The following is a 72,089-nucleotide window of genomic DNA, read 5'->3' on the forward strand; positions in this document are numbered from 1 at the left end:
GACCTACGGGTCTGTATTTAGTAGCTAGATGGCTTCCTCTCTCTCTCTCTCTCCCCCCCTCTCTCTCTCTCTCTATCTCTCTTGATTATCAATACATTGGTCTCTTGGAGATCCATATGATGTAAACCTTTTTGCGGTGTGTTTGTTGGGATCTGATGAACTTTGAGTTTATGATCAGATCTATGTTTTTTTATCCATGAAAGTTATTTGAGTCTTCTTTGATCTCTTATATGCATGATTGCTTATAGCCTCGTATTTGTTCTCCGATATTTGGGTTTTGTTTGGCCAACTTGATCTATTTATCTTGTAATGGGAAGAGGTGCTTTGTGGTGGGTTCGATCTTACGGTCCTTGATCCCAGTGAGGGAAGGGGAACCGACACATATGTATTGTTGCTACTAAGGATAAAACGATGGGGTCTATCTCTACATAGATATATCTTGTCTACATCACGTGATTGTTGTTATTGCATTACTCCGTTTCTCCATGAACTTAATACACTAGATGCATGCTGGATAGCGGTCGATGTGTGGAGTAATAGTAGTAGATGCAGGCAAGAGTCGTTCTACTAATCTTGGACGTGATGCCTATATAATGATCATTGTCTAGATATCGTCATGATTATTTGAAGTTCTATCAATCGCCCTACAGTAATTCTTTTCCCACCGTTTGCTATTTTTCTTGAGAGAAGCCACTAGTGAAACCTACGGCCTTGGGTCTCTTTTCATCAAATTTACCTTTGCGATCTATTTTCCTTTGCATTTATTTTCAGTCTATTAAACCAAAAATACCTTGCTGCAATTTATTAGTTCTGTGATCTATTTATCGTATCTACCACTTCTACCTCATGTTATTTGCCTATCTTGAGGCGTCGTACCCGAAAGGGATTGACAACCCCTTTAACACGTCGGGTTGCGAGTATTGGTTATTTGTGTGTAGGCATTGTTTAGGTGGTGTGAGGAGGTTCTCCTACTGGTTCAATAATAACCTTGGTCTCATCACTGAGAGAAATACCTACCATCACTATACTGCATCATCCCTTCCTCTTTGGGGAAATACCGACGTAGTTCTAGCAGACATCAAAAGGAATTTCGGGCGCCATTGCCGGGGAGGATCTTCAACATCAACCAGGTTCCTAATCACAAATCTCATATCCTCGAAATTTACATTATTTCCCATTTGCCTCTCGTTTTCCTCTCCCCCACTTCACAAAAATTTTCCGTTTTATTCGCCCTCTTTTTTGTTCGTTGTTTTCTTGTCAGATCTCTTATTTGCTTGAACTTATCATCATATAATAGAGGCAAAGGTGTCCCGTGTTTCGATGAGATGGTGATTATCATTTTGGAGGAGTAGACTTTGACGATCTGACTACGTATGTGCGAGGACATCGCGCCTTAGCAATCGCTAAATCAACTCTGAGAGGTTATTGACCATGCCGGAGCATCATCAACCTGACCACGAGGGTCTATTTCCTGCGAGAAAATGAAGAACAACCAAGAAACTGAGATTGCAATCTGGATATTGCGAATATAAGATGAAAGATTTATTGATCAAGATGGAGTTCTGTGACGTCTTGGTCTGGTCGTTGAACACAAACAAAGTACACAAAGTTGTAGCTATGGCGAACTTTTAATCTAAACAAAACCCAAAGTCCAAACGATGCCCTAAGGGATGTATATATGGAGGAAGAGGGGGGGGGGGATTTCGTGGCCCTTGGTGGAGGGGTCCGAAACCAACCATATCTCTTGTTTACCCACACATACGGACTCTAAAAATAGCCCATACTTATGTATTTAGAAATTACATGGGCGTGGCCCAATAAATAAGTGACGCAACACCTAGAATAGCCTCTAGACGAATTTTATGAAGTGGCATCTTGTATATTTCGTCCAAGGCTTCATGCACTCATTATGGTGGCTTGAAAGTCCTGAAATCATCACTTGTAACTCCGTTCTTGTTACCCTTGCACATGCCATCATCTCCATGCGTGGTCTTGCTCCAGTGTTCATCCCTCTTATCCATGCCAGGCCCTTCATTTGTAAGCAAAACAAATGTATCCAATTTAGGCAGCATCATATTCTCATGAACATTATAATCATTACCAAGAAACGAAAGTACCTAATAATTTAATTAGTGGGCGCGAGCTCTAGTAATTGGTCTAGTATATGTAGCAGTAGGGGCTGTGGGTGTAACAATGGTATTGATGTCCTCATCATCCTCCCCTTCTTGAAATGAAGTCGTCCTCGACAGAAGCTCATCTACCTCACCCAAATAACGCTTCAAATCTACAATGTTCAAAGTGGGACTAACCCCAAAATCTGCAGGCAGCTCAAGTTTATATGCATTATCATTTATTTTCTCTAACACCTTAAAAGGACCGTCAGGACGTGGCATTAGCCTTGATTTGCGCAAATTAGGAAACCTATCCTTACGCAAATGTAACCAAACAAGATCTCCAGGTGCAAAGACAACATGTTTTCTACCCTTATCTCAAACAAGTTTATATTTAGCATTCATACACTCTATGCTTTCCTTAGTTAACTCATGCATTTTTAAGATCAATTCAACACACTGTTTAGCATCAAAATTAACCATCTCAGGCAACAAATCAATAGGTGCACGCGGTAGAGAACCATACACAATTTCAAAAGGGAACATCTTAGTAGTAGAATGCAATGAACGATTATAAGCAAATTCAATATGAGGCAAGCATTCTTCCCACATTTTCTTATTATTCTTAAAAACAGCCCTAAGCATAGTAGATAATGTTCTATTGACTACTTTGGTTTGTCCATCAGTTTGGGGGTGACAAGTAGTACTAAAAAGCAGTTTAGTCCCCAACTTAGCCCATAAACATCTCCAAAAGTGGCTAAGAAATTTAGTATCACGATTTGAAACATTAGTATTTGGCACACCATGCAAGCGAATAATTTCACGAAAGAACAAAGCAGCAACATTAACAGCATCATCGCTTTTATGACATGGTATAAAGTGTGCCATTTTTGAGAATCTATCCACGACAACAAATATGCTATCCCTCCCCTTCTTTGTTCGAGGTAAACCTAAAACAAAGTCCATAGATATATCCTCCCAAGGAACACTAGGTACAGGCAAAGGCATATATAAACTATGAGGATTGAGTAATAACTTAGCTTTTTGACATGTAGTGCAGCGAGCAACAAAACGCTCAACATCACATCTCATCTTTGGCCAAAGAAATGTGTAGCAAGTATATTCTCCGTCTTCTTCATGCCAAAGTGTCCCATTAATCCTCCTCCATGCGCCTCCTGCAACAACAAAAGATGAATAGAGCTAGCTAGAATGCATAGCTTGTTAGCACAAAACACAAATACATCATTAACGACGAACTTGTTCCATGTTCTCCCTTCTTTACAATTCTGCAATACATCTTTAAAATCAGCATCATGCACATATTGATCTTTGATGGTCTCCAAACCAAATATCTTGAAGTCAAGTTGTGAAAGCATAGTATGGCGACGAGACAAAGCATCGGCAATAACATTTTCTTTACCCTTCTTGTGTTAATGACATAAGGGAAAGTCTCAATGAATTCAACCCATTTAGCATGTCCGCGATTCAGTTTGGCTTGACTTTTAGTATGTTTCAAAGATTCATGATCAGAATGTATAACAAATTCTTTGGGCCATAAATAATGTTGTCATGTTTCTAAAGTCAGAAGAAGATCATATAATTCTTTATCATAAGTAGAATAATTCAGACTAGGCCCACTCAATTTTTTAGAAAAGTATGCAACAGGTTTGCCATCTTGTAAGAACACACCTCCTAATACAATTCCACTAGCATCATATTCAAGCTCAAAAATCTTATTAAAATCAGGAAGTCGGAGTAAAGGAGCATGTGTCAACTTATATTTCAATACCGTGAAGGCTTCTTCCTGTGCGGTACCCCAAACAAAAGGCACATCTTTCTTTGTAAGCTCATTGAGAGGTGCAGCAATTGTGCTAAAAATCTCTCACAAAACACATATAGAATCCAGCGAGGCCAAGAAAACTCCTCAATTGTGTGACTGCTTTGGGATGCGGCCAACTCTCAATAGCTTCAATCTTGCCTTTATCAACTTCAATTCCCTGTGGAGTAACAACATAACCAAGAAAAGATACTCCGTCGGTGCAAAAGGTGCACTTCCCAAGGTTACCAAACAAACATGCATCACGTAGAGCAATAACAACAACACGTAAATGTTCCAAATGTTCCTCCAAAGATTTGCTATAAATCAGCATATCATCAAAATAGACTACCACAAATCGTCCAATGAAAGCACGTAAAACTTCGTTCATTAATCTCATGAATGTACTAGGTGCATTAGTTAACCCAAACGGCATGACTAACCACTCATATAATCCAAACTTAGTTTTAAATGTTGTTTTCCATTCATCCCCCAATTTCATACGAATTTGATGGTATCCACTACACAAATCAACTTTGGAGAATATTGTAGAGCCACTCAATTCATCAAGCATATCATATAGCCTAGGAATAGGATGACGATAACTAATAGCAATATTATTAATGCCTCTACAATCAACACACATATGCAATGTACCATCCTTTTTCGGCACTAGAATAATATGAATAGCACAAGGACTAAGGGTTTTGCGTATATAACCTTTGTCGAGAAGCTCTTGTACTTGACGCATAATCTCCTTTATCTCCTCTGGATTGGTACGGTATGGCGGACGGTTTGGCAATGAAGCACCGGGAATTAAGTCAACCTGATGCTCAATCCCTTGAATAGGCGGTAATCCTGGTGGCACATCTTGTGGAAAGATGTCAGCGAACTACTGCAAAATGTTAGTGACAGCAGGAGGCAAAGAGGAAGGCACGTCCTCGAATGAAAATAATGCCTCTTTGCAGACAAAAGCGTAGCAAATAGATTGGCTGAATTAGATCATCAATATTAGATTTGGTGGCAAATAAACATGCACTTTTCAATTTAATTTCACAAGCAACACTAGATGGTTTATTATTAGGCTTCATTTGTTGCTCAAATTCTTTTGCCACAATATGATTTTCACTCTTATTCTTCTCCTGTTTTGCTTTATCAGCTCTATTAATATCATCTTTCAAAATGGAATCAGGAATCATAGGAAGCAAAGTAATATTTTTATCCTTATGAATAAGAGTATACTGATTGTTTCTACCATGGTGTACAGATTTTTTATCAAATTTCCATGGTCGACCAAGTAATAAGGAACATGCTTGCATAGGTACCACATCACAATCAACATAATCAACATATGTAGAGATACTAAAATGTACACGAACAGTACGTGTTACCTTAACCTTGCCACTGTTGTTGAACCATTGGATGTAGTAAGGATGTGGATGTGGTATTGTGGCGAGAGATAGCTTCGCCACCATCTCCATGCTAGCCAAGTTGTTGCAGCTCCCTCCGTCTATGATGACGCGCACATAATGTCCCTTCACAACTCCCTTTGTATGGAACAAATTATGCCTCTAATTTTTCTCAGCTTGTGTGACCTGCACACTCAAAACACGATGAGAAACTAAACATTCATACCTTTCAGCGTCTTTAGGAGCCATGTATTGCGTCTCATGATCAGAATCATCTCCACCCTGTTCTTCACGTGTAATAAGAGCCAAAGTCTCCTTATCATACGCTGAGATTTGCATTCTCTCGCATAATGACCTTTTCCCTTACAACGACAACAAATAATATCACTTGTGTGCCCTGTTGATGCCATGGAAGAAGAAGAGCTCTGTGCAGGCCCGGCAGGTGCACTCCTGGCAGATAGTGGTGGTTGTGCCTGCTTTCTTGTATCATGGCTGGAGGTGGCACCTGATGGAGGTGCTGGTGCAGTGGAAGTAGAAGATGCACGCGGTGTCCATGATGAAGGTCGACCTACAGAAAAGTTAGTTGGCGCCAATGCTTGTCTATCCTTCACTTCACGTTCAACTTTACAAGCAAGATGGAATCAATGAGTGATTTAGTATACTCCTTGTACTCTAGAATGGTCTGAATCTCTCTATTTAATCCACCCATAAAACGTGCAAGCATAGCTTCATTCTCCTCAACAATACCACATCTTATCATGCCAGTTCGTAATTCCTAATAATATTCTTCTATAGAATTTTTTCCTTGTCTTAAACACTATAGTTTTTGAAGCAATTCACGTTGACAATACGTGGAACCCAACGAGTATGCATAGTAGTTTTCAAAGCAGCCCAAGTAGCTGGAATAGGATATAATCTACAATGTTCAGACAACCATACACATGCAAAACTAGTGAAAGCACAAACAGCAGCAGCAACCCGTCTCTCCTCGGGATACTATAAACATGTAAAACGTTGTTCAGTGTCTAACTCCCAAGTAAGATATATATATCAGGAACATATCTACCCTCAAATGGTGGAATATTCAATTTCAGTTTAGGAACATGGTCATGATCTCGTACCTGAGGTGGTGGTGCAGGCCTACCATTGCGATTATTTGCATGTGGACGACCTGGTGCTGGTGCTGGTGGTTGCACGTAGTTCTGATTTTGATCAACCTCATCCTCATAATCGCCCGCATAATCGCCATCCTCCTCGGCACCAGTAGCAGCAGTAGCAGGAGCCACAAAAGCATCAATAGTAGGTGCAGCGGCACCAGAATTTTGACCAAGATCAAGGGGAACGCGTTGTGCTCGTCCCACTTGATTTGGAAGGCGACGTTGTAGTTGATGTTGGTGTTGTTGTTGTAGAGGTGCGACAGGTGCAGCCGGCGGTGGTTGTGGAAGACGCGCGAGAAATTGATTAAACTTGTTATCGAGATTTGTTTTGAACGTCTTCTCAATGCCATCTACCTTCTCCATGGCATCTTCAAATCTGTTTAGCACATCTTGCACCTGTCCACTCATCATTTGCTGAAATTTATCATGTAGCTGTTTGTTCGTCATGTTCTCCCAATCAGTCTCATCGGCTTGTGATCCTGCCATGGTTAGTAGCAATAGAAGCACAAAAGAATATGATCCTATAGACTACTAGGAAGCAGTGGTGGTGGTGGTATGTCACAAATCCTTCAAGCGAATCTCAAATTCTTACCAGTTCTTACCCAGTAGCAGGTGGTGATCGGCAACCGTTGCAGCCAAAACTCTCAAAGCTTGGATAGAGCGATTACTAGGGAGAGTCAAACGCACGACGTAGATGTATGTGGAGCTGGGAATGCTTATAATATGGTAGAAAAAAGGGACAACAATAAACAATTTAGAGATGCAAAGTTGATTAAACGCTTAATAACAGTACTGTGCTAGTCCTAGGCTAGACCGTGCTAGACACGCGAGCCTAGAACACTAACAAAATCACGACGCGACACGTAATCAAGGGAGGAGCACACTTTGAATTTTTTTCTCTTTTTTTCACTTTTTTTGCACTTTTTTCCTCTTTTTTTTACTCCGCAACAATTTTTTTCCGAAAAAGTCTACAAATGGTCAAAAAACTGCCTAGCCAGAATTTTCTAGACTTAGTTTTTTTTTGAGTTTGGAACTATTTTTCTACTACGGGTGGCACAAAAGTTGGGGAGTCCGACTTGGTCATGGCTCGTAGTATCGCGTGAACTGGAAATCGTAAACAAAGGAACAAGTACTAGACTTGGACTAGGACTGGTGGCGGAGATGAATCTGTTGGAAACTCGGACTTGTGGAGGATATATGCAGGGTGGTGGAACACGGACTAGTGGTGAATCTATGATGGAGGTGGACTCGGATTATCGTGATGGCTGTGAATACGTGGTATATGGCAGCGGCGATGACGATGGTGGTATATGGCAGCGGTGACGATGATGGTGGTGTATGGCAGTGGTGATGACGGTGATGCGGCGGCGGCGTGATAACTTGTGAACAGAACTAAAAACTCTAAAGGACTAGACATGAAGACCAGCAACTAGACACGACGATGCAACCGCAAATTCAACAATGCAAAACACTAAAAAGATTATGCAAAGGCTCGGATTGGTTCGGATATGATGACCTAACCCTAATTTTTTTTGGCTTTTTCGAGGACGGTAGGTATGAAGAACAGACTCAATATAAACTACGAAAAACTGTAAAATCTCACTGAGCAACCTGGAAATCTGATACCACTTGATAGAGGCAAAGGTGTCCTATCTTTTTGATGAGATGGTGATTATCGTTTCAGAGGAGTAGACTTTGATGATCCGACTACGTACGTGCGAGGACGTCGCGCCTTAGCAATCGCTAAACCAACTCTAAGAGGTTATTGACCATGCCAGAGCATGATCAACCTAACGACGAGGGTCTATTTCCTGCGAGCAAACAAAGAACAAGCAAGAAACTGAGATTGCAATATGGATATTGCGAATATAAGATGAAAGCTTTATTGATCAATATGGGGTTTTGTGACGTCTTGGTCTAGTCCTTGAACACAAACGAAGTACATGAAGTTGCAGCTATGGCGAACTTTTATTATAAACAAAACTCAAAATCTAAACGGTGCCCTAAGGGCTGTATATATGGAGGAAGAGGGGGGGGGGGATTTCGTGGCCCTTGGTGGAGGGGTCCGAAACCAACCCTATCTCTTGTTTCCCCACACATATGGACTCTAAAAATAACCTATACTTATGTATTTTGAAATTACATGGGCGTGGCCCAATAAAAAGGTGACGCAACACCTAGAATAGCCTCTGGACGAATTTTATGAAGTGGCATCATGTATACTTCGTCCAAGGCTTCATGCACTCATTATGGTGGCTTCAAAGTCCTGAAATCATCACTTGTAACTCCGTTCTTGTTCCCCTTGCGCATGCCATCATCTCCATGCTTGGTCTTGCTCCAGTGTTCATCCTCTTACCCATGCTAGTCCCTTCATTTGTAAGCAAAACAAATGTATCCAATTTAGGAAGCATCATATTCTCATGAAAATTAGAATTATTACCAAGAAACGAAAGTACCTGATATTTTAATTGGCATGCACGAGCTCTAGTAATTGGTCTAGTATATGTAGCAGTAGGGGATGTGGGTGTAACAATGGTATTGAGGTCCTCATCGCCATGAGTGACTTTGGTATGGCAGAAACAGATGATGGCCTAACTCCTAAAATGGAGCGTATGGGTAATCTGGATGCCAAAAATTTTGTTTTGGGGCAAGGGAATTTTGTGGGAAAAGAACATATCCAAGAATTTTTCAATTGTGTCTTTAAATTAAGTCTTGATGATATCCCTATACTTAGAAGGACTAAATCTTATGCGAAAGCTATTTCGACACTTGTTTTGAAGCTCAAAACTAGATTTATTCCTACTCATCCCACCTTGCAAAGATTGTTCTATGAGTTGGCCGTTATAAAGGATCCTAAAGCTAAAAAGTTAGCCACTCTTGTTTTGATGAACGAATTTGACTACATAATACGTGAAGCTAGGGAAATCTTTGATTTTTATGGCGCGGATCGTGAGAAACCCATGATTGATGAAATTCTTTATAATAGTGATTATGCTTTAAGACATTTTCTTGGAGATAACCAAATCTTTGATGAGAATCTTAAAAAGCAAGTCCCCATTTTAGATATGATCCAACAATTTTTTAACGATGTTAATCAACACTATTCTTGGATCACTACCGGAAACCAAAAGGGTTATGATAAAAAGCAACTTGATAGTGCTAAGGTTTCCATGGACAACATGTTTTATGTTTATTTACAAAGCCTCCCGACACAAATACCTCCAAGGAAAACAAGGATAAGGGTGACAAAACTTAGATCCTATGCGTTATGCGTAGCTAGGGGCGTAAAACGATAGCGCTTGTTAGGAGGCAACCCAATGAATAAAATTTATTTTTGCTTTCTGTTCTTGTGTGTTAGCACAATTATGCTACTGTTATGATTGTGTTTTTTGTATTTTAATAAGTGTTTGTGCCAAGCAAGGCCTTTTGGAAGATTTGGGTGAAAGTTGATTTGATCTTGCTGAAAAACAAAAACTTTTGAGCTCACGAGATTATTTTTCATTTTTAACAGAAGAGTGATTTTGATTTTATTCTTTTTGTAGAAGATTAATAGAGAAATTTCTTACGTCCAACAATTTATTTCAGAATTTTTGGAGCTACAGAAGTATTCGGAATATTCAGATTGCTACAGATTGTTCTGTTTTTGACAGATTCTGTTTTCTTTGCATTGTGTGCTTGTTTTGATGATTCTATGGTTTTCTTTCATAAGTTTTTGCCATAGAAAAGTTGGAATACAGTATATATAATGCAAAAACAAAATAAGAATAGGTATTCTACAGTACTTACAGTATTGATTTGTTTTCTTATACTAATGGATCTCACGAAGGTTTTGTTTGAGTTTTGTGTGATTGAAGTTTTCAAGTTTTGGGTGATCTTACGATGTATGAGGAATAAGGATTAGCAAAAGGCTAAGATTGGGGATGCCCGAGGCACCCCAAGATAATATTCAAGAAGTAGTAAGCAACTAAGCTTGGGGATGCCCCGAGTGGCATCCCCGCTTTCTTCTAACAACCATCGGTATTTTACTTGAAGCTATATTTTTATTCGTCACATAATATGAGTTTTGCTTGGAGCGTCTTGTATGATATGAGTCTTTGCTTGTTTTGCTTTGTGTTCTAAGTATTGAATCCTTGCTGGACACACCTTTTTGAGAGAGCCAAAAATTATGATATGCTTGCTCCTATGCTTCACTTAAATTTTTAGAGCCATGGATTTGCTCTAGTGCTTCACTTATATCTTTTTGAGCATGGTGTGCTTTGTTATTTTTGAAGAAATGCTCTCATGCTTAACTTAGATTTATTTGGGAGTTAGTAAATTTTAAGAAATTCTCTCTTGCTTCACTTAGATTATTTTGAGAGAAAAAGAAAAATTATGCTCATGTTCTTCACTTATATTTGTTTGAGCTTATCAAAAGCAACATATGAAAATAGTCCCAAAGTGATAGATATCCAACGAGGATATAATAAAAACTTTCATGAAGATCACTGGACAAAATAAACTTGATTCCTAGTAACGGTTTTGAGATATGAAGATATGCTATGTGAGTTATGTTGATGAGTAATTGTGCTTTAGTAAGAATATTGATGTTAAGGTTTGTGATTCCCTATGCAAGCGTGAAAGTCTATAATTATACAATGAAATTTATATCCTACTTATGGTGCATTTATTCGGTGTTACTTATGCTTAATGCTTGGGGATTAGATTTTTTTCTTTTTGGGTTGGGCACTTCTCAATCTTTTGCTAGCCTTCATTTTGCACTAAGTATGATCACGACTTGTGCATCCAAAACCCTTTAAACCAGTTTTGCCTTATGGGTCCACTATACCTACATATATGCGGTATTTCCATGCCGTTCTAAGCAAATTTGCATGTCACATCTCTAATTTTCAGAATGAATTTCTCTTTTATCTGCTCTACCGCTCACGAGGTGGTGAAGGGTGACCAATATTTTCCATGCTAGATGTGTTATTCTCACGATGAGTGTTTATTCACTTGTCATTGCACGAGAGTACGACAAAGGTATTAGGGATGCCCAGTCCTGAAATGAATAATGAATTTACTTTATGTTGTCAAATAATAAATTCCTTGGAAAGTGTTGGTATGGAGGGCAACCGTGGATTCGGCTAGCCATGGAAAGTGAAAGTAATGGTGGAGAAAGGAATAAACTTTATTTTTTGTTTGGGAACCGCCTATGATGTATCTAGAATGGAAAGTATTGAGATCTCTAAGTTGTTTTCGTTGGTGGGCAAAGTATGCCCCTCAAAAATATTTTTATCTCTCAATTTAAGCTTTGAGCTCTAGCACCTCTACAAATCCCTACTTCCCTCCGTGAAGGGCCTTTCTTTTACTTATGCAATTTTTATTTTGAATTTGAGTCTCCATCTTCTCTTATAAAGCACCAACTAAGGGGCACTATGATTGTATTTGAGCATTGGGTGTATCTAATATTCGAGTGTGTTTCATGAATGGATCAATGACTGAGCATAATGGGCTAGGGATAACTCGCTTTAGTGTTGATATTTTGAAAGACATGGTTGCTTGTTGGTATGCTTGAGTATTAAGGTCTTCATGTCAAAACTCGACTATTGCTTTGAATCATATAAAAGTCCATTTGTCCATGCTATAAAGAAAAGAAATGTGATGAATATGTTAGGCAACATTCCACATCAAAAATTATGTTTTTATCATTTACCTACTCGAGGACGAGCATGAATTAAGCTTGGGGATGCTCATACGTCTCCAACGTATCCAAAATTTTTGATTGTTCCATGCTATTATATTATCATTCTTGGATGTTTTACAATCATTTTATAGTCATTTTGTATCATTTTTTGGTACTAACCAATTGACATAGTGCCCAGTGCCAGTTGCTGTGTTCTGCATGTACTTTACATTGCAGGAAATCAATATCAAACAGAGTCCAAACACCTCAAAACTTCTTGAGGATTTTTTGGGGCCAGAAGACATCCAGTGGGCCAAGGTTGCACCTGGGGATGCCTCGAGGAGGGCATCACACACCAGGGCGTGCCAGGAGGCCCAGGCGTGTCCTGGTGGGTTTTGGCCACCTCGGGTGCCCCAGAACCGTCTCTTTGCTCTATAAATACCCCAATATTCCAGAAACCCTAGGGGAGTCGACGAAAATCAATTCCAGCTGCCGTAGAGTCCAGAACCACCAGATCCAGTCAGGACACCATCATGGAGGGGTTCACCACTTCCATTGGTGCCTCTCTAATGATGCGTGAGTAGTTCTTTGTAGACCTATGATACGTCCTATGATACGTCTCCAACGTATCTATAATTTATGAAGTACTCATGCCATATTCATAATATTTTTACATGATTTTGGTATGATTTGATTAGAACTAACCCGGACTGACACTCTTTTCAGCAGAATTACCACGGTGTTGTTTTTGTGCAGAAAAAAAGTTCTCGGAATGCGCTGAAAATCAACGGAGAATATTTTTGGAAAATATAAAAAATACTGGAACAAAAAGCTATCGGAGGGGAGTCCTGCGGCCACCACGAGGGTGGGAGGCGCGCCCTACCCCCCGGGGAGGGTGCTCCTACCTCGTGGACTCCCCATGGGCCCCTTCACGTGAAACCAACGCCAACCCCTCCTATAAATCCTAAAAACCCTAGAACGGAAGAGAGATCGGATGTTCTGCCGCCGAAAGCCTCTATAGCCACGAGAAATCAATCTAGGCCTTCTGCGGCACCCTGCCGGAGGGGGCCATCATCACCGAAGGCCATGGAGGAGGATCTCGGAGGGGCCATCGTCGCCACGAAGGCCAAGGACCAGAGGGAGAACATCTCCCCAACCAGGGGGAGGCCATGGAGGAAGAAGCACAAGAGGGAGAACCTCTCCTCCTATCTCTCGGTGGCACCAAAGTGCCATCTGGGGGGGGATCATCGCCGCGGTGATCGTCTTCATCAACATCACCATCATCATCATCATCCTCATCTTTTTTCAGCGGTCCACTATCCCGCACCCCGTTGTAATCCCTACTTGAACATGGTGCTTTATGCCACATATTATGATCCAATGATGTGTTGCCATCCTATGATGTTTTGAGTAGATATCCTTTGTGTTTGGGTTGATTGATGATCTAGATTGGAATGAGTTGTATGTTTTATTTTTGTGCTGTCCTATTGTGCCTTCCATGTCGCGCACACGTGAGGGATTCCCACTATAGGTGTTGCAATACGTTCATGATTCGCTTATAGTGGGTTGCTAGAGTGACAAAAGCTTAAAGCAGAGTAAGGGGGTTGTTGCCTATGGGATAAAGGGGACATGATATTTTAATGCTATGGTTCGGTTTTACATTAATGATCTTTAGTAGTTGTGGATGCTTGCTAGAGTTCCAATCATAAGAGCATATGATGCAAGAAGAGAAAGTATTCTAGCTTATGCCTCTCCCTCATATGAAATTGCAATAATGATTACCGATCTTGTTAACAATTGCCTAGGACAATTCCGCACACCGACCCATCATTATTCCACACTCGCTATATATAATACTTAAGTGATATATTATAACTTAATGATAACATCACCTACTTTTATATTTTAGCTTTCCGATACCATGCAAAGTTATCCTCTTCATACCCACAACATAGTTTTATTTCTCGTTTCTAGTTGGAAGCAAACGTTCGGTGTATGTAGAGTCGTATCAGTGGAAGATAGGACTTGAGAGATAATTGATCTTACCTTTAGCTCCTTGTGGGTTCGACACTCCATACTTATCACTTCCACCTTTGGAAATTGCTACGATGATTCCCTGCACTTGGGGATTATCAAGCTCTTTTCTTGCACCGTTGCCGGGGAGTAATAGCGTGGGGTTGATATTCTCGTGTGTGCTTGTTTGCTTTCTTCACTAAGTAGTTTTTGTTTTGCTTAGTTGTGGGTGAAACATAGGAAAAATATTAAAAAATTGAAAATACAAAAACATTAATTGCCTCTTATGCCTATTTTTTTCAAAAATAGAAGTGATTGGAAAGTTATCCATTGGAGAATTGAGGGTCGACCTTGAACAACCTTGAACACTTGTGTTCATGCTCATGGAAACAATGTAGAATTTTTCGTGGAAGTTTCTCTGAAAATAATTGCCCCCTCGTATATATTCATTGTATAATAAAAATATTGTGCCAAGCTTTGGTTTTAGGATGATTAGATTGCTTGTTTACTATGTGCAGTGCAAAAACAGAAATTTTGGCTGTAGCGCATGAATTTACATTCTTTATTGGCAAGTCAAACAGGTCTAAAACTATTTGCACAGTACTTCTGTACAATTTTTTAAAAAATTTCATATTTTTTAGAATTTTTGGAGTTACAGAAGTATACGAAATTTCCAGATTACTACAGACTGCCTGGTTTTTGACAGATTTTGTTTTCTATGTGGTGTTCGCTTATTTTGATGAATTTATGGATAGTATCGGGGGGTATGAACCATGGTGAAGTTGGAATACAGTAGATATAGTGCTAATATGAAATTGGAATGAGTTTACAACAGTACCTGAAAGTAGTGATTTGCTTTATTATACTTACAGATCTCACAAAGTTTTTGTTAAGTTTTGTGTGGATGAAGTGTTCGAGGAACGAGGAGTTACCGATGTGAGAAGAATAATAAGAGGCAAGAGTTCAAGCTTGTGGATGCCCAAGGCACCCCAAGTAAATATTTCAAGGATACTCAAGCAGCTAAGCTTGGGGATGTCCCCGGTGGGCATCCCATCTTTCTTCGACAATTATCGGTATACCTCGGTTTTTGTTTTGTTCACATGATTTGTATTCTTTGTGTTTTTCTTTTTCTTTAAGAACCATGCTAGTATGAGATAGCCCTTCATTTATTTATAGAATGCTTCATGTGCATCACTTATATCTTTTCAGTATGTTTTATAGAATGCTTCGTGTGCTTCACTTATATATTTTGAGCTTGGATATTGGTTAAGCTATATTAATTGTAGAATGCTCCATGAACTTCACTTATATCTTTTGGAGTATGAATAAGACTATCATCAAAAGTGGGTTTGGAAGAGTGTCAACTTTAGGAATTAGTGATCCCACTATTTTGGAGGGTGTTGAATCTTAGCGTGATATTTACTAAAGTGGATTTGGAGAGGTCTTGACTTTAGTTAGTAATGATTCCACTATTTCGGAAGAGATTCCAATTGATTACGAGAACAAAGTTTATCTATGATTGTTATTGTGATGACATGTATGCTATAAAGAATAATGTTAACCATGAAACTTGTCATCCTGATGTTAATTTTCAATTGGAGTATGCCTCACATGATAGTTATTTTGTTGAGTTTGCTCCCACTATTCCGAATGAGAAGAATTTTGCTCATGTGGAGAGTAGTAAAATTTCTATGCTTCTAGATCATGAAAAGAATGCTTTATGTGATGGTTATATTATTTCATTCATTCATGATGCTACTGAAAATTATTATGAGGGAGGAATATATGCTTGCAGGAGTTACAATAATATCAAGTTTCCTATCTATGTGCTTAAAGTTTCGAAGTTATACTTGTTTTGCCTTCCTATGCTAGTTGAGCCTTGTTCACTTAAGTTGTTTGCTATCAAAATCTCTAGGCGTAGGAAGTAATGTGCTATTCACCTTCTTCATGATGCCCTCTTTGTGTTTCAATTCTTATCTTTTATGTGAGCATCATTGAAATCATTATGCCTTGCTAAAAGGCATTAAAGAAAAACGCTTGTTGGGAGACAACCCAATATTTACCCTTACTGTTTTTGTGTGTTCACATGATTAAGCTACTGTAGTAATCATGTTTTATAGCTTTTGTTACAATTAAGTGCCAAGTAAGACCTTTGGGATAGCTTATGGTGATAGTTGCGTTGATCCTGCTGAAAATCAGAAACTTTTACACCAAGTAAATTAGTTTTGATAATTCACGGAAACGTGATTTTGATCTGATTCTTTTTGCTATGGATTGGCACACAAATTTCTCAGGTTTTCTTAATTGTGTTTGATTTTTGGAGTAGCAGAAGTATGGTTGATGTTCATATCATTACAAACTACGTTTCTGGCAGACTCTATTTTTAATGCATAGCTTGCTTGTTTTCTAGTTTCGATGGCTTATATTTCTCAATATAAATTGTAGAAATTATATGGTACAGTAGGCATTGTGTGAGAACAATTATGAATCTTGTCTTTGACAGTACCAAAGTGAATGGTTTACTCTTTATCATACTAACCCATCTCACGAAGTTCCGTTAAGTTTTGTGTGATTGAAGTTTTGAAGTTTTGGGTGAGATATCGATATGAGGAGAATAAGGAGTGGAAAGACCCTAAGCTTGGGGATGCCCAAGGCACCCCAAGGTAATATTCAAGGAAGACTCAAGCAGCTAAGCTTGGGGATGCCCCGGAAGGCATCCCCTCTTTCGTCTTCGAAACCATCGGTATACCTTACTCAGAGCAATATTTTTATTCGTCACATGATTAGTGTTTTGCTTGGAGCATATTTTCAATTTTACTTGTTGTTTGAATAAAATCATTGGATCTGAAATCTTGAATGAAAGAGAATCCTCCCATGGCTTGTTAATTATTTGACTACTCAGTGTTCTTCACTTATATCTTTTTGGAGTAGTTTGTCATTTACAAACGTGCTTCACGTATATCCTATGATTAAATGGTTTAATGAATTGAATATCATAAATCTGAATTTATATATATTTCATATGCTAAAACCATGGGGATTAATGACTTCACACATAATAAGTATAGGCGGTAAATTTCTTGAAAGTTAGCAAACACAATATTGGTCACTTGAACAATTCATGAAAGAATATTGAAGGAAGAGAGATTTCACATATGAATATACTATCTTGGACATCTTTTGTAATAGTGAGCACTCATTAAAATATGACATGCTAAAATTTGATGTTGGACAAGGAAGACAACTTAATGGGTTATGTTTTCCTATATCCGAATAGACGTTATATTGTCTTGGATCATCCAACATGTTGAGCTTGCCTTTCCCTCTCATGCTAGCCAATTTCTTTGCACCATGTAGAAATACTACTTGTGGTTCCAAACATCCCTTAAACCAGTTTTACCATGAGAGTCCATCATACCTACCTATGGATTGAGTAAGATCCTTCAAGTAAGTTGTCATCAGTGCATGCAATAAAAATTGCTCTCTAAATATGTATGATCTATTAGTGTGAAGAAAATAAGCTTTATACGAACTTGTGATATGGAAGAAATAAAAGCGACAGACTGCATAATAAAGGTCTTTATCACAAGCAGCAATATAAAGTGACATTCTTTTGCATTAAGATTTTGTGCATCCAACCATAAAAGTGCATGACAACCTCTGCTTCCCTCTGCGAAGGGCCTATCTTTTACTTTTATCTTCTACCATTATACAAGAGTCATGGTGATCATCACCTCTCCTTTTTACCCTTTTCCCTTTGGCAAGCAGTTTGTGTTGGAGCAATTTGGATATATATATATATATATATATCCACTTGAATGTACGTTTTCATAAAGTATTATTGTTGACATTACCCTTGAGGTAAAAGGTTGGGAGGTGAAACTATAAGCCCCTATCTTTCTCTGTGTCCAATTAAAACTTTAAACCCATAAATATCACATGAGTGTTAGCAATTGTGAAAGATTAAATGATAGTTGAGTATGTGGAGTTTGTTGAATCAAATCTCTTACATAGACCCTTCCTGAAAATAAGATGAATTGCAATTGTTTGATGACTGAGAACATAGTTTGTTAGTTTTCAAGAAAGTTTATGATCTATATATACTTTAACATGTGAATAGCTTATTACTTGATCATGAGAAGTTTTATGAGTTGAGCTACTGTTATGATATATAATGATGCTACAAAAAGTGGTTGAAACTATCATTGATCAAACTTATGCACTTGCTAGCATTCACACTTCATAAATTATTTATTTATCATTTACCTACTGGAGGACGAGCGGGAATTAAGCTTGGGGATGCTGATACGTCTCCAACGTATCTATAATTTGTAAAGTATTCATGCCATGTTTATAATATTTTTACATGATTTTGGTATGATTTGATTAGAACTAACCCAGACTGACACTGTTTTCAGCAGAATTACCATGGTGTTTTTTGTGCAGAAATAAAAGTTCTCGAAATGCGCTAAAAATCAACGGAAAATATTTTTGGAAAATAAAAAAAATACTGGAACAAAAAGCTATCGGAGGGGAGTCCCGAGGCCACCACAAGGGTGGGGGGTGTGCCCTACCCCCCCCCGGGAGGGTGCTCCTACCTCGTGGACTCCCCGTGGGCCCCCTTGACGTGAAACCAATGGGGAGAACATCTCCCCAACCAGGGGGAGGCCATGGAGGAAGAAGCACAAGGGGGAGAACCTCTCCTCCTCTCTCTTGGTGGCGCCGGAGTGCCATCGTGAGGGGAATCATCGCCGCGGTGATCGTCTTCATCAACATCACCATCATCATCATCATCCTCATCTCTTTTCAGCGGTCCACTCTCCGCACCCCGCTGTAATCCCTACTTGAACATGGTTCTTTATGCCACATAGTATGATCCAATGATGTGTTGCCATCCTATGATGTTTTGAGTAGATATCCTTTGTGTTTGGGTTGATTGATGATCTAGATTGGTATGAGTTGTATGTTTTATTTTGGTGCTGTCCTATTGTGCCTTCCGTGCCACGCACACGCGAGGGATTCCCGTTGTAGGGTGTTGCAATACGTTCATGATTCGCTTATAGTGAGTTGCTAGAGTGACAGAAGCTTAAACCCGGGTAAGGGGGTTGTTGCATATGGGATAAAGGGGACTTGATATGTTAATGCTATGGTTGGCTTTTACCTTAATGATCTTTAGTAGTTGTGGATGCTTGCTAGAGTTCCAATCCTAGGAGCATATGATCCCATAAGAGAAAGTATGTTAGCTTATGCCTCTCACTCGTATGAAATTGCAATAATGATTACCGATCTTGTTAACAATTGCCTAGGACAATTCCGCGCACCGACCCATCATTATTCCACACTCTCTATATATAATACTTAAGTAATATATTCTAACCTAATGATAACAACGCCTACTTTCATATTTTAGCTCTCAGATACCATGCAAAGTTATCCTCTTCATACCCACAACAAAGTTTTATTTCTCATTTCTGGTTGGAAGCAAACGTTCGGTGTATGTAGAGTCGTATAAGTGGAATATAGGACTTGAGAGAATATTGATCTTACATTTAGCTCCTTGTGGGTTTGACACTCCATACTTATCACTTCCACCTTTGGAAATTGCTACGACAATTCCCTGCACTCGGGGATTATCAACCTAGAGGTCCACATGATGTAAGCCTTTTTGTGGTGTGTTTGGTGGGATCTGATGACTAGATAGCTTCCTCTCTCTCTCTCTCTCTCGATTATTAATATAATGGTCTGTTGGAGATCCATATGATGTAAGACTTTTTGCGGTGTGTTTGTTGGGATCCGATGAACTTTGAGTTTATGATCAGATCTATGTTTTTTATCCATGAAAGTGATTTGAGTCTTCTTTGATCACTTATATATTTGGCCAACTTTGATCACTTATATATTTGATCACTTTGAGTTTGGAAATTGCAAGATATATATATATGATTGCTTATAGGCTCATATTTCTTCTCTGATATTTGGGTTTTGTTTGTCCAACTTGATCTATTTATCTTGCAATAGGAAGAGGTGCTTTGTAGTGGGTTCGATCTTACGGTGCTTGATCCCAGTGATAGAGGGGGAACCGACATGTATGTATCGTTTCTACTAAGGATAAAACGATGGGGTCTATCTCTACATAGATAGATATTGTCTACATCATGTCATCGTTCTTATTGCATTACTCTGTTTCTCCATGAACTTAATACACTAGATGCATGCTCGATAGCGGTCGATGTGTGGAGTAATAGTAGTAGATACAGGCAGGAGTCGGTATACTAATCTTGGACGTGATGCCTATATAATGATCATTGCCTGGATATCGTCATGATTATTTGAAGTTCTATCAATTTCCCAACAGTAATTGTTTTCCCACCGTTTGCTATTTTTCTCGAGAGAAGCCACTAGTGAAACCTACGGCCCCCGGGTCTCTTTTCATCATATTTGCCTTTGCAACCTATTTTCCTTTGCATTTATTTTCAGATCTATTAAACTAAAAATACAAAAATACCTTGCTGCAATTTATTTGTTCCACGATCTATTTATCGTATCTACCACATTTACCTCACGTTATTTGCCTATCTTGAGGCACCGTACCCAAAAGGGATTGACAACCCCTTTAACATGTCGGGTTGCGAGTATTTGTTATTTGTGTGAAGGTGTTGTTTACGTGGTGTGAGGAGGTTCTCCTATTGGTTCGATAACCTTGGTCTCATCACTAAGGGAAATACCTACCGTCTCTATACTGCATCATCCCTTCCTCTTTGGGGAAATACTGACGTAGTTCTAGCAGACATCAGTGGTGTTCATACACGAAGAGAATAGGTGCATGCACGACACACATACTCACATCCCGTTCCCATCCAGACACGTGCGGGTACACGATGGTGCTCATTTCTGTACAAAAAGGCAGCCCACATGCTAATTTGTGAGCGTGTAGCGGTTTTTATTTACGGAGGGTTGTGTACCACGCATGCACGAAACAAAGTTTGACTTGATGCATTGGCGCGTATTTTTAAATAAATTTATCACTACTGCAGGATGCTACTAACGCGACACTACAATCAGAGACCCTTCGACGAAACTGTGTGCGATGCAATAATTGCAAATGGTGGTGTAAAAAACCCGGCAAAGAAGGTGAAAACGTTTGCGATGGCAGACACATCAAACACGGTTCAGATTTTACTTGCGTGTGCGATGCTGGGCATACGGTTGATCCAACAGAACTGTTTGCGATGAGGAAGAACAATAGAAACAGATAGCCATATCAATGTGTGTGTGATATACGACATACAGTTCACTCTGATGAACTGTGTGCGATTAGGGAATGCAATAGAAACAGTCAGCCAGATCAAGGTGTGTGAGATATACACCATAAGGTTCACTAGGACAAACTGTTTTCGATTAGGTAAGACAACGGAAACGGTTCATCTTAACAAGATGTGTGTGATTTGCGGCATTTGCGATCAGCCAAAAGAACACAAATGATTCGTGTAAACCAGATGTATATGATACGCAGCAAACAGCCCACTCAGATGAACTATTTGCGATGAGAAATTGTAACACAAACGGTTACTATAGTAAGTTTTTGTGCGATTCTGTTCGTACAAAAAACTTTGAAAAATGCAAACTAGTTGCTTGCGGTGGCTAGGAGTATCGCACACGACGCGCCTGCGAGTACTCGTATGCGATGATTAGTAAGTTACTCATATGTTTCCTTATGTTAACATGTGTGAGAATTTGCAATATGGACAGTTAATATGCAACTGCCTTCTAGACATCGGGCACACGCCTAAACTCAAAGAACTGTGTACGATACTAATACTTTCCATGAAAATTTAAGAACTTCGCTAACATTATTTGAGTAACATATATATAGTGGTTACACTATTTGACAAAAGGAGGATCTTCATAACGCGGTTTTGACAACCATATGGTCCATATCTAGATACTTAACATAGTAACAACTATGACATTTTAAGAGGCTAACGGCGAACAACCATATGGTCCATACCTACATACTTGACATAGTAACAACTAGCACATTTTAAGAGGCTGAGGGCCAACAACCACAACTATCCGCTAGAAGTATCTTGATCACGGTGACTCGGCATCTCATCAATGGAAAGGAAGAGCCCTCCTGTGCCTTGATAGAGCATGAGTAGAACAGTGTCTCCAATTTTCCAATATTGATGCATTGCCATGACAAGCGGGAACCTGTTAATTTGAATGGTTCCATTTCCGCGGGGGAAATGCAGTACCTTGCAATCACTTGGCGTTATTAGCAAGTACAAGTGTAATTCGACCATGCCGGAAAATCGAACCAGGAACAGCTACAGTGGGCAATTTCTGTTGAAATGTAGAATAAAAACCAATTGTAACATATCATTGAAGATATATATAGTTTATGAGCATCAACATTAAAATAAGACTTCTTACCATCATTTTGTGCACACAATTGGTTTTGTTCAATGTGTGCACCATAGGTATAATTAATCCCATCCAAAATCCAGCGTTCATACACTGTGCTATCTCTGTCAGATTATCAACAAAGTTTATGACATGCTTCAAGTCCTTCCAGTGAAATTTGGTATGCTTAGTAACATACAGATCGTTCACTATGCATCTAACATATCCTGCTTAAAAGGTGGAAATGTATTATTTATTCCGAACATGGCATAAGAATATATAGTGCGCATAATTTGGTAAATAGAATTTGTTATTGCCTAGGAACCGAGTTAGAAAATGAAATCACAATTGCTTGCTTAAATAGTGATCAATTAGTCAGAACAAATACCCCGATTTTGCTAAGTAATATGACAACATGGAGAAAGTTGAAAGGACACTAACTTCGATCAGACTTTGATCGACTAATGACGTTGGGGAAGTAAACATCCATGTTAGTTAGACCATGCTGTGGTGGATGCACTAGAATTTTATTGCCAGATTTTAGTTCATAAAATTTAGACATTTTCTCCAAAGGTCCGCATTAAAATAGGAGGTAACCATCTTTATCAAGTTTTATGCTAACCGTCATTGTATGTCCATGCTGCCTTGTCAATATGACATCCTGGGAGTCATCAACAAAGTAAAGCCCAAGACTTCCTTCTACTCCTATTCTTGCAAATCAAGGGATGTACTGCTTGAAATGAAAATTGAGATCGTAAATTAGATATGTTGAAATAACAGGGCAAGATGAAAATGTGGGAGTAACCGATAGAACAGATCAATATATAAATGAAAGCAAAGTACAAAATATATAATTAAAAATAGATAATGTAACAAAATTTTGATGCAAATATATAGATAATGTAGCAACATACGGTATATGTTCACGTATTTAGGCCATGCGGACCATGGTAGGTTGAGATTGAACATACAGAGCGCTCCCTGAAGTCATCCAAAATGGTGAGGTAGAATTTCGTTTCTGACTGGCCGCGACCACACTTGCCCGATTTGTGCTTGCACTATGGAGACATGAATGAGCACCCACGAATTAGCTAGAACAAAAATGATTCCATGGCGATTTCCGTCGGTTGATTAAAAGCGATGGACGGATTGTGATAAGAGATGGGTGAATGTTTCACTAAGTTGATTACCTTTTGATGCGGAGCATCCCATGATCATCCCCATGGATGTGTCTACATCTCCCACGACACCACTTGGACCCATGACTAGAGCGAGAGCTCGTGCTATCCAATCCGAGGTGACATCACTCCTACTTGAGTTTCCCTCACCTTCACGTGAGACATGGCTACTGCCTAAGTCAGATGCTATGTGTGATCAGGTGTTTGGAGGAGAGCCACGGATCAGCTACACCCAATGGACAAGACGGTGAGGACACCAAGTTCAACAGACAAGAGGAAGGCACAATCGAAACTCCCAGGCTTCGGACGACCGACGCCGACTGGACATCAAACGCTGACCGGACAACCGACGCCTGGAAGCTCCAAACGACCAGCCAAGTCCTGGACTTTGCATGCTACAACGGCCGGATGACCGACGCCGACCGGACGTCCAACAACTCCCAGCGCGCGGACAACCGAGCCTCTCTAGACGACTAGCACAACCACTCCCGAGACAATACAGCGAAATAATGGAGACTTCCGGACGACCGGACGACCGACGACCGACCCCGATCTGACGACCGACAACTCCTGTCCAGAACCAAAACATCGGACGCCCGATCGGCACCGGACGTCCGGACACTTGTGATCCTTCGGACGACCGGTGACCGTCGGGCGTCCGACGCCTGTGCGTCCGCCCGTTTGTTGGGCCGAAGCCACTTACCCTTTTGTCCTCTTAGACTATAAATAGACCTCTCTCACCTCCTAGCGAGGGTTAGCGTTCATTTAGCTCATTTTTGAGATAGAGCCTCGCTCATCCATCCATATCTACTCCTTCGCGAGGGACCGACACCTCTTCAGAGAAGATCCACTTGGATTCAAGACCTCCTTTCGGAGAAGACCATCTTCAAGACCTCCTCACGGAGAAGAACCGGTTACCCTATGTTTCGTCCTTTATTTGATTTGGATCTTGTACCCTTTGGTGTTTCAATGATCTAGCACATGTGTGACTTTATTCTTGTTGGTTGAGTGTTCTCTCGTGTTTTTCCCTCGTTCCCCTCCTCATGTTCTTTGTGTTCCTCGTAGGGATCCGCTCCAAACGTGAAAGATCGGCCTCTAGGGTTCTACCCTACATCATCTTGGTATCATGAGACAGGTTGATCACGTTTTTGGAGCCCCTACCCTTTTGTTTTGTAGCTTGATTTTGTTCATTTCGTCCTAAATCCGAAAATGCCCACCAAAATACCCCCAATTTTTTTTGTGATTTGTGATTTATCCATGGATTTGTGTTGCCACGTGTGGATCTAGCTTTCCCCTCCCTCCCCACCCTTTTCCATCCACAAAATCGCTCGAATTTGACCTCTCCACCATCCTCCACCACGAAAATGAGTTGTTCATCCCATGCCCGAAACCGCCCAGGCACCGGACATCTGACCGACTCCGGACGTCCGATGACTTCTGATCGTCCGACCACCTTCGGTCGTCCGACCATTCCTGACGAAACTGAATATTTTCAGTTGGGTTTTCCCCCGTTCCACCGCCACTTTCCGCATACGCACTTGCATACCACCACTACTTTCCGCAACCACCATCGCTTACCCGTTTCGCACTTCGACAAGTTTTGACACAATTTGGTCTTGGAGAATTTGAGTTGTGGTTCCCGTGTCCTATTGTGTTTCGGATATATAGGTACGGTTTGACATCATCATCACCACCGCTCATATTAGCCAAGTACTCATCTTCTCCATGGACGGTAACCTCGACGACATCTTTGTCATCCCATGCCATTGCATTGATAACCACATAGCCTTACTTTTGCGTTGCTTACCCATCGAGACTAGACTTTGAGTATTGCCGGCAACGTGACTTGTGCACATTAGTAGTCATACTCCATAGCATACATACCATATCATAGTGGTGCATATCTTGGTATCATATTTTGTGTCACAAAGGTGTCATCGCATACACAATTGTTATCTTGGTTCGTGAAGTTTTGCATGAGAAAAGAGCTCAAAAGTGCAAGAGCCAAACAAGCTTTTAAGCAAAGAGAGAAAGATAAGCAAAGAGCTTATACATAAGAACCATAGCATCATACTACATTAAGATTGTCATATCCGATCATCTTGGATCATATCACTGGAATACCATACATATAGCATACTTCGGATAGAGGTCGTTGGATTTTTGCCTAGTAGGTTGAGCACAAGTTACGTATCCACCTATTGTGCAACCGTGCTAGCGTCTCTCTAGTATTGTGCAACAAGAGCATTTTCATGGACTCCACATTTTGGCTCATTTTTGGTTTGCACAATCCCACTTATCTATTTGTGTGTGTGTTTCCGTGTACCACTACTTGCTTGGACTATTTGCAAATTTGTGAATCTTTTCCAACATTACTGAAGCTCACTTACAATTGCATCAAATTTTGTGCCACCATCCAAACCAAGCTCCACCATAAGCTTTTACTTGTGTAGGTGTGAGAACTGACAAGAATTGGTACCAATTGTGCTACTTCATTGTCCGCATTTGAGTGATCTTGATCCATCTTCAACATCGGTCAAGGTACATTTGGTATAAGTTCTTCTCTTTCTCCCACTCACATTTTGTTTCAAGTGACGGATAGGCCAAGTTCTTCTACCAACCCACTCTTCATCGAGCAAGATGACGACATGTCATCATTCGTCACCAAGAACCACCTCCTTGGTGCACAACAAGCGTTGCATCAAGAGCAACAAGTAATGACCGACCGCGTCGACAATCTTGCCACCGACTTGCGACTCTCTGAGCAACGAACAAGAGACTACTTCGACAACAAGCTCGACGCTCACAAACAAGAGAACGATGCTAGAATGGACGAGATCCGTGCCTTGTTGGTGAACTGCCCTGCTTCCACTTCTTCATACTCAAGACGGAGCCGCTCAAGTCGACACTTCGAAGACACATTCTTCGGCTCAAGTACACCGACATCGAACACTCTTCGACGAGCCTCGCGTCAAGACCATCATGCATCTCGCAATCCTCTACACGGCAACCATCCAGAAGAGCAAGTCGACGAGCAAGTACATCGTCCTCAACCAAACCAAGATCCTTTTGCACAAGCTCAAGAATGACAACGTCAACGTCGCCAAGAGGAAGAACGAGCGCGTCAACATCAAGAAGAACAAAACGTCGAGGCTCAACGTCATCAATAACAACAACGTGAAGCACAAGATCTTGAGGCGCAACGTGCCCTTCAAGAATCAAGTCAAGCCATTGCCAAACGCAACCGCGATAGGCTCAATCAAGAGGAAGCACTTCGCAAAGAAATCCAAGAGCGGAACTACCAACCAAGAGTGCACCGCCAGGTTCCTCACCCACATCCTCAAGCTCGACAAGCTCCTCCACAACCTCAAGTTCAGCATGAGCAAGAAGACGATGGACATCCTCCACGCCAAGAGAAACATGAGGTTGATTTTCCTCCATGTCAAGGGCGTCATCATCACCCTCGACCACAACACAATGAAGAGCAACGCTATGGCAAGCTAAAGTTCACCATGCCCAAGTTCAATGGAAGCAATGATCCCGAAGAGTACCTATCATGGGCATTGAAGGTCGACAAAATCTTTCGTTTGCACAACTATGAGGAAGAGAAGAAGATCGCTATGGCATCACTTGAGTTCCAAGACTATGTTCTCATATGGTGGGAACAAGTCCTTGAGCACCGAGAAGCAAGAGGTGAACAACCAATAACCACTTGGGCTCAAATGAAAGATGTCATGCGAGCACGTTTTGTGCCCACCTACTACAACCGCGATCTCTTCAAGAAGCTCCAACTACTCAAGCAAAGAACAAAGAGTGTTGAGGAATACTACAAGGAAATGGAGATAGCCATGATACGAGCCAATGTCACGGAAGATGATGAGAAAACTATGGCACGCTTATTGAATGGCCTCAATCATCCCATCAAGAAGATTGCCGACTTCCAAACCCTACTCCAACCTCATTGAGCTAGTGCATCAATCTACCAAAGCGGAACGCCAAGTAAAAGATGACTTCAAGTACGCCAAGTACTCATCCAAGACCTATGGCTTCTCCAACACCCAAGCTTCAACGACTCCTCCAACTTCTACCTCAACCAAGCCATCTCCAAGCAACAATGACAAGTCAAGTTACAAGAAAACTTCGACAACCTCAAGTCGTCCTCCTCCTACAAGCAACTTCAAGCCGCGCGCTTCATCATCTACTCCAACTGATGAGACCGTCAAGACAAGCTCCTTCAAGTGTTTCACTTGTGGCACCCGAGGCCACAAGTCCTTTCAATGCACCAACAAGCGCACCAAGATCCTCAACGACGATGGAACCTATGACTCCATGAGTGAAGAGGAAATGGAAGGCCTTGAGCAAGTGTCCATGCACTGGCGCGTGAACGAAGATGAAGATGATCAAGTATGTTGTGATGAGGATTCGAGCCCCGCTCTCGTTGTATCCAAAGTCTTGACTCTTCAACATCAACAAGACGAAGACCAAAGATGTCACATCTTCCACACAAAGGCTGACATCAATGGAAGGTCCGTCAAGGTCATCATCGATGGAGGTAGTTGTCACAAATTGGCAAGTGAATAACTATGCTCCAAGCTCCAATTGGTCAAGATGAAGCAGCCGCACCCATACAAGGTCCAATGGCTAAGCGATGCCGGAACTATACGAGTTGAGCATACGGTCCAAGCCTCCTTCAAAATGGGTGCATATGAAGACACTTTGGAGTGTGATGTCTTCCCGATGTTCGTTTGCCACCTCATTCTTGGTCGACCATGGCAATTTGACCGCGGCGTCATCCACAACGGGCGTACCAATCTCTATAGCTTCAAGATGAAAGGGAAGGAATATGTGCTACGACCTATGTCTCCTAGCTAAGTGATCAACCACAAGCAAGCCACCCATCATGGAGAAAAGAATGAGAAAGTGATCCACCCAAAAGAGGGTGAGAGCCACAAGCCAAAACCGAGTGCCTCCACGATGAGCGACAAGAAAAACTTCGTCCTATTTGCCACCAAAAGTTAGATGAGAGAAGTGTGTGAGAACCCATCGAGTATTATGCACTTTGTCCTTGTGTGCAAGGACGAGGCACCAAAAACTAAAACCTCTCATGATCTACCTTTAGTGTTGTCTTCTCTTTTGCAGGAATTCCAAGATGTTTTCCCGATGAGCTACCTCCGGGTCTACCTCCACTACGAGGTATTGAGCACCGAATTGACCTCATCCCCGGAGCACCTCTACCTAACAAAGCTCCCTACCGCGTCAATCTTGAGAAACTAAGGAGATACAATGGCAAGTACAACAACTCATCGACAACGGACATGTACGTGAAAGCTTAAGCCCTTGTGCCATTCCGGTTATACTTGTGCCCAGGCAAGATGGTAGTTTTCGCATGTTCACGGATTGTAGACCCATCAATGCTATCACCGTTCATTATAGGCATCCCATTCCTCGCCTAGATGATATTCTAGATGAACTTAGCGGTGCCACCATTTTCTCAAAAATTGATCTTAAAAGTGGATATTATCAAATCCGCATACAAAGAAGGTGATCAATGGAAAACTGCTTTCAAAACCAAATTTGGCTTGTACAAGTGGTTGGTTATGCCTATGGGTTTATCGGAAGCTCCCGGTACTTTCATGCGTCTTATGCATTTTGTGCTTCGCCCTTACATTGGAGTGTTTGTTGTGGTTTACTTCGATGACATTCTTGTTTTTAGCAAATCCATGAAAGAGCATCTAAAGCATGTTAGGTCTGTTTTGCAAACTCTTCGCAAGGAACGTCTTTATGCCAACATGAAAAAGTGCACATTTGGTGTTGACAAACTTGTTTTCTTGGGTTTCGTTGTTTACTCAAAGGGTGTCCATGTTGATGAATCTAAAATTGAAGCAATTAAAATTTCGCCCCAACCCACCAATTTGCAACAAGTGCATAGCTTTCTTGGCCTTGCGGGTTTCTATCGTTGCTTTGTGAAAGACTTTAGAACCATCGCCGCACCTTTGCATGCCTTGAGTAAGAAAAATGCTCCTTTTGTTTGGGGACCTTTGCAATCTACCGCTTTTGATGAGCTCAAATCTTTGCTTACTCATGCTCCGATTCTTGCTTTACCCAACTTTGACAAAACTTTTGAGGTTCATTGCGATGCAAGTGGTACAGGAATAGGCAGAGTTTTGATGCAAGAAAAATGAGCCATTGCATATTTTAGTTAAAAACTCTCCGGTGCTCAACTTAACTATCCCATCTATGACAAAGAATTGTATGCTTTAGTACGTGTGCTACATGTTTGGGAACATTATCTTCGACCTCACGAGTTTGTCATACATACCGATCATGAAACGCTTAAGTACTTAAAAGGTCAAACTAAGTTGAACAAGCGTCATGCCAAATGGAGTGAATTTATAGAGTATTTTTCGTATGTCATCAAGTACATCAAGGGTAAGGAAAATGTAGTGGCGGATGCCCTTTCCCGCATATGCACACTTGTCACTAAACTTGAGTTGAATGTTATTAGCTTTGAGCACATAAATGACTTGTATGCGAATGATCCTTCCTTTGCTACTCCTTACGCTAAGTGGTTGACGCATACATCTTGGGAATGATATTACATCAAGGATGATTATCTTATGAGAGCTAACAAACTTTGCATTCCCAAGTCCTCTCTTCGTTTGCTCCTTTTGCAAGAGGCTCATGGAGGCGGACTCATGGGACACTTTGGACACGACAAGACATTCGCCACGCTCTCCAAGAACTACTTTTGGCCCAAGATGTTCCGCGAAGTCTCACGCTTCACCAACCGATGCTCTACATGTTGCAAAGCTAAGTCTAAAGCTCAATCCCATGGTCTTTACATGCCTGTTCCTATTCCTTATCAACCTTGGGAAGACATTAGCATGGATTTTGTACTTGGTTTGCCTAGAACTCAAAATGGAAAGGATTCCGTATTTGTTGTTGTGGACCGATTTTCTAAGATGGCACATTTCATTCCATGCAACAAGATAGACGATGCTTCACATACTGCCAATCTCTTTTGTAGGGAAATCTTGCGACTCCATGGAGTACCAAAGACAATCGTCTCGGACCGCGACATCAAGTTCTTGAGTTATTTTTGGAAGACGCTATGCGCCAAGCTCGGCATCAAGCTCTTATTCTCTTCGGCATACCATCCTCAAACCAACGGACAAGCGGAGGTAACGAATCGTACACCCTCCACTCTACTTTGCATGTTGATCAAGAGGAACATCAAGGAGTGGGAGGAGTGTCTACCCATCATCGAGTACGCCTACAACCGAGCAAGACATTCGACTACCGGCAAGTCCCCCTTCGAAGTTGTCTATGGCTTCAACCCGTTGTCCCCATTGGACATTCTACCCCTTCCACTAAAAGAGCGCACCAACCTCGACGCAAGTGCATGAGCAAGCTACCTCAAGAAGATGCATGTAGACACAAGGCACACCATCGAGAGGAAAGTAGAATGACTCGTGACCACGCTCAATGTCAACAAGCAACCCATGATACTCAACATTGGAGATCTCGTGTGGCTACACCTTCGCAAGGACCGCTTCCCCAACGAACGCAAGTCCAAACTTCTACCTTGAGACGATGAACCCTTCAAGGTGCTAGCACGCTACAACAACAATGCTTACAAGACTGACCTCCCACGAGACAAATACTCTGTGAGCGACATCTTCAACATCAAAGATCTCTCCCCATAACATGATGATGAGGATTTTGATCCAAGGTTGGATCTTTCCCAAGGGAGGGGAGATGATGTGGAGCATCCCATGATCATCCCCATGGACGTGTCTACATCTCCCACGACACCACTTGGACCCATGACTAGAGCGAGAGCTCATGCTATCCAATCCGAGGTGACATCACTCCTACTTGAGTTTCCCCTCTTCTTCACGTGAGACATGGCTACTGCCTAAGTCCGAGATGCTATGTGTGATCAGGTGTTTGGAGGAGAGCCACGGATCAGCTACACCCAATGGAAAAGACGGTGAGGACACCAAGTTCAACGGACAAGAGGAAGGCATGCTCGAAACTTCCAGGCTTCGGACGACTGACGCCGACCGAACGTCCGACGCCAACCGGACGACCGACGCCTGGCGGCTCCAAACGATCAGCCAAGTCCCAGCCTTCGCACGCTACAGCAGCCGGACTACCGACGCTGATCGGACGTCCGACACCTCCTAGCGCCCGGATGACGGAGCCTCTTCAGACGACCGGCACAACCACTCCCGAGCCAAAACAGCGGAATAACGGAGACTTCCACACGACCGGACGACCGGCAACTCCTGTCCAGAACCAAAACATCGGACGCCCGACCGGCACCGGGCGTCCGGACCCTCGTGAGCCTTCGGACGACCGTGACCGTCGGACGTCCGACGCCTGTGCATCCGCCCATGTGTTGGGCCAAAGACACTTACCCTTTCGTCCTCTTAGACTATAAATACACCTCTCTCACCTCCTAGCGAGGGTTAGCCTTGATTTAGCTCATTTGTGAGACAGAGCCTCGCTCATCCATCCGGATCTACTCCTTCGCGAGCGACCGACACCTCTTTAGAGAAGATCCACTTAGATTCAAGACCTTCTTTCGGAGAAGACCATCTTCAAGACCTCCTCATGGAGAAGAACCGGTTACCCTATGTATCATCCTTTGTTGGATTTGGATCTTGTACCCTTTTGTGTTTCGATGATCTAGCACATGTGTGACTTTATTCTTGTTGGTTGAGTGTTCTCTCGTGTTTTTCCCTCGTTCCCCTCCTCGTGTTCTTCGTGTAACTCATAGGGATCCGCTCCAGACGTGAAAGAATAGCCTCTAGGGTTCTACCCTACATCACCTTCTCCATGAAAAAAAATCCCCGGGCCAATCCCGCAGAAAACCCTAGTCAACCAGAGTCTAGATGTCGGTGCAGATAGGTGGCGGAAAGCGGTAGGGGCGAAATCCCGTGCCATTTGGAGCACGACCTTCGCCCGCCGACAACAGCACCGTCCAGCTTAGGGTGGCCACCACGATAGAAGTTGATGAGGTACAGAGTTGCGGAGGAGTCCGCGGCGAGTGGGTGGGGACAAAGGGGGCGAGGGTTTTCTTTTTTCCTTTTGCATGCGTGAGTGAATACACACGGTTCACAGAGGCAATGGAGATTAATCGTGTGCGATAGTAAATCACCGAGATTGAATGGGAATCCAAATTTCCTTTGCCCTTTGTCCATGAGTTTTTTTCTATGATGAACATAAACCCTGCTAATCACCATGTTCAAATTTGGCACTTTTCCGGGTTCATTTACAATATTTAGGGGATTATGTGCATTTTTTAGGCATTAATGCACATAATTCAAATTCAAACAATTGGAAAAGGTGCACGAGAACGGTCTAGAAAACCATGGTCGTGCTATTTAGTAATTTCTCATGCCTTTTACAAGGAATAGGCAGATATTTCAAGGAAATGTGTGGCCTCACCATGCCCTGTTAAAAAATTGAGAATGTTTGTCTTATGTCGTCATGCACGCCATTCATAAATTGAATCATAACCGAGAAATTTCATGGTTTCAAGGGGAATCAGTAAGATTGAAGGGACCGGGAATCCAAATTTCATTCCTAGCTTGTCATTCAGTTTTTTCAACAATCAACATACCTCCTCGAATGCAACGTGCTCAAATTTGGCATTTTTCCGGGCCCATTTACCATATTAGGGGATTATGTCAATTTTCTAGGCATTAATCCACATAATTCAAATTCAAACAATTGGTGCATGAAAAGGTGATCACGAAAATCCTTTTACAGGGAACGGGTAGAGATTTCATGTGAATGCATGGCAATAGTCAACCAAAACGCGTCATTTACTAGGTTAGCAACTATAGAAAAATGAAATACGTGCTTCAAAAACATGACGCCTGTCATGGTGCCATCATGGTATGGCCTCACTGTGCCCTAGTTAAAAGCTGAGAAGGTTGGATTAATGTCGTCATGCACGCCCTTCATAAATCGAACCATCACCGAGGAAGTTCCATGCTTTCAAGAGGGAAATCACCAAGATTGAAGGGGAATCCAAATTTCCGTCCTAGTTTGTCATTCAGTTTTTTCCAACGATCAACATACTGCCTCAGGTGCAACGTGTTCAAATTTGACATTTTTCCGGGCTCATTTACCACATTTAGGGGATTATTTGCATTTTCTAGGCATTAATGCACATAATTCAAATTCAAACAATCGGTGCATGAAGAGGTGCACAAGAACGGTCTGGAAAACCATCCTCGTGCTATTTCGTACATTCTCATGCCTTTTACAAGGAATGGGCAGATATTTCAAGGAGTGTGGCAATAGTCAACCATAAATGTGTCGTTTACTAGGTTAACAACTATACAAAAATGAAATACATGCTTGGAAAACATGACGCCTGGCGTGGTGCCATGGTATGGCCTCACCATGCCTTGGTAAAAATTTGAGAATGTTTTCCTTAGGTCGTCATGCATGCCTTTCATAAATCGAACCATCACCAAGGAAGTTCCATGGTTTCGAGGGGGAAATCACAAAGATTGAAGGGGGATCCAAATTTCCTTTGTCCACGAGTTTTTTTCTATGATGAACATACACCCTGCAAATCACCATGTTCAAATTTGACACTTTTCCGTGTTCATTTACCATATTTAAGGATTATTTGCATTCTCTAGGCATTAATGCACATAATACAAATTCGAACAATTGGTGCATGAAAAGGTGCACAAGAACAGTCTGGAAAACCATCCTCATGCCATTTAGTAAATTCTCATGTCTTTACAAGGAATGGACAGGTATTTCAAGGAAATGTGTGGCAATAGTCAACCATAAACGCGTCATTTACTAGGCTAACAACTATATAAAAATGAAATAAATGCTTGAAAAACATGACACCTGGCGTGGTGCCATGGAATGGCCTCACCATGCCTTGGTAAAAATTTGAGAATGTTTTCCTTATGTCGTCATGCACACCTTTCATAAATCGAACCATCACCAAGGAAGTTTCATGGTTTTGAGAGGGAAATCACCAAGATTGAAGGGGGATTCAAATTTCCTTTGTCCTTTGTCCATGAGTTTTTTTTCTATGATGAACATACACCCTGCAAATCACCACATTCAAATTTGACACTTTTCCGGGTTCATTTACCATATTTGGGGGATTATCTGCATTTTCTAGTCATTAATGCACATAATTCAAGTTCAAACAATCGGTGCATGAAAGGTGCACAAGAACGGTCTGGAGAATGATGCTCGTGCCATTTAGTAAATTATCATGTCTTTTACAAGGAATGGACATATATTTCCATGAAATGTGTGGCAATAGTCAACCATAAACATTTATTCATTAGGTTTTCAACTATAGAAAAAATGAAATAAATGATTGAAAAACATGACGCCTGGCATGGTGCCATGGTATGACCTCACCATGCCCTGGTGAAAATTTGAGAAGGTTTGGCTTATGCCGTCTTGCACGCCCTTCATAAATCGAAACATCACGGGGGAAGTTCCATGCTTTCAAGAGGGAAATCACCAAAAATGAAGGGGAATCCAAATTTTCTTTGTTCTTTGCCCTGGAGTTTTTTTTCTATGAAGAACATACACCCTGCAAATCACCGTGTTCAAATTTGGCATTTTTCCGGGCTCATTTACCATATTTAAGGGATTATGTGCATTTTCTAGGCATTTGACGCATATAAATCCAATCCAGCTACAGCTGCACGGATGTGATGTGAGGGACGTCGATTATCGTTCGATCGTGGCGCATCCTATGGTGCACACGCGCGATCCGCGTGGCTGGGGTTCCGGCCAAGCATAACGCAACACACAATAGCCTCAACACACACTATTTCCGGAAGCGACCGAGATGAACCGTGTGCGATAATGAATGAGCAAAATTGTAAGGGAAGCCAAATTTCCTTTGTCATTTGTCATTGAACTCCTAAAAGCCACCGCACTGTACGGCTGCCTGGCCCCTCCGTCCGAGAGCTCTCTCCAAGCGTCGTTCATGGCACCGCGGCGCACAGTTACTGGTAAGGAAGCGATGGCATCCTGCCATACCGCGTTCCTCTCTGCCCGCGACCGCACACATGGTATGGAAGCGATGGAATCTTGCCTCGTCGAGTTCATCACCGTCGGCTGCCACACAGTTAAGTGGGCAGACTTTGAGGCTGCCATGGCCGAATGGGTGGTGGATCTAGAGGCGGCCAAAGCCGCACAGGAGAATCGGAAAAGGCATAAGGCAGTCAAGAAAAGAGAGTCCCGTCGGCGCAAGAAAGAAGAGGTCGCACGACGTGGTGAGGAGAGCTTGGAGGAGATCGAAGCAGGGTTGGCTGCTGCCTACAAGGCCGGGATGGAGAACGCCGGCGTCTGGCCAGCATGCCCCGATGACAGCATGTGAGAAGTACTTTATGTTTGTAGTATTAGATAAGATTACCTGTAGTACTTTAAGTTCGTAGTATTAACGTACAATGTCGGTAAGAGCATCCTTTGAGGGCTTTGAGCGTTGATGAGCATGTGTGACCGTGTGCGTTTTTTTGCGTTAATCATTAGAAGATCACAAAACACGCGGTTTCTATGCCGTACCCGTGTGCGGTTTTTGCATTACTGATCCGTAAGTCTGTTACCTGTGCAATGGTTCCTTATAAACCAGGCGTACCATTAACCAAAAAAATCGACTACACGTGTACATTTTTTTGGAGATGGGAACTGCCAATTTTTTGTTTGCTCGCAAATGAGTATTTTACGCGCTTCGCGTGCGTTGTGTGTTTCCCCTGCCCAAGTTTCAAGTTTCACAGCGAAATTTTCATTAGGCGTGCGATTTCAGAATTTATACCTCCAACCACATCCCCACCCATCAAATTTCCTCAGTATCTCCCCCCACCTCCCCCCCCCCCCGCGCGCTCGCTCCTACCGGCAACTCAAACCACTGCTGCTGCAACGAGAGCTTCAACCACATCTATGTTCTGCTCGGATCCAGTTAGGTAACCCACCGATCTCTATCATGGCCCCGACATGATGGCTTAAATGGCTCCTATGAAATATCCTCATGCCTCCAAATCCTCACTGTCCCTACCTCTAGAGCATCGCCGCACAAGCCCAACCACATATCACGTGGAGGTCGAGCAGCTGATGGCGGTCCATGGCGCGATGGCCGTTGTGCATGTTGACCTGGAGGAACTCCTCGCCTCTGCCGCCGCCGCCATGGTGCAAGCTCTGGCCCAGAAGAAGTTTCACGGTGATTACCCCCCAGGACTTAACAGGTATGATCTGACCAGCTAAATCTTACCAATACCACTTGCAATGGTTATGTTTTGTACGGTTGATGTATTAAGCATGTTCGTTCCTTGTTCATTTCAGTACTGCACACTATGTGATGTTCAAGTATTAACTGTTCAGTTCAATTTCACCAATACCAGCAACAAACTTACAATACATGACTCAGGATATCACTAGAGATGCTGCCTATTTGCTATTTTTGGTGGATGCTAACCCTGTCGTACTTAACATGCCATTATCTGCTCTGACAGCACCTGCCTTGTGATGTTTAACTCTACCAATTGCATTTTTATCAGTACTGGTTTCAATGGCTATTAAGCCTGTTGCAATTAACAGTTGAATCCATTTTTAAATAGTTATATTTCAATGGCTACAAACTTACAAAACATGACTTAGGATGCTGTTAAGCCTGTTGCAATTAACAGTTGTATCCATTTTTAATCTGTCCTTTTACTACCATGCTACTCTCCACAATGAAGATATACTAGAGATGCTGCCCATTTGCTATTTTTGGTGGATGCTAACCCTGTTGTACTTAACATGCCTATCCATGTACTTATGTAGGGCCATAACGGGCGATGCTGTTGTTTGCCGTCGAGGTTAGCTGCATCCCATGTCTTACAAAATTTTACATCATTTGTGCAATTGCAGTTTGGCTTATAACATTTACTTGATTTTTGTTGGTACACATGTCGGGGGCACTAATCTATGCTTCGACCCGAAGGAAGAGCTCGCCTCTACCGCCGCTGACTTTGGGCGAGCTCTGGCCAAGATGAAGTGCCCCAGCAACTACTTCTCAGGACTTACCAAGTATGAACTCACCAGTTCAATCTTACCAATACCAGTTGCAATTAATGGCTATGTTTTGTACGGTCGATGTCTTAAGCATCTTGTAGTAAACATGTCTAACGCGTTTTAGCTATTTCCCCTACCTTTTTATAGACAACTGGCCATTATCTGCTCTGGCAGCACCTGCCTTGTGATGTTTAACTCTGCCAATTGCATTTTTATCAGTACCGGTTTCAATGTCCGTTAAGCATGTTGCAATTAACAGTTGTATCCATTTTTAAACAGTTGTATTTCAATGGCTACAAACTTACAAAACATGAATTAGGATGTTGTTAAGCCTGTTGCAATTAATATTTGTATCCATTTTAATCCGTCTCTTTGCTACCGTGCTACTCTTTTGCAATGAAGATATCACTACAGATGTTGCCGTTTGATTACCATTTGCTATTTTTGGTGGATGTTAACCCTGTTGTAGTTAACATTGGCTTTCCATGTACTTACATAGGGCTACAATGGGCGATGTTGTTGTTGCCGTTGAGGTTAGCTCCATCCCATGTCTTATACAACATCTATTCCTAAATTTAAGTATTTTTAGAGATTCCAATATTGACTACATAAGGAGCAAAATGAGTGAATCTAGATTCTAATCTAAACTATATCTATAATTCTATATACATCCGTATGTAGTTCATATTGAAATCTCTAAAAATACTTGTACTTAGGAATGTAGGTAGTTGTATTTTACATCATTTGTGAAATCTCATTTAGCTTCTAACATTTACTATTTGCTTGTAGGTACGTCTATGAGCGGTACTGATCCACGCTTCGAGCCCTGCGTATGGGGCAATGAGATATTCATGAACAAGCGTCAAGTGAGGAAACTAAGAAATATTGTTAGGCGAAAGAAACGGGTGATGGGAATTAAGCTCTTTATTTACAATTTGTCCAAGACATCAGTGAACTTTAGGATGGTAAGTAATCTATTGCCTCTTCCCGCTGCCCATAACAAGTTACTCTATTAGACCTCATGATCTGATATTTTTCTCTTTTCAGTGGTTTCCGAAGCTATTTACTGAATACCTTGGAAATTACATAACTGGAGTGGAGGCAACTAAGGTTAAAGTATATGATTCATGCTACCATGATAATGCTCTAGAAGTCTTCCTGAAGGCGGTGAAGGATGAGCGGGAGATCATCACAAGGGGTTGGACAAAAGTTGTTCGTGCCTATGGCATGTAGGAAGGCACATTATGGGCATTCCTCTTCTTCAATAACATCGTCAGTCAAAATGATTTACATTTATCTCTTCACCTTTACCGCTTTCAAATAATGTGGTTCATCATAATTAAATGTTGGCTAATCCTGTAATTAATGAACATATTGTACTGACAATTTTATTTATGGATTCGTTGTTGAACCATTGTGTTGAGAGTGTGAATTGCATGTTTCATATTTCAAAATTTCCAATTCGAATAATAAATCACAGCCAAAAAAATGTACAGGAGTGAATAAAATAATGTGCACACGGTTAGAAACAAAACAGCATGTGCGATGAAAAAAGAAAACAGACGGTTCTTTGACATGAAACGTTAGCGATGCCCGTCGGACGCACACACAGTTTTGTCTCATATGCGTGTGCAATTCATGGTAATACGACAAACGTTTCAAACCAGTGTGCGTGTGTGATAGGAATACCAATCGCACACAGTTACGAAAATGTACACGTTGGCGTTAGTAGAGGCACCGCACACATTTTACATTCTTGAACCGTGTGTGATAACGTACCTATCACAAACATATTGGCAGATTAAATGTTTATGTCCACCTTTCTCACACGACTATAGCGGCCTAATCCTTTGGGATGTCTCTCTGATTAGAAACGTAACATCAAGATGTAACGTGTGGGACAGGTGCAGCTTCTCATACGTTTGTTCTATGGGGATCGTCAGTAGCCGCTCGCCCATCCCCGACGGTTTCTGGGTCGTGTGGGAAGGACCCCTTATCGCCCACACTCATTAGGCGACGGTTCCAAATGCCGTCGCGGAAAGGGGTTAAAAACCGTTTGTATAGCACCTTACGGTACTAGTGTATATTGCTTAATGGCATGTACATAATATAAAATGAGTGTTGCCGAGAAAAAGGTAATCCGCTCCACTATATCCAATGGGGCTTGCCTGCTGGGGTTGGTCTGTCTTCACACTCTCTCACACAAGACAGTGGTGGCCCCTCTCTCTGTCTCTCAATGCTAGTCACTGATCCAACCCGATTCCGTCCGCCGACGGAAAGTGAGGACGTGCATCGTTGCTCTGTTCAATGGCATCGAGGCGGCATGTCTCGATCTGCGGTACCAGCCGTTCTCACGGACCAAGCTCCCGCGTGGTAGGGTAGATCCTGCCCGCCGGCGCCCTCCTAGCTACATCACGATGACCCCCAGTTTCAGCTTCCTCCCCTCCGGCCTTGCTCCCCTGCCCATCTTGCCACATTGCTGCATGTGGATCTTCCCTAGTTCTTTGCCCAAACATAGCTCGGCCGACATACTTTCCATGTTGCAATCTTGTCCTCACACCATTTTAGATAAACAACTATGCCGCTATCTTCCCTTAGGACAAGGAATATGCTTCTTTTTTGTCAGCGGTGTCATCAACTGTTATTGGCCAATAGTTGTTTCCTTTCTAGCTATTTTTGCAAACAGGGCTATCCATTTCACCTCGTTGCTATTGCGAACTTTTGGTGAACTGCACAAATCACTCTTTTCTTAAGAGTGTTTTGTGCAGTTTTGCTGAAATGTCACACGGGGAATGTTTCTACATTTCAGTGGGACTACGCAAAGGGAGATTGGTTTTGCTCTATCCTCCTCATCCAACTCCGCGGCTAATCTTCTCCAACAAGTTTTTTTTAAATACTCCAACAAGTAGTTAGTCTTCAGAGAGATTGCAAAGGTGACCGACTTCTATTTGTGTGTGTATGTTTCATCATCTATCGAAATATGCTTTCGCCCCGCTTTATAGATGAAGCACCGTTGGTTGATGTTTGGGATCTAGATGACCGTTGTTTCATCATCTAGTCCCACTGTTAATGTAATCACACTTATTCAATATCTTTGCACATAGGGATGATCAGCTCAATTAGTGGAACTGCACAAAACGATCGGATTGTGATGTCCTCCACACACCTCTTTCTTGGGTACAGAGCTGCATGAAACTAGTTGCCAACCAATGAACATTGTGCCCAGGAAATGTAACCATGCCTACGGACAACATCCGCCAAAATTATATCTTCCTTTACTTGTACACCCTCTCACAATTTTGTCTTCAGTCGTGATGTCAATGTTGGTGTTGATCTGCGAATCATTGAGGTGCATTAGCAACCATGTTAGTTTCATTTGTGTTTGATGGAATGTTGTAACGAGACAACCTTGAGGCAAGAGGACACATAAATCCAAAGTTCAAAGCTTTTTTGCGGGAACAAAAGTTGAAAAATTCATAGCATTACAATACAATTTCATTATGCTGGAAAATTATGCGTACATATAAACAAATCATGAAAGCTTGATAGCAAAGCCAGAAGCCATTCAACTATGTTTCACCGACATGTGGGACATCCTGTATCCGAGTCCACCTGCCATGCACCAATATTGAGTCCACAACTGCAAAGGAGATTCACCCTGGTTATTGCGCCACAGTAATAATGACTAGTGTGTAGTCAAATCATAGAGCCCCAACTTTTCTACGGTAAGTTGCTCGAACAAAGCAACCATCATTTCACTCTTCACTGAATCCGCTCTTACTCCAATATTCCTGGAGTAAGTTGCTCGAACAAAGCAACCATCACTTCATGTTGCCCACAGTAAGCACCTCTTTTTTTATTCTAGAAACATCCACATGTGAATACTAGATGGTAGCAGCACAACATCAAGTGTATGGGACTCAATTCAAAAACCGAAACCAACCAATGAACTACTAGATGGTGAGCCTTACTAGTATATCATGTCGCAACGCATGCATGCATGTGCTGACCCACAAGTATAGGGTATCAATCGTACTCCTTTCTATAAGTAAGAGTGTCAAACCAAATGAGGAGCAGAAGGAAATGGCAAGCAGTTTTCAGCAAAGTAATTTGTGCAGGCACTGAAATTGTCGGTAACAGGTAGTTTGGTAGCAAGATAATTTGTAATGAGCAAGTAATAGTAATGGTAACAAAAGTCCAACAAGGTAGCCCGATCCTTTTTGTAGCAAAGGATAGGCTGGAATAGCCTCTTATAATAAGCAAAGCATTCTTGAGGACACACGGGAATTTCATCTAGTCACTTTCATCATGTTAGTTTGATTCACGTTGCTACTTTGATAATTTGATATGCGGGTGGACCGGTGCTTGGGTGCTGTTCTTACTTGAACAAGCCTCCCACTTGTGATTAACCCCTCTCGCAAGCATCTGCAACTATGAAAGAAGAATTAATATAAAATCTAACCATATCATTAAACATATGGACCCAAATCAGCCCCTTACGGAATAGCGCGTGAACTAGGGTTTAAGCTTCTATCACTCTAGCAACCCATCATCTAATAACTACTCCACAATGCATTCCCATAGGCCCAAAGATGGTGAAGTGTCATGTAGGCGACGTTCACATAACACCGCTAAGGGAATCACAACATACATAACATCAAAATATCGAACGAAGACCAAATTCACATGATTACTTGACAAGACTTCTCCCATGTCCTCAAGAGCAAAAGTGATGCGGAGCATCCCTCGCTCATCCCTCGCTCATCCCCATGGACGTGCCCACATCTCCCTCAACACCTCTTGGACCCATGACACGAGCCCGAGCTAAGGCTATTGAGGATAAGGTGAACTCGCTCCTCTCCGAACTTCCTATCCCTACTCACGAGACATGGCTACTACCTCATTCGGAAACTCTGTGTGTTATCAGGTGCTTGGAAGCGAGCCACGGAACAACTACATATAAGAGCCAAGACGGCGAGGACCCCAAGCATGATGGACAAGAAGAAGAGATGCAGCAGAAGCTACAGGCATCGGACATCCGACCCTGTCCGGACGTCCGACGAGTCCCAGGACTAGGACGACCGGACCCTTCGGACGTCCGGTACCAGGCCACCCGAACCGAGTCTACGGATGTCCGAGACGCTCCGGATGTCCGGACGACCAACACCCGAGCCAAATCTACGGATGACCGACAGCCTCTGGACGTCCGGCCCCTCCAGAAGCTCCGGACATCCGACCATCTACGGACGACCGACGCGCTTACACCCGAGCTGAAACAACGGAAGTCCGAGCACGCCCGGACGACTGGACCGTCTCGAGCCTCCGGACGTCCGACGCCTTCCAGACGTCTGACACCTGAGTGACCGAACGTGTGGGCTGGAGCCCTTGTACCCCTTCGTTTTGACTTCCATTTGCACTAAGACTATAAATAGGACGCCCCCATCTCCTTTCTAGGGCAGCATAGGTTTAGCTCATATTTTGTGTGAGAGCCTTGCTCATCCACTTGGCTACTTCTCCTCGGAACTCAGGACCTCTTCGGAGAAGATCCCCCAAGCGGATTCAAGACCCCTTTCTAGGGAAGACCATCAAGACCTCCGTACGGAGAAGAACTGTTCCTATGTATCCTTACCTTAGTTGATCATGGATCTTATGTTACTCAATGTTGTCGCTGATCTAGCACTCATGTGACTGATTCTATGTCGGTTTAGTGATTCTCTCTCTCTCGTTTTCCCCGTGTTTCCCCTTTGTGCTTCCGTGTGTTATTCGTGATTCCCCGTAGGATCCCTCCAAACGTGAAAGATCGTCCACATAGGGTTCCACCCTACATCATCATGGTACCAGAGCCAGGTTGATCACGCTTTTGGAGCCCCTACCCCGTGTTTTCTAGCTTGATTTTGTTGTTTTCGTCCTAATTCCGAAAATTCCCCACCAAAAATAGCCCCAAATTTTTTTGTGATTTGTTTGTGAGTTGAGATTTTGGTGGATTTGGTCCATGGATTTGTGTTGCTGCGTGTGGATCTAGCTTTCCCCACCCTCCCCACCCTTTTCCATCCACCATATCACTCGATTTCGACCTCACCATCTTCTTCTTCCCGGAAATCTCGCAGTTCTTCTTCCCGATCCCGATTTTCGCCCAGGCTCCGGATGACCGAAAAAGGTCGGACGTCCGACGAAGTCCGGACGACCGTAAAAGCCTGGACGTCCGTGAAACCCTGACAAAACTGAACTTTGACAGTGAGGCCACCACCATAACCCCTACATTCCACCACATTTTCCAAACCCACATACACCAACATCTCCCCAGCTACCTCCTATGACGATTTTGACACAATTTGGTCTTTGAGATTTTGAGTTGTGGCTCCCGTATCCTTTTGTGTTTCAGCTATCTAGGTGCGGTTGACGTCATCACCACCACGGCTCATCTTCGCAAGGGTCTCATCATCACCAAGGACGGTAACTTCGACGACATCTTGGTCATAACTTGCAATTGCATTGATACCCACATTGTCCCTACTTTTGCGTAGCTTACCCATCGAGACTAGCCGTTGAGTATTGCAGGCAACGTGACTTGTGCACATTAGTGATCATACTCCATAGCATACATACCATACAATAGTGGTGCATATCTTGAGATCAACTTGTGTGTCACAAAGTTGTCATAACATACGCAATTGCTACCTTGGTTCGTGAAGTTTTGCATGAGAAAAGAGCTCAAAAGTGAAAGAGCCACCCAAGCTTTTAATCAAAGAGAAAAGATAAGCAAAGAGCTTATAAGCAAGAACCATTGCATCATACAACATTAAGATTGTCATATCGGATCATCTTGGATCATTGCACCGAAATACCATACATATAGCATACTTGGGATAGAGATAGTTGCATTTTTGCCTAGTAGGTTGTGCACAAGTTTGCGTATCTGCCTATTGTGCAATCGTGCTAGCGTCTCTCTAGTATTGTGCAACAAGAGCATTTCGTGGTTTCCACATTTTGGCTCAATTTTGGATTGCACAATCCCATTTATCTATTTGCGTGTGTGTTTCCGTGTACCCATACTTGCTTGGTCTACTTGTTGCATTTGCAAATTTGTGAATCTTTTCCAACATTATTGAAGCTCACTTACTATTGCATAAAATTTTTGCCACCATCCTAACCAAGCCCCACCATAAGCTTTTACGTGTGTAGGTGTGAGAACCGACAAGAATTGGTACCAACAGTGCTATTTCATTGTCCGCATTTGAGTGGACTTGATCCATCTTCAACTTCGGTCAAGGTACATTTGGTACACGTTCTTTTCCTTCTACCACTTAAAGTTTGCTTGGTATGATGGATAGGCCAAGTTCTTCTACCGCTCCACCTCTCATCGAGAACGGCAACGATATGTCCTCATTCGTCACAAAGAGCCACCTCTTTGGTGCTCAAAGGGCGTTACACCAAGAGCAACAAGCTATGAGCGACCGCATCCACAACCTCGCCACCGACTTGCGACTCTCCGAGCAACGTACAAGAGACTACTTCGACACCAAGTTCGACTCTCACAAGCAAGAGAATGATGCAAGAATGGACGAGATCCGCGCCTTAATGAGGAACCGGCATCCTTCCACTTCTTCATCCTCAATACGGAGCCACTCAAGTCGACACTCCGACGACATCTTCTCTGACACAAGTACACCGTCATCGAACACTCTTCGTCGAGCTGCGCGTCAAGACCGGCCTGCATCTCGGAACCCGCTACAAGACAAGCATTCACAAGAACAAGTCGATGAGCAAATCCCTCGCCCTCAATCAAACCAACTCGCTTTTGCTCAAGCTCAAGAAAGGCAATGACTAAGGCGCCAAGAAGAAGAACGAGCACGTCTACACCAAGAGGAACAAGACGCCGAGGCTCAACGTCTTCAACAACAACAACGTGAAGCGGAAGCTCTTGAGGCGCAACGTGCCCTTCAAGAATCAAGTCGAGCCATCGCCAACCGCAATCGCGAACGGCGCAATCAAGAGGAAGCCCTTCGGGAAGAAATCCAAGAGAGGAACTACCAAACGCGTGTGCAACATCAAGCTTCTCAAGCCCCTCCACAAGCTCGTCAAGCTCCACTTCAACCTCAAGTTCAACAAGAGCAAGTTGATCATGGACTTCATCCGCGCCAAGAGCAACATGAGGATGACTATCCTCCACGTCAAGGACGTCATCATCACCATCGCCAACAACACAATGAAGAGCAACGCTATGGCAAGCTCAAGTTCACAATGCCCAAGTTCAATGGAAGCAATGATCCGGAAGAGTACCTCTCATGGGCATTGAAGGTCGACAAAATTTTCCGCTTGCACAACTATGAGGAAGAGAAGAAGATCGCTATGGCATCACTTGAGTTCCAAGACTATGTGCTCATATGGTGGGAACAAGTACTTGAACGCCGTCAAGCAAGAGGTGAACCACCAATCACCACTTGGGCTCAAATGAAGGATGTCATGTGGGCATGCTTTGTACCAACCTACTACAACCGCGATCTCTTCAAGAAGCTACAACTCCTCAAGCAAGGAACAAAGAGTGTTGAAGAATACTACAAGGAAATGGAGATAGCCATGATTCGAGCCAATGTCACGGAAGATGATGAGCAAACAATGGCACGTTTCTTGAATGGACTCAATCATCCCATCAAGAAGATTGCCGACTTCCAACCCTATTCCAACCTCATTGAGCTCGTACATCAAGCAACCAAGGCGGAACGTCAAGTGCAAGATGACTTCAAGTACGCCAAGTACTCATCCAATACCTACGGTTTCTCCAACATCCAAGCTTCAACGACTCCTTCAACATCTACATCAACCAAACCTTCTCAAAGCAACGACGACAAGTCAAGTTACAAGAAAACTTTGGCAAGTTCAAGTCGTCTTCCTCCTACGACAAGCAACTTCAAGCCGCGTGCTTCATCATCTACTCCAACCGATGAGACCGTCAAAACAAGCTCCTTCAAGTGTTTCACTTGCGGCGGCCGAGGCCACAAGTCCTACCAATGCATGAACAAGGGCACCATGATCCTCAACGACGATGGTACATATGACCCAATGAGTGAAGAGGAGATGGAAGCCCTTGAGCAAGTGGCCATGCACCGGCGCGTGAACGAGGATGAAGATGATCAAGTCTTTTGTGATGAGGATTCGAGCCCCGCTCTCGTTGTCTCCAAAGTCTTGACACTTCAACATCAACAAGAAGAAGACCAACGATGCCACATCTTCCACACTAAGGCCGGCATCAATGGAAGGTCCGTCAAGGTCATCATCGATGGAGGTAGTTGCCACAACTTGGCAAGTGAAGAACTATGTTCAAAGCTTCAATTGGTCAAGAGGAAGCACCCGCACCCCTACAAGGTTCAACGCCTAAGTGATTCCGGCACTATACGAGTCGAGCATACGGTCCAAGTATCCTTCAAAATTGGTGCTTATGAAGACACTTTGGAGTGTGATGTGGTCCCAATGACCGTTTGCCACCTACTTCTTGGTCGACCATGGCAATTCGACCGTGGTGTCATCCACAATGGGCGCACTAATCATTATAGCTTCAAAATGCAAGGGAAGGAATATGTGCTATGACCTATGTCTCCTAGTCAAGTGATAGCTGACAAGCAAGCTACCAATCATGGAAAGACGAGTGAAAAAGTGACACACCCAAAAGTGAGTGAGAGCCACAAGCCAAATTTGAGCGCCTCTTCGCCTAGAGAGAAAAACCTCATCCTATTTGCCACCAAAAGTGAGATAAGAGAAGTGTGTGAGAACCCATCGAGTGTGATGCACTTTGTTCTTGTGTGCAAAGATGGAGAGCCAACAACTAACACCTCTCACGAGTTACCTTTAGTGTTTCAATCTCTTTTGCAGGATTTCAAAGATGTTTTCCCTGATGAGCTACCTCCGGGTCTACCTCCACTACGAGGTATTGAGCATCGAATCGACCTCATCCCCGGAGCGCCACTTCCAAACAAAGCTCCATACCATGTCAATCCCAAAGAAACCAAGGAGATTCAACGGCAAGTACAACAACTCATCAACAACGGTCATGTACGTGAAAGCTTAAGCCCATGTGCCGTTCCCGTTATACTTGTGCCTAAACCCGATGGAAGTTTCCGCTTGTGTTGCGATTGTAGACCCATAAACGCCATTACCGTTCATTATAGGCATCCCATTCCTCGCTTAGATGATATGCTTGATGAACTTAGCGGAGCCAACTTTTTCTCCAAAATTGATCTTAAAAGTGGCTATTATCAAATCCACATTCAAGAAGGTGATGAATGGAAAACCGCTTTCAAAACAAAATTTGGCTTATATGAGTGGCTAGTGATGCCTATGGGTTTGTCGGAAGCACCCGGAATTTTCGTGCGTCTTATGCATCATGTGCTTAGACCTTACATTGGAGTCTTCGTTGTGGTTTACTTTGATGATATCCTTGTGTTTAGCAAAACCATGAAAGAGCACATTAATCATGTTAAATCTGTGTTGCAAACCCTCCGAAAGGAAAGCCTTTATGCGAACTTGAAAAAATGCACTTTTGGCGTTGACAAAGTGGTTTTCTTGGGTTTTGTTGTCTCTGCCAAGGGTGTCCATGTTGATGAAACTAAGATTAAAGCGATTAAAACTTGGCCCCAACCCACCAATTTGGAACAAGTGAGAAGTTTTCTTAGTCTTGCAGGATTTTACCGCCGCTTTGTGAAAAACTTTAGCACAATTGCCACTCCTTTGCATGCCTTGAGTAAGAAGAATGCTCCTTTTGTTTGGGGATCTTTGCAATCCACCGCTTTTGATGAGCTCAAGTCTTTGCTTACTCATGCTCCGATTCTTGCTTTGCCCAATTTTGACAAAACTTTTGAGGTTCATTATGATGCAAGTGGTACCGAAATTGGCGGAGTTTTGATGCAAGAAAAACGAGCCATTGCTTATTTTAGTGAAAAACTCTCCGGTGCTCAACTTAATTATCCCATCTATGACAAAGAATTATATGCTTTAGTGTGTGTGCTACATGTTTGGGAACATTACCTTAGACCTCATGAATTTGTCATCCATACCGATCATGAAACGCTTAAGTACTTGAAACGCCAAACTAAGTTGAGCAAGCGTCATGCCAAATGGAGTGAATTTATTGAATCTTTTCCTTATGTGATCAAGTACATTAAGGTTAAGGAAAATGTAGTTGTAGATGCACTTTCACGCATATGCATGCTTGTCACTCAACTTGAGTTGAATGTTATCGGTTTTGAGCATATAAAAGACTTGTATGAGCATGATCCTTCTTTTGCTGTTCCTTATGCTAAGTGTTTGACACACACATCTTGGGAACAATATTACATAAAGGATGATTATCTTATGAGAGCTAACAAACTTTGCATTCCCGAGTCTTCTCTTCGTTTGCTACTTTTGCAAGAGGCTCATGGAGGTGGACTTATGGGACACTTTGGACGCGACAAGACATTCACCACGCTCTCCAAGAACTACTATTGGCCCAAGATGTCCCATGATGTCTCACGCTTCACCAACCGTTGCTCTACATGTCGCAAAGCTAAGTCCAAAGCTCAATCCCATGGTCTTTACATGCCCCTTCCTATTCCTTATCAACCTTGGGAAGACATTAGCATGGATTTTGTACTTGGTTTGCCTAGAACTCAAAATGGCAAGGATTTCATCTTTGTTGTTGTGGACCGATTTTCTAAGATGGCACATTTCATTCCTTGCAACACGACAGACGATGCTTCACATATTGCCAATCTCTTTTGTAGGGAAATCTTGCGACTTCATGGCATACCAAAGACGATTGTCTCGGACCACGACGTCAAGTTCTTGAGTTACTTTTGGAAGACCCTATGTGCCAAGCTCGGAATCAAGTTATTGTTCTCTTCGGCATACCATCCTCAAACCGACGGCCAAACGGAGGTGACGAACCGTACACTCTCCACTCTACTTCGCGTGTTGATCAAGAAGAACATCAAGGAGTGGGAGGCGTGTCTACCCATCACCGAGTACACCTACAACCATGCCAGACATTCCACGACCGGCAAGTCCCCCTTCGAGGTCGTCTATGGCTTCAACCCTTTGTCCCCATTGGACATTATACCTCTTCCTCTACAAGAGCGAACCAACCTCGATGCAAGTGCTCGTGCAAGCTACATCAAGAAGATGCATGAAGATACAAGGCACACCATCGAGCGCCAAGTACAACGACTAGCGACCAAGCTCAACATCAACAAGCAACCCATGATATTCAACATTGGTGATCTAGTGTGGCTACATCTTCGCTAGGACCGCTTCCCCAACGAACGCAAGTCCAAGCTTCTACCTCACGCCGATGGACCATTCAAGGTTCTAGCACGCTACAATGACAACGCCTACCAGATCGACCTACCACGAGGCAAGTACAATGTGAGCGACATCTTCAACGTCAAGGAGCTAGCACCTTTCCATGGTGAGCTCCTTTTGATCCGAGGTTGGATCTCTCCCAAGGGGGGGGGAGATGATGTGGAGCATCCCTCGCTCATCCCCATGGACGTGCCCACATCTCCCTCAACAACTCTTGGACCCATGAGACGAGCCCGAGCTAAGGCTATTGAGGATAAGGTGAACTCGCTCCTCTCCGAACTTCCTATCCCTACTCACGAGACATGGCTACTACCTCATTCGGAAACTCTGTGTGTTATCAGGTGCCTGGAAGCGAGCTATGGAACAACTACATACAAGAGCCAAGACGGCGAGGACCCCAAGCATGATGGACAAGAAGAAGAGCTGCAGTAGAAGCTACAGGCATCGGACGTCCGACCCTGTCCGGACGTCCGATGAGTCCCAGGACACGGACAACCGGACCCTCCGGACGTCCGGTACCAGGACACCCGAACTGAGTCTATGTCAGGACCCCGACTCAATGCCACATCGATCTAGCATGTAACACATCATATCACTTTGCGGCCTCACGCACGGTACTCCCACGGGTGTCGCCTTACCTTTGCCCGGGACCGTTTGCGCCTTTTGGCACACGTATATGATAGTGTCGCTAGCATCCATATGATAAGGAGCCCGGGCTGACATGGCTAGTCGTAAACCCAAAGTGGCACAAACTTACAGGGACAGGCATCCATGACCCAACATCGAACGTGTCGGTCATCAGCGAGTGAATCCAGGCTGTAGCACTGGGCTAGCAGGACTCCGGTGAACCGGGCTGTAGCGGGCTAACAGGACTCCGGTATTCATCGCGTGACATTTCCCCGAAGGGACAGACACAAGAACGAAGAAGGACACATGCCGGCCAGCCTAAGTGTTCCGGAGCAGTAGCAAGCTACCATGGCTCAGTGGAAACACCAGGAGACATTTCCCGGTAAGAGAGGCTACCAAGGATAAACAACTAGGTTGTCAGATCCCACACATACCAAGCATTTCAATAACATACACACAATATGCTCGATATGTGCAATACAACATGGCATCACAAAATGACTCTACGACTCAAGTAATTTATTCAATAGGCTCCGAGGAGCAAGATATTACAAACAGGGGTCCCATGACCCAACACTCAGAGCATACAAATCAAAGCACAAGCGGAAGCTTAACATGTCTGAGTACAGACAACTATAAATGAAAAAGGCTGAGAAGCCTGACTATCTACCAGATCCTGCCGAGGGCACAAGATCGTAGCTGAGGTAACAAGCTAAACGTCGAAGTCCAAGCGGAACTACTAGTGAGACTGAAGTCTCTCTGCAAAAACATAAAATAGGCAAACGTGAGTACAAATGTACCCAGCAAGACTTACATCAGAACTAACTACATATGCATCATTTTCAACGAAGGGGATGGTGGGGTTTAACTGCAGCAAGCCAGCTTTGACTCGGTGGCTAACCTAAACTACGACTGCAAGTAACTCTTTTGAGGTGGCGCACACGAGTCCACATATTCACCATATCAATACACCACTATGGATCCGCTCCCGTCTCCCTACGAGAACGCTATCCATAGCACTCACGCTTATCTTGCGTATTTTAGAGTATCCACTTTCACTTGTCTATGAACTGATATAAGCAACCCAGAAGTCCTTATTCGCGGACACGGCTATTCGAATAGATGATGTTAACCCTGCAGGGGTGTACTTCTTCACACACGCTCTCACCACTTACCGCCATTTACACGACATGTACTCGGCAACCTTCAAGCGGAAGCCCAACGTGGGTGTCGGCCACGGCCTACCTAAACACTCAAGTCTCTAGTCCAGGTTTATCACCTATTCGGGTTCCATCCATGAGGAGATCCGGCCGGAGTTTCGCTCACAGCCCCAAACGATGTGAATAGGGTTCCCGAGACACCAAACGGGCGCCCGGTACACCGTGCCACGTGCCTACCGCATCACAGCCCACCCCTACGGTCAGCACTGCGCACGGCCTCCAGCATACTACAAACACTAGAAACTACTTGCAACTCCTGGACAGAGGACAAGGGTGATCAAGAAGCCGAGAGGGTCCATTGGTTTCGGGCCCAATGCGTGGTAGTAGCTGAATCATGGATCACAAACACAGAACTCAGTTCCTGAGGACGGCTGCAATGAGACAACCCACCATGTACTCCTACATGGCCTCTCACCGCTACCTTTACCAAATCGTGTTCACACACTTAGCTCACACACAGTAGGACATGTTCATACACCTCTGATTCATCCCGGATGAATCAGACCTGACACAACTCTAAGAAGTAGCAGGCATGACAAACAAGCATGAATGAGTAGGCACAATAGGGCTCAAACAACTCCTACTCATGCTAGTGGGTTTCATCTATTTACTGTGGCAATGATAGGTCATGCAAAGGATAAAGGGGTTCAGCTACCGCAGCAAGTAACAGATGAATTGGTGTTGTTCTAATGCAGTAAAAGAGAGCAGGAGCGAGAGAGTGGGATTTTATCGGAATGAACAAGGGGGTTTTGCTTGCCTGGCACTTCTGAAGATAACATTGAGTCTTCATCAGTGTCAACGATCACAACGTCGGAACATCCTCTACCGGGAGGGAACAGATACCGGCAACAAAGAAGAAATACAATCAATGCAATGCACAATATGATGCATGCTCATGACATGTCAATATGAATGTGTTTTGAGCTATTGCAACTAGCAACAGATTAAATGAAGTTGGTTTGAATATAAGATTCAAATTCAAACTCCATATGTGATTATTCAAATGCCATTTATATGATTTGTGCTAAACAGCACCTATAAGTTGTTCTAACATGCATGAAAATAGTACAGATGGATAGATTGGATTTTTCTGATCATTTTTCATATATAATTTATCTCATTTGGAGTTACGGTTGAATTTCTATGATTTTTAGAAGTTTTTATAATTTTCTGGAATTTCCTGAATAATATAAATCCAGAAATGAATTATGGCGTCAGCACCACGTCACGGTGACGTCAGCAGGGTCAACTGGGCGCCCCAGGTCAAACCTGACGTGTGGGGGCCACACGTCAGTGACACAGGACCTAATCCCGGTCAAACCCAGCGCTGATTGGGGTTTGACCAGGGGTGGGGCCCACAGTCAGTGGCCTAGGGGGTTGGTTAGTGCGTCATTAGTGGCTAATGACAGCGCCACGTCACTGGCCACCGGAGTTCGGCCGGCGGCGACCCGAAATGCGGCGGATGTTCGCCGGGACTGCGCTACAGACGGCGGCTGGGCAAGAGAAGGGCACAGGGAGGAGGCCCTCACTCGCGCGCATCTAGTGGTGGTGGAGGCCGGGTCTATCGTGGCCGGATCCAACGACGGCGAGCTCCAAGACGGCGGCCGGAGTTCGGCCATGTGCGGGGTTGGGGCTGCGGCGCGCTAGGCGAGGAGCTGATGGTCCACATGGCATCCGCGGGCCACCAGAAGCACGCTGGTGCCACGGGTTCGAGCAGAGGGGCTCAGGTCAGGAGAGCTACGCGGCCATGGCGGACGGCGGTGCTCGGGAATGTGGGCGGGGGTGCTACGGCACGGGAACGAGCAAAACGAAGGAGGGGAAACAGAGTGGAGCTCACGTGGATCCCGTAGAGGTGGACGGCGAGCTCGGGGAAGGCCGAACGGCGACGAATTTGACGACGGCGATCCTCGGCGGCCGGAGATGGGGAAGACGGCGTGGGCGGCGATGCAGGGCGTCCGGCGGGGCATGGGTTGGTGGAGAGGAAGAGGGGGTCGAGGCGGAGCCTCTGGGCGCAACGACGAGGCGAGGGAGTGGCTGTGGCCACGGCGACGCTCGTCGGCGGCGGTGGCTCCGTTCGGGTGAGAGGGAGAGAGAGCAGAGGAGAGGATGGGGACGAGAGAGTGAGCGGCGGGTTCCAGGAGGGGTGCGTGGCGTCGCTAGAGGGCTCGGGGAGGAGCAGGAGGTGGCCAGGGGAAGCAGGAGGTGGCCGAGGCCTCTCGGGCGCGCGCCACGCCTCGGGCCTTCTGGCGAGGAGGAAGACGACAGGGGGAGTGGAGATGGGCTGGGTCGTGCTGCTGGGCCAGGTGGGCTACCAGGTGAGCGCCAGGTAAGATCTTCTGCTCTCTCTCTCTCTTATTTCTATTTAATTCTGTTTTCTATTTTCTGTAGTTTGTTTTGATTTGATTTAAAATATCAAATCATTTTATAAAATCCTGGAAACAATTATGGGTGCTTTCTGAATTATTTCAGTGACCCTTAACAATTTCCAACATTTATTTGAACATTTAAATTATTTATAGTATTTAAATGCCCAAGGTCAAATACAATAGGATTTAATTCAAAAATCCAGGATGGCCTAGAAATATGTGCATCATTGATGGCAGGGGTTTTCACCTTTAACAAAAATAATGAACTTTTCTAAAGGGCATTCTGGGTTTATTGAAAATATTTTTATTTTGATCCTAATTGCATTTTATTTAGTGCTAGGGTTTGTCATCCCCATTTCAAGTTTCATGAATTTTAAACATGATGCATGAATGCCTTAATGCAACTAATGACAAACAAATTCTAGGGCTGTGACAGTCTACGGATGTCCGAGACGCTCCGGACGTCCGGACGACCAACACCCGAGCCAAATCTACGGATGACCGACAGCCTCCGGACGTCCGGCCCCTCCAGAAGCTCCGGACATCCGACCATCTATGGACGACCGACGCGCTTACACCCGAGCTGAAACAACGGAAGTCCGAGCACGCCCGGACGACCGGACCGTCCTGAGCCTCCGGACGTCCGACGCCTTCCGGACGTCCGACACCTGAGTGACCGAACATGCGGGCTGGAGCCCTTGTACCCCTTCGTTTTGACTTCCATTTGCACTAAGACTATAAATAGGAGGCCCCCATCTCCTTTCTAGGGCAGCATAGGTTTAGCTCATATTTTGTGTGAGAGCCTTGCTCATCCACTTGGCTACTTCTCCTCGGAGCTCAGGACCTCTTCGGAGAAGATCCCCCAAGCGGATTCAAGACCCCTTTCTAGGGAAGACCATCAAGACCTCCGTACAGAGAAGAACTATTCCTATGTATCCTTACCTTAGTTGATCGTGGATCTTATGTTAATCAATGTTGTCGTGATCTAGCACCTGTGTGATTGACTCTATGTCGGTTTAGTGATTCTCTCTCTCTCGTTTTCCCCGTGTTTCCCCTTTGTGCTTCTGTGTGTTATTCGTGATTCCCCGTAGGATCCCTCCAAACATGAAAGATCGTCCACATAGGGTTCCACCCTACATCAAAAAGTAACTACTCACCAAACATATTCATCCTCAAGATCAAAGGGGTATTGAATATCATAATAGGTCCGACCATATAATCTTCCACCAAACCAACTAGCATCAACTACAAGATGTAATTAACACTACTAGTCACCCATAGGTACCAATCTAAGGATTTGATACAAAGATTGAACACAAGTGTCGCGGGAAACCATGGCCACCTATGGGACCAGGACGGCCTCTTACTGGTTTGGCACGGGGGAGTCGCGTTGCACAAAGAGCAGACCAACGCTCAGCATCGCAGGGACCACACTGGCAGTTTTACCCAGGTTTGGGACGCCGCAAGGCATAAAACCCTGCTCCTGCTTTGGTGGATTGATTGGAAAAAGTGGTGGTGGTGCGTAGTACACTTGCCCGGCAAGGGTTGCTTCAGGGCAGCGGCGACTATGCGCGTATGGGGGAGTGAGTGGTCTGAACCTCTAACCTCTCAAATTGTTGCCATGAGCCTCCTTTTATAGATCAAGGGGTTACCACAGTGGCAAATTGGTCATTAGACACTGATATGATAGCAATAGTGCTATCATATATAACTTTGCAGGCTGACAGCATGCATTTAATGTGCTCCTTAGTGTCACAGCGTTGGTTGCCTGCAAGGCCTGCCGGGCTAATTCGCCAGCTCCACGCTTGCTCACTTGACACTTCATTGGACGGGTGTCGTCGATGGGTTTACTGGGTTGGAAGTGGCCGCCATGTGGCGAATGGCTGGCGCTTAATCATCCAACATCTTAACACCGCACCTGATCGACGACGTGAGTCATGGTGGAGTAGTCGGTGAGGTGATCTGGTCTCCGCGACCCCTGGCATAGGTAGGTATAGTGGACTCTCATAACTTGAAATTGGTGTAGGTTTTTGGATGCACAAGTAGTATCTCTACTTGGTGTGGATTTTTGGCTAGCAAATATATTGGGCAAGCACCACATGTTTGAGGATCTATGACAATATAACTTCTATGTGAATATGAAGAAACATAAATAATTATGTTGTCTTCCTTGTCCAACGTCAACAATTTAGCATAAATACTTATAGGGGCTCACAATCATAAATGATGTCCAAGATAGTATATTCGCATGTGAATCTTCTCCCCGTTATTAATTCTTTCATGAATTTCATCATTGACCAATATTATGTTTGTCAACTTTCAATAAGATTAGCATATAATCTTTTTCATTATTTTATTTATTTTGATTGAAACATAAAAGTAAAGAAGCAAAAACTCAAACTAATCTTTATTATATAACTCTCAACTCGATCACATAGATAGATAGATCATGAAACTAGCACTCGAAAATAGATCATACTAAACATTTAGTCAAGTAAATCATGTAATAACTAAGGATCAAATTAAGATAAGTAAACATAAATAGACATGGTGGTGATAAGATACCGGGGCACCTCCCCCAAGCTTGGCACAAGCCAAGGGGAGTGCCCATACCCGTGTACTCAAGTCTCCTTCATTGGTGATGATGGTGGTGAAGAATTAGTGGGCTTGTCCTCCGGCTTCCACGGCATAGGTTACCATCATAAAAATATGCACGAGTCTCTGGATCCCTAAAACTTGCAGCTAAAGTCATACCTTCGAATCTTTCCTCATACTCAAAATTTTGATTTTGTAGACCATAAATTTGTCCTTAGAGATAATTGATTTGTTCGCTGAAGTCGAAGATGATGTCCGTCATGGACTGGCCATCCACCTTCTGGTCATGGGTGAACTCTGTGATCATGGATTGGTTGGAGCTAAGTCCACGCTCCACCATCCCTTGGCACTTGAAGATCTCCTGCTCCACCGCTACAAGCTTGGCCTCCATGTTTCCTGTCTTCTTCGGCCCTTGAACATCCCGGAATTGGAGCACCCCCTCATGCATCTCAATGGCTTGAGGGTGCTTATCATAGAACTTGTCCTTGGAAGAGCTTGGTGAAGCCATGGTGATAAAGATCTGACAGAAAAATAGGACAAAGCAAGAAAAGAGGATACTTCCACGATGCAATGGTCAAATCGTCTGGTGGTATATATAAAGAATGTTTATCTTGGGAAATAGGTATATCATTGGAAAATGAAGCCAGGAAGGTTCCCATGGGCCCACTACCCACCAGTGCACACCAGGAGGGGCAGGCGCGCCCTGGTGCCTAGTGGGCACCTCGGTTGCCTTCTTGTGTGTTTCTTATTTTTTCTATTATTTCAAAACTGGCGGAAAATATTTTTACGGAATTTTTGGAGTCCCTTTAGTTACCGTATCATGTACCTCTTCCTTTTCAGGGTTATAGAGTGTTCTGGAAGGTCTCCTTTATGTATTCCTCTAATGTCATGGCTTGAATAATGTTAGTTTCAACATTAGTACGTGTACCTGAAATATAGTGCTTAATTCTTTGTCCATTGACCACTCTCGGATTTGTGCCTTCGACATTATTGATCTTAATAGCTCTAGAGTGATAAACATCTTCAATGATATATGGTCCTTCCCACTTGGAGAGGAGTTTTCCTGTAAAAAATATAAAATGAGAATTGTACAATAGAACAAACTCATCCACTTTGAATTTCCGCTTTTGGATTCTTTTGTCATGCCACCTTTTAATGTTTTCTTTGAACAATATGGCATTTTCATAAGCTCGGGTTCTCCATTAATCTAATGAGCTAATATCAAATCACCTCTTTTCACCGGCATGTTCAAAGTCATAATTGAGTTCTTTAATTGCTCAATATGCCTTATGTTCTAACTCAAGAGGCAAATGAAAAGCTTTTCCATAAACCATTTTATATAGAGACATACCCATAGAGTTTTTATAAGTTGTTCTATAAGCCCAAAGTGCATCATCAAGTTTCTTGGACCAATTCTTTCGAGATATATTGACAGTCTTTTGCAATATTAACTTCATTTCTCTACTGCTCAACTCAACTTGACCACAAAATTGAGGGTCCTAAGGGGATGCAATTCTATGGTTGACATCATATTTAGCAAGCAATGTACGAAAAGCACAATGAATAAAAGTTGAACCACCATTAGTCAATAAATATCTAGGGACCCCAAACCTCGGGAAAATAATTTCTTTAAGCATTTTAATGGAGGTGTTATGATCAGCACTACTAGTTGGAATAACTTCTACCCACTTAGTGACAGAATCAGTAGCAACCAAAATATGTGTATACCCATTAGAGGAAGGAAAAGGTCCCATATAATCAAAGCCCCACACATCAAATGGTTCCATAACATGTGAATAATTCATACCAATTTCCTTAGGCCTACTAATATTACAAATTCTTTGACATTCATCACAAAATAAAACAAACTTACGAGCATCCTTGAAAAGAGTAGGCCAATAAAAACCAGATTGTAATACCTTGTGTGCAGTTCTATCTCCCGCATGGTGTCCTCCATAGGCTTTAGAGTGTCATTTCCGTAGGATTTGTTCCTATTCATGCTCAGGCATACAACGTCTAATAATACCATCTACTCCTTTATAAAGATGTGGGTCATCCCAAAAGTAATGTCCTAAATCAAAGAAGAATTTTTTGTTTTGTTGGTATGTGAAGCTAGGTGGTATGAATTTAGCAACAATATAATTATCATAGTCTGAATAACAAGGAGTATTACGAGAAGCATTTATGATAGCTAGTTGTTCATTGGGGAAGCTATCGTTAATAGGTAGTGGGTCATCAAGGATATTTTCTAACCTAGACAAGTTATCAGCTACAGGATTCTTAGCTCCCTTCCTATCAATGATATGAAAGTTAAATTCTTGTAACAAAAGAACCTACCTAATGAGTCTAGGTTTAGCATCTTTCTTTTCCATAAGGTATTTAATAGCATCATGATTGGTGTGAATGATTACTTTAGAATTGACTATGTAAGACCTAAATTTATCACAAGCAACACCCAACTGCTAAAAATTCTTTCTCAGTAGTCGCACAATTTCATTGAGCATTGTCTAGAGTCTTACTAGCATAATGGACAACATTTAATTTCTTATCAACTCTTTGTCCTAGAACATAACCAACAACATACTCACTATCATCACACATAATTTCAAAAGGCAGGTTCCAATCCGGTGGTTGAACAATAGGTGCAGAAGTTAGCGCTTTCTTAAGTGTTTCAAAGGCTTCTACACAGCCATCATAAAAAACAAATGGAATATCTTATTGCAATAGATTAGTAAGAGGCCTATAAATTTTAGAGAACTCTTTAATAAATCTCCTAAGAAACCAGCATGACCAAGGAAACTTCTTATACCTTAATATCTTTAGGACATGGCATTTTCTCAATTGCATGAACTTTAGCTTTATCCACCTCAATACCTTGTTCAGAAATTTTGTGCCCCAAGACAATACCTTCATTCACCATAAAGTGGCACTTCTCTCAACTCAAGACAAGATTAGTTTGTTCACATCTCTACAAAACTCTATCAAGGTTGCTTAAGCAATCATCAAAAGAAGTTCCGTTAACACAAAAATCATCCATGAAAATCTGAACAATCGTTTCACCAAAGTCAGAGAATATAGAAGTCATGCATCTTTGAAAGGTAGCAGCTGCATTGCATAAAGGCATACATCTATAAGCATAAGTTCCAAAAGGGCAAGTCAAAGTGGTTTTCTCTTGATCAGGTTGCGATGCATGTATTTGAGAGAAACCAAAATATCTATCAAGAAAGCAAAAGTGTGTATGCTTAGATAATCTTTCTAACATTTGATCAATAAAAGGAAAAGGGTAATGAACCTTTCTAGTGGCTTTGTTTAATTTTCTAATATCAATTACCATTCTATGGACAGTCAAAATTCTTTGTGGAATAAGTTCATTTTTATCATTAGGGACAACAGTAACACCTCCTTTCTTAGGGACACAATGAACATGACTTATCCATCTACTATCGGCTATAGGGTAAATTATACCTGCTTCTAGAAGCTTTAATATTTCAGTTCTTACCACTTCCTTCATCTTACGATTTAATCGTTGTTGATGATCAACAACTAGTTTAGCATCGGGTTCCATATTAATCTTGTGCTGACAGAGAGTGGAACTGATAACCTTAAAATCATCAAGAGTATATCCAATAGCAATATGGCCTTCCTTAGAGTTTTTAATAATCTCTTTTCTTCATGCTCTGTAAGGTTAGCACTAATAATAATAGGATATATCTTCTTCTCATCAAGATAAGCATATTTCAAAGTATCGGACAATTGTTTTAATTCAAACACAGGATCACCTTTAGGTGGAGGAGGGCCTCCTAGAGTTTCAACAGGTAAAATGTGTTTAAGAATAGGTTTTTTTGCGGGGGATGTTTAAGAAATAGGTTGTTGATCAAAGAACATTTGATCTATTTCATTTCTTTCATGCAAGTGTATATCATTTTCATGGTCTAGCAAATATTCTTCTAACGGATCAGTAGGAGGTACAACAGTAGAAGCAAGAGTAATTATTTCATTCTTACTAGGCAATTCTTTATCATGAGGATGTCTACGAAACTTGTAGAAATTAAACTCATGAGACACATCACCAAAATTGTCATTGATAGTTTCTTTATTGCAATCTATCTTAGCATTAACAGTGTCCAAGAAAGGTCTACCAATTATTATGGGACAAAAAACATCTTGTGGAGAACCAAGAACTAGAAAATCAGTAGGGTATTTTATTTCCCACATGAGACTTCAACATCTCCGACAATCCCAAGTGGTGTGATAGTATCTTGGTTTGCAAGTTTAATAGTAACAACAATATCTTCTATTTCAGCAGGTGCAATATCTTTCATAATTTCTTGGTATAAAGTAAAAGGGATAGCACTGATACTAGCAGCCAAATCACATAAGCCATGATAAAAATGATCTCCTATTTTAAATGAAACAACAGGCATGACAACAATGGGCTTATTCTTATCTTTAGCATCAGGTTTGGCAATTCTAGTACCTTCATAAAAAAACAAGCCCATCAATATTATCAACCAAGAGATCTTTAATCATAGCAATAGTAGGTTCTACTTTAATTTTTTTCAGAAGGTCTAGGTGCTATAATATTACTTTTGTAAACCATGGTTAAACTTTAGCAAGTTCCTTTATCCTAAGAGGGAAAGGTGGTTTTTCAATATAAGCGGTAGGCACAACTAGATCAACATTCTAAATGGTAGTTTCATCATTAACTATAATTGGCTCCTCAATCTTTTCTTTAATAGGTGGATGATATTTAAACCATTTCTCCTTAGGGATATCAACATGGGCAGAAACGATTCACAAAAAAGGCTACTATCTCAGAGTTAAGTCCATATTTACTACTAAACTTGTGAAAAGCATCGGTATCCATAAAAGATTTAACACAATCGAACTTAAGTGTTATACCTGACTCATTACCTTTGTCAAGTTCCCAATCTGCCGAGTTGCATTTAATTCTTTCCAGGAGATTCCATTTGAATTCAGTAATTTTCTTCTTGAAATAACAAGTCGAAGAAGAATCGAGCACGGTTTGATCATTATGAGAAAGTCGAGCATAAAAAATTTGTAAGATAATTTCCTTTGAGAGCTCATGATTGGGGCATGTATACATCATATATTTAAGTCTCCCCCAAGCTTGAGCAATGCTTTCTCCTTCACAAGACCAAACATTATATATATATAATTCCGATCACGATGAACTAGATGCATAGGATAAAACTTTTGATGGAATTATAATGTCAACCGATTCCAGTCCCAAGCTCCAATATCGCATAGTCCATACCATGTCAATGCATTTTCCCCCACAAAAATTAAGTGCATATTAGGATGTAGCGTTCCATCTCCTGCATAAGGATTAGCTAGCAGTTTCTTTATCATACCCAAAGGAATCTCATAACAAATATTTTATGTAGGTGCAGTAGGTCGAGGAGCAACTCTTTCTGTTTCTGATTGAGGTGAAGATACCCCAAACAAACCCCTCAAAGGATTGTTTTCTATAGTAACAAGTAACAGTAAATTTCAGAACATAATATAAATTTTCCCTTCCCAATTTCTACTCACCAGAAGGGATTCACTCCCGCAACGGCACCAGAGAAGAGTCTTGATGACCCACAAGTATAAGGGATCAATCGTAGTCATTTTTATATGTAAGAATGTCGAACCCAACGAGGAGCAAAATAAAATGACAAGCAGTTCTCAGAAAGGTTTCTGCACGCACCAAAATTGTCTGTAACACGTAGTTTGATAGCAAGATAATTTGTAACGAGCAAGTAATAGTAACAGTAATAAAAGTGGAGCAAGGTTTCCTAATCCTTTTTGTAGCAAAGGACATGCAGTAACATTCTCTTATAATAAGCAAAGCGTTCTTGCGGACACAAGGGAATTTCATCTAGTCACTTTCATCAAGTTTGTTTTATACGCTTTCACTACTTTGATAATTTGACATGTGGGTGGACTGGTGCTTGGGTGCTGTTCTTACTTCAACAAGACTCCCACTTGTGATTAACCCCTCTCGCAAGCATCTGCAACTACGAAAGAAGAATTAAGATAAAATCTAACAATATCATGAAACTTATGGACCCAAATCAGCCCCTTACGAAATAGCGCATAAACTAGGGTTTAAGCTTCTATCACTCTAGTAACCCATCACCTAATAACTGCTCCACAATGCATTCCCATAGGACTGAAGATGCTGAATGTCATGTAGGCGACGTTCACATAACACCACTAAGGGAATTACAACATACATATCATCAAAATATCGAACAAATACCAAATTCACTTGATTACTTATGACAAGACTTATCCCATGTCCTCAGGAACGTAAGTAACTACTCACAAAACATATTCATGATCAAGATCAAAGGGGTATTGAACAACATAATATATCTAAACATATAATATTCCAACTAACTAGCATCAACTACAAGATGTAATCAACACTACTAGTCACCCACAGGTACCAATCAAAGGGTTTGATACAAAGATTGAACACAAGAGATGAACTAGGAGTTTGAGATGAGATGGTGATATTGAAGATGTTGATGACGATTAGCCCTCCCTTGAAGTGAGGGTTGTTGGTGATGACGATGGCTTCGATTTCCCCCTCCCAGAGGGAAGTATCCCGGTCTGAATCGCTCCGTCAGAGAGCAAAAGTGCTCCTACCCAAGTTACGCCTCGAGACGGCGACGCTCCATCCCAAGAGTCCTCCCTTATTGTTTTTTCTAGGGCAAATGACCTTATATCCAGAAGATGGCACCGGAGGCTGGCCAGCGCCCCACTACCCACCAGGGTGCACCAGGGGGTAGGCGCACCCTGGTGCCTAGGGGGCACCTGGGTGCCCCCCTCTTGTATTTCTTTTCTCCAATATTTTTTATATATGCCAAAATAAATCTCCATAAAATTTCAACTCATTTGGAGATATGCAGAATAGGTATCTCTAACATAGCCTTTTCAGGTCCAGAATTCCAGCTGCCAGCAATCTCGCTCTTCATGTAAACCTTGCATATTATGAGAGAAATGGCATTAGAATTACTTAACCAAGTGTTATATTGATTAAATACGATATAAATAATACTAGGAAAACATGATGCAAAATGGACGTATCAACGTGAGGAGTAACAATGACAAAGAACACCTTCTCGTTTGGTCCGTTGGTCATAGGGCTTCCTCTTGGCATATCACTAGAGTATTTTTTTAGAATGCTCTTAACATGTGGGAGGGAGTGTGAGTAAACCGACCTCAATAGACGGCAAAATCACTAGCCCATCGCTCTTTGAAAGAGGTGAGGAGCGAGAAGCTATACAGGGTGGTGGACTACTAGAGCTAGGTGTCGCACGGACGCCAAGAAATATGATGAAAGCATGAGATGGACCATGTATGATGTAACTACACTAGGATGTCATGTTTCAGACTCTTCAGGTCTACTAGACGTGGAGAAGATTGGGTTGATTTTATATCACCAAAAAATATATATTAAGAATGCAGATGCTCCACCGCGAGGTTCCTTGCTCCTTCTCGGTCATCGAAAAGCATTCTTCTTGGTTTTGCCGACATGTGCGATGATACGTCTCCAATGTATCTATAATTTTTGATTGTTCCATGCTATTATATTACCCGTTTTGGATGTTTATGGGCTTTACTTTACACTTTTATATCATTTTTGGGACTAACCTACTAACCGGAGGCCCAGCTCGTATTGCTGTTTTTTTTGCTATTTCAGTGTTTCGAAGGAAAGGAATATCAAACGGAGTCCAAATGGAATGAAACCTTCGAGAGCGATCTTTTTGGAACAAACGCAATCCACAAGAATTGGAGTGGACGTCAAGCAGCAGCCAAGGCGGCCACGAGGGTGCAAGACGCGCCCTAGGGGGGTGGGCGCGCCCCCCACCCTCGTGGGCCCCTCGTGGCACCCCTGACCGGCCTCCTTCGCCTATATATACTTGCATACCCTGAAAACATCTAAGAGCACCACAAAACCCTATTTCCACCACCGCAACCTTCTATATCCGCGAGATCCCATCTTGGGGCCTTCGCCGGCGCTCCGCCGGAGGGGGAATCGATCACGGAGGGCTTCTACATCAACACCATAGCCTCTCCGATGAGTTGTGAGTAGTTTACCATAGACCTTCGGGTCCATAGTTATTAGCTAGATGGCTTCTTCTCTCTTTTTGAATCTCAATACCAAGTTCTCCTCGATCTTCTTGGAGATCTATTCGATGTAACTCTTTTTGTGGTGTGTTTGTCGAGATCCGATGAATTGTGGGTTTATGATCAAGTTTATCTATGAGAAATATTTGAATCTCCTCTGAATTCTTTTATGTATGATTGGTTATCTTTGCAAGTCTCTTCGAATTATCAGTTTGGTTTGGCCTACTAGATTGATCTTTCTTGCAACGGGAGAAGTTCTTAGATTTGGATTCAATCTTGCGGTGTCCTTTTCGAGTGACAGCAGGGGCTGCAAGGCACATATTGTATTGTTGCCATCGAGGATAAAAAGATGGGGTTTATATCACATTGCTTGAGTTTATCCCTCTACATCATGTCATCTTTCTTAATGCGTTACTCTATTCTTATGAACTTAATACTCTAGATGCATGCTAGATAGCGGTCGATGTGTGGAGTAATAGTAGTAGATACAGAATCGTTTCGATCTTCTTGTCGCGGACATGATGCCTATATACATGATCATGCCTAGATATTCTCATAACTATGCACTTTTCTATCAATTGCTCGACAGTAATTTGTTCACCCACCGTAATACTTATGCTATCTTGAGAGAAGCCACTAGTGAAACCAATGGCCCCCGGGTCTATTTTCTATCATATAATTTTCCAATCTATCTTTATTTTGCAATCTTTACTCTCCAATCTATCTCATAAAAATACCAAAAATATTTATCTTATCTTATTATCTCTATCAGATCTCACTTTCGCAAGTTGCCGTGAAGGGATTGACAACCCCTTTATCGCGTTGGTTGCGAGGTTCTTATTTGTTTGTGTAGGTACGAGGGACATGCATGGGGCCTCCTACTGGAATGATACCTTGGTTCTCCAAAACTGTGGGAAATACTTACGCTACTTTGATGCATCACCCTTTCCTCTTTAAGGGAAAACCAATGCAGTGCTCAAGAGGTAGCATGGGACATCCAAAATCCAGGTCCGCTTGTCATGCAAGAAAATGGAGTAAGTAGTAGGAGAGACTCACCAATGGCCATGAATGTAGGTGGAGTACGTGCATGAATCACCCGAAAAAAGGAGTACGTGCACGAAGAGAAGAAGTGCATGCACCAATGCAGGTACTCTTTGCTTCTTTCCCTAACAATCTCGCGAGGGTACATGGTGAGCTCATTTCTGAATGAAGAGGCAGCTCACATGGTAATATGGAAAGTGTAGTAGTTGTTCACTTAGTGGAGGGTCGGGAACCACACCTGAGCGAATCAAAGTTCGACCATGACGCCATGGCACGTTATTTATAAATTCAGTTATTCTCTTCGATGGCACGTACGTGATATTATTTTCCTCAATGGAACATGAACCGTGCACGCACTCAGTGACGGAGCATGGGATGGTAACCATGGACATGTTCGGCCCTTTTTGGAGACTATACTACTTTGATGTGTCCCGTTAACTCGCAGAACGAGGAGAACCTTGCTTACTACGACCCCTCCCCTGCCCACGCACCTGCGGTGGCTCACAGGACGAGGAGATGCTTTTGCTTTACAATAGTTTAGTTATACAGGCGGTGGATGTGCAACAGTTGTTTTAGTGTCATATTGCGAGAAGTATATAGTACTATAGTACCATCATCATTGTTCGACTTCTAAAAGAGGCGAAGGGCCAAGCGCAAGGTCACCTACTCACTAGTATAGCCGACTGCTAGATCTATTCTACTGGCACATCATTAAGAGCAAGTACTCCCTCTATTTCTTTTCTTTGATTCGTAGTACTAGGATTCTTAAAACGCAGGAATAGGAAAAATAAAGGATTAGGGCTGTTTTGAAGAATAACAAGAAAATGTGGGAAGAATGCTTTCCTCATACTGAATTTGCATATAATCGTTTGTTGCATTGTACTACTAAGATGTGCCCTTTTGAAATTGTGTATGGTTTCCTATCTCTTGCACCTATTGATTTGTTGCCTCTTCCATCTTCGGAGAAGGTTAATTTTGATGCTAAACAATGTGCTGAATTGATCTTAAAATTGCATGAGTTAGCTGACGAAAACATTGAGCGTATGCATGCTAAATATAAACTTGCTGGAGATAAAGGTAGAAAACATGTTGTCTTTGCACCTGGAGATCTTGTTTAGTTACATTTGCGTAAGGATAGGTTTCCTGATTTGCGCAAATCAAAGCTAATGCCACATGCTGATGGTCCTTTTAAGGTGTTAGAGAAAATAAATGATAATGCATCTAAAGTTGAGCTGCCTGCAGATTTTCGGGTTAGTCCCACTTTTAACATTGCAGATTTGCAGCCTTATTTGGGTGAGGAAGATGAGCTTTCGCCGTGGACGACTTCACTTCAAGAAGGGGAGGACGATGAGGACATCAATACCATTGTTACACCCACAGCCCCTCCTGCTATACATACTGGACCAATTACTAGAGCTCGCGCACGCCAACTAAATTACTAGATACTTTTCTTGTTATTGATTCTATTGTTCATGAGAATATGATGCTGCCTAAATTAGATACATTTGTTTTGCTTACAAATGAAGGGCCTAGCTTGGACAAGAAGGATGAACATTGGAGCTAGAACATGCATGGAGACGATGGCATGCGCAAGGGGAACAAGAACAGAGTTTCAGGTGATGATTTCAGGACTTTGAAGGCACCATAATGAGTGCATGAAGCCTTGGACAAAATATACAAGATGTCAGTTCAAAAATTTCGTCCAGAGGATATTATAGGTGCTGCGTCACCTTATTATTGGGCCAGGCCCATGTAATTTCGAAATACTTAAGTATAGGATGTTTTTAGTGTCCGTGTGTGGGGAAACAAAGTTAGGGTTGGATTTGGACCCCTCCTACAAGGGGTCATGAAATTCCCCATACTCCTCCATATATACAACCCTTAGGGCGTCGTTTAGGCATCAGGTTTTGTTTAGATTAAAATTTCACCATAGCTGCAACTTGACGTACTTTGTTTGGTAGCTATAAGGTTGGCTATAAGAGTACTGCTTTTGTCACCTTTTTTCTATCTCTTTCTTCATATTTATTGCATTTGCCTAGGAGTATGCATATAGATAGGCTTTTGCATGAGAGCCCACTCCCATTATTTTTCTATGTCTCTCTAATCCACATAGGCAAAAGTGCCCATCATTGTAGTACTTGCTCTTAGAGTCTATATGTGCGCCTGTTGTTTGACCCCTCATTTTGCCGCACTACGGCCAGTGTGGTGTGTGCATGCAGTGCGTCAGCCTCTAATTTGGTGGATGCCAAGCGGGCCCGAGAAGGAGCCATAACTTTTTTAAGGTTGAAAAAGGTTACTGATGAGGAACCATAAGCTGGAGGGGTGTCTCGTTTATTCTTACGAATGGGCAATAAGCTGGAGAGCTGGAGAGTGTCTCTAATGGGCTGCCTCTAGTGTTAAAACTGTCCAGCATGAAACAAGGCAGCCGACTAGGCCGATACAAAAGCCAATCCATCTTAAAGCCCATTTTTGCGAGGAAAAGCCCATATTTCTTGAATTGGGGCGCTCCCAAATAAACATCCTTCCTCCTCGGCTCCTTGCCTCCACTTAATGGAGCCCGCTGGACTCTCCCCCATCCGTCGCCCCCCAATTCCCCGCGCTCCCCTTCTTCCTCAGTCGTAAAGAAAACCCCCGCTCCCCTTGTCCCTCACTCATGTAGAAAACCCCATCCTTCCTTCTTGCTCACTTCTACAGAAAACCCCATTCCTCCTTCCCCACCCGCACTGCCACTAGGTCCATCTCTCATTAATCTGCTCAAACTCATGAGCTCGACATGACGCCTTCAAGGAAAATGGAGTCGGCTAGCCTCAGCACCAAGAAGATGAGTCTCCCGCTAGCAGCGACGTGGTTGTAGATCCCGCACCCGACCGTGCGGGGGAAAAGCGGCAAGCCCCCCTCTCCCCGGATCTAAGGAACCCATAGAACCTCGGGTGGACCACATCATCGATCTCTAGATGCCATCCTTGGGGAGATCATCTCCCTTCTCCCCACCATGGATGGCTGTCGCACACAAGTCCTCGCATCTCGATGGCACACTATCTGACGCACAACGCCTCTTAATCTTGATTCCCGTCCAAGGTTGTCAGAATCGTGATTCTGTTTTACGATTTTACGACTTTACGATCCCAACTAACCCCTGTGATTCTATGATTTTAGTCTCTAAAATCTATGTTTCCACGATCCTCATAGTGAAGATACTACGATTTACGATCCAACCATCGTAGCTCTGCTCCGATTCAAAATCACAATTCTGACAACCTTGCTCCCGTCAGTTATTTCTCGTTCATAAATTTGAACTCCTCAGAGCCATCATCCCCTCCCACCAGGGCTCCGTTCAACACCTCTGCATCCTGACACGCTACATGTTGTCCATACCTTGCACTGTAGATGCCTGGTTGACATCCCCTGAATTCAAAAAAACTCCAACAGCTTGACTTCTACCATTACTACGAAGAATACATACCGCAAACTAAACGCCTTGTATTTGTGCCCACACCACCATTGTCCATCTCATGGTTTTCCTCCTCTCTCCACACCATCACGATAGCCCGGTGCCATCTACCATACAATCTGGTACAAATGATTTAACTCCCACTGCTAAAAAACATCTGCTTGTGGTAGTTGATCTGTCAGAGGCCTCACTGCATGACATCATCCACTCCAGTTGCCCTGCCCTGGAGCGCTTGCTGCTTGTTTTCGGATTAGAAATTTGTATCCATTATCTCCAAATAAAGTCGCGTCACCTTAAAAGCACTGGAATTTCTTTTAAAGGACAATAACTCATCATCGAAGATGCCCCTTCACTTCAAAGATTGCTCCTTGATTATTCTTGTAAACCTTCGCAAATAATTGTCATCTCTGCGCCTAGACTTGAGACATTGGGTGTAATTCGTGATCTGTTTAAACATCATGACATGGTGTTTGGCCCCAGACTCTTTCAGGTACTATATATTATCATCTACACTTTTGCAATCATAATCTATATTTTTCATTTGTGCGCATAAGTTCTATATCATCTTGGAGTACACTTTGGATACTAATATTATGTTATATCCTCAATGAAGAGTTCGTCCATGGAATGTTTAGTATTGATCTGAACACAATTATTGGCTTGCTATGATGCTTTCCATGTCTGGAGAATTTGTATATAGAGGAGATTATTTCATGCATATTGAAAGCCCACATATATTGTACTAGAATTACCATTCAGCTGTCGCTCTATCGACATACTCTTGTTTTAGACCTTAACTATTTACAATCTTCATGTCTATGTGGGCACTAACACATTGAGAAAAACATATAAACAATAGATGGCGTAATAAGCACCAGGATTTTCTCAGTTCTCATGACATTCGTTTGAGGACAATAACGATGGAAGGTTATGCATCCAATCAGGCAAACAGTAACTTCATCACATTCTTCCTATTGAATGCGAGGTTACTATTATCCACCAGGCTTCAGTTTTTCAACAAGAAATATCTCACGGATAGATATGTTGAACAGCAAAAAAAGAAGTTTCGGGTGGACAAATGCGCTTCTGAACATGCTCAACTTCTATTTACAACCTTGTGGTCATATTCTAGTAAACTTTTTGGCACATGATGTTGATTTTATGGATTAGACCGATTCATTTGTTTGTGACTGCAAAAAACAATGGTTGGGTTAGATGTTATTGCCATATTCAATATTGGTTCTGTCTAAACCTGATGAACAATTAATCCATGTGCTTTTGTACCATTTGTAAGCTTGAGTTAGATGTTGTTTCCCTTTTCAACTCGGCTATGATTGTCATATTTTCTTTGAAACAAGGAAAATGGCTCGCCATTTCCTTAACTAAGAGAGAAATATTGTAACAAATCCCAACCAAGGGAAATAACATCACTCCAGCCGGCTGCTTGAGCTCATTGTGCATTATAGAACCGATGTGCTTAGCACCCGCCAGCATCCACAAACTTATTTGAGCTAGTACACCAAATTGGGTATAATTCTTCATATGAAAGGCTGCATGGCCATGATAGATTTGGATTCTGACATTTGGGGCCCACAATGAAAAAGCCTATCCAAGGTGGTGTCGACTTAGTCAACAAACGATTGTGCCTACTAGCCGTTGGATTGACATCCAACATCTGTCGTGTATCTTCTATCTCTTGTCTTCTTCCTCCAGCCGCCCAAACCAAGCCATGCCATCGGTCCCACCTGCTCCCGCCTCACACGGCTGGCCACGCCTCCGCCACCCTACCATACGCTCAAACGTTGGCTAGTCCATCCCCTCTATTCCCCCACATGTACTCTTATTTTCTAGCGACGCCAACCCCAAGTCGCACCCGCACCCGAACAAGTCAACCCTCGTACTCCCCTCAGCCTGCGACTACACTACCGCATTGATGAGGACATCAATACCTTTGTTACACCCACAACCCCTGCTGCTATATATACTGGACCAATTACTAGAGCTCGCGCACGCCAACTAAATTACCAGGTACTTTCATTTCTTGGTAATGATTATAATGTTATGAGAATATGATGCTGCCTAAATTTGATACATTTCTTTTGCTTAAAAATGAAGGGCCTAGCTTGGAGAAGTATGAACATTGGAGCAAGAACAAGCATGGAGATGATGGCATGAGCAAGGGGAACAAGAACAGAGTTACAAGTGATGATTTCAGGGCTTTGAAGCCACCATAACGAGTGCATGAAGCCTGGGACGAAATATATAAGATGCCACTTCATAAATTTCGTCCACGGGCTATTCTAGGTGCTTCGTCACCTTTTTATTGGGCCAGGCCCATGTAATTTCGAAATACATAAGTATAGGCTATTTTTAGAGTCCGTATGTGTGGGGAAACAAGAGATAGGGTTGGTTTCGGACCCCTCCACCAAGGGCCACGAAATTTCCCCCTCTTCCTCCATATATACAGCCCTTAGGGCACCGTTTAGACTTTGGGTTTT

The sequence above is a fragment of the Triticum aestivum genome, chromosome 3B (assembly GCF_018294505.1).
Source record: "Triticum aestivum cultivar Chinese Spring chromosome 3B, IWGSC CS RefSeq v2.1, whole genome shotgun sequence".
Taxonomy (NCBI): Eukaryota; Viridiplantae; Streptophyta; class Magnoliopsida; order Poales; family Poaceae; genus Triticum; species Triticum aestivum.